The following is a 70,602-nucleotide window of genomic DNA, read 5'->3' on the forward strand; positions in this document are numbered from 1 at the left end:
CACCAGTCGTTTCCGACTCTGGGGTGACGTTGCTTTCACAACGTTTTCACGGCAGACATTTTATGGGGTGGTTTTGCCATTGCCTTCCCCAGTCCTCTATGCTTTCCCCCCAGCAAGCTGGGGGCTCATTTGACTGACCTTGGAAGGAGGGAAGGCTTAGTCAACCTCGAGCCAGCTACCTAAAAACCCAGCTTCCGTTGGGGATCGAACTCAGGTCGTGAGCAGAGGGCTCCGACTGCAGTGCTGCAGCTTTAACACTCTGTGCAGGAAAAAAGGAAGGAAGGAAGGCAGGAAGGGAAAGGAAAGGTCCCCTGTGCAAGCACCAGTCGTTTCCGACTCTGGGGTGACGTCGCTCTCACAACATTTTCACAGCAGACCTTTTTACGGGGTGTTTTGCCACTGCCTTCCCCAGTCGTCTCCACTTTCCTCCCAGCAAGGTGGGTCCTCATTTGACCGACCTCAGAAGGATGGAAGGCTGAGTCAACCTGGAGCCGGTTACCTGAACCAGCTTTTGCTGGGATCGAACTCAGGTCGTGAGCAGAGGGCTCCGACTGCAGTACTGCAGCTTTACCCCTCTGTGCTACGGGGCAGAGTGCTGCCGGCACCTCTCCTGTTCTCCAAGGTCTCCCATCCGAAGTCCAAACCAGGGCCAGCCCTCCTGAACTTCTGAGACTTGATGGGATCGGGCCATCCTAGTCAAGGCAAGAAGCATGCAGAGGTGGTTTGCCCTTGCCTGCCTCTGCACAGCAACCCTGGACTTCCTTGGTGGTCTCCCACCCAAGTTCCAACCAGAGCCGACCCTGCTTGGCTTAAGAACATAAGAGAAGCCCTGTTGGATCAGGCCAGTGGCCCCTCCAGTCCAACACTCTGTGTCACATAAGAACATAAGAGAAGCCCTGTTGGATCAGGCCAGTGGCCCCTCCAGTCCAACACTCTGTGTCACATAAGAACATAAGAGAAGCCCTGTTGGATCAGGCCAATGGCCCCTCCAGTCCAACACTCTGTGTCACATAAGAACATAAGAGAAGCCATGTTGGATCAGGCCAGTGGCCCCTCCAGTCCAACACTCTGTGTCACATAAGAACATAAGAGAAGCCCTGTTGGATCAGGCCAATGGCCCCTCCAGTCCAACACTCTGTGTCACATAAGAACATAAGAGAAGCCATGTTGGATCAGGCCAATGGCCCCTCCAGTCCAACACTCTGTGTCACATAAGAACGTAAGAGAAGCCCTGTTGGATCAGGCCAATGGCCCATCCAGTCCAACACTCTGTGTCACATAAGAACGTAAGAGAAGCCCTGTTGGATCAGGCCAGTGGCCCATCCAGTCCAACACTCTGTGTCACATAAGGACATAAGAGAAGCCATGTTGGATCAGGCGAACGGCCCATCCAGTCCAACACTCTGTGTCACAGAAGAACATAAGAGAAGCCATGTTGGATCAGGCAAATGGCCCCTCCAGTCCAACACTCTGTGTCACATAAGAACGTAAGAGAAGCCCTGTTGGATCAGGCCAATGGCCCATCCAGTCCAACACTCTGTGTCACATAAGAACGTAAGAGAAGCCCTGTTGGATCAGGCCAGTGGCCCATCCAGTCCAACACTCTGTGTCACAGAAGAACATAAGAGAAGCCCTGTTGGATCAGGCCAATGGCCCCTCCAGTCCAACACTCTGTGTCACATAAGAACATAAGAGAAGCCATGTTGGATCAGGCCAATGGCCCATCCAGTCCAACACTCTGAGTCACATAAGAACATAAGAGAAGCCATGTTGGATCAGGCCAATGGCCCCTCCAGTCCAACACTCTGTGTCACATAAGAACATAAGAGAAGCCATGTTGGATCAGGCCAATGGCCCATCCAGTCCAACACTCTGTGTCACAGAAGAACATAAGAGAAGCCATGTTGGATCAGGCAAATGGCCCCTCCAGTCCAACACTCTGTGTCACATAAGAACGTAAGAGAAGCCCTGTTGGATCAGGCCAATGGCCCATCCAGTCCAACACTCTGAGTCACATAAGAACATAAGAGAAGCCATGTTGGATCAGGCAAATGGCCCCTCCAGTCCAACACTCTGTGTCACATAAGAACGTAAGAGAAGCCCTGTTGGATCAGGCCAATGGCCCATCCAGTCCAACACTCTGTGTCACAGAAGAACATAAGAGAAGCCATGTTGGATCAGGCAAATGGCCCCTCCAGTCCAACACTCTGTGTCACATAAGAACGTAAGAGAAGCCCTGTTGGATCAGGCCAATGGCCCATCCAGTCCAACACTCTGTGTCACATAAGAACGTAAGAGAAGCCCTGTTGGATCAGGCCAGTGGCCCATCAAGTCCAACACTCTGTGTCACATAAGGACATAAGAGAAGCCATGTTGGATCAGGCGAACGGCCCATCCAGTCCAACACTCTGGGTCACAGAAGAACATAAGAGAAGCCATGTTCGATCAGGCCAATGGCCCATCCAGTCCAACACTCTGTGTCACAGAAGAACATAAGAGAAGCCATGTTGGATCAGGCCAATGGCCCATCCAGTCCAACACTCTGAGTCACATAAGAACATAAGAGAAGCCATGTTGGATCAGGCCAATGGCCCCTCCAGTCCAACACTCTGTGTCACATAAGAACATAAGAGAAGCCATGTTGGATCAGGCAAATGGCCCCTCCAGTCCAACACTCTGTGTCACATAAGAACGTAAGAGAAGCCCTGTTGGATCAGGCCAATGGCCCATCCAGTCCAACACTCTGTGTCACAGAAGAACATAAGAGAAGCCATGTTGGATCAGGCAAATGGCCCCTCCAGTCCAACACTCTGTGTCACATAAGAACGTAAGAGAAGCCCTGTTGGATCAGGCCAATGGCCCATCCAGTCCAACACTCTGTGTCACATAAGAACGTAAGAGAAGCCCTGTTGGATCAGGCCAGTGGCCCATCCAGTCCAACACTCTGTGTCACAGAAGAACATAAGAGAAGCCCTGTTGGATCAGGCCAATGGCCCCTCCAGTCCAACACTCTGTGTCACATAAGAACATAAGAGAAGCGATGTTGGATCAGGCCAATGGCCCATCCAGTCCAACACTCTGAGTCACATAAGAACATAAGAGAAGCCATGTTGGATCAGGCCAATGGCCCCTCCAGTCCAACACTCTGTGTCACATAAGAACATAAGAGAAGCCATGTTGGATCAGGCAAATGGCCCCTCCAGTCCAACACTCTGTGTCACATAAGAACGTAAGAGAAGCCCTGTTGGATCAGGCCAATGGCCCATCCAGTCCAACACTCTGTGTCACAGAAGAACATAAGAGAAGCCCTGTTGGATCAGGCAAATGGCCCCTCCAGTCCAACACTCTGTGTCACATAAGAACGTAAGAGAAGCCCTGTTGGATCAGGCCAATGGCCCATCCAGTCCAACACTCTGTGTCACATAAGAACGTAAGAGAAGCCCTGTTGGATCAGGCCAGTGGCCCATCAAGTCCAACACTCTGTGTCACATAAGGACATAAGAGAAGCCATGTTGGATCAGGCCAATGGCCCATCCAGTCCAACACTCTGGGTCACAGAAGAACATAAGAGAAGCCATGTTCGATCAGGCCAATGGCCCATCCAGTCCAACACTCTGTGTCACATAAGGACATAAGAGAAGCCCTGTTGGATCAGGCCAATGGCCCATCCAGTCCAACACTCTGTGTCACATAAGAACGTAAGAGAAGCCCTGTTGGATCAGGCCAGTGGCCCATCCAGTCCAACACTCTGTGTCACATAAGGACATAAGAGAAGCCATGTTGGATCAGGCCAATGGCCCATCCAGTCCAACACTCTGTGTCACATAAGGACATAAGAGAAGCCCTGTTGGATCAGGCAAATGGCCCCTCCAGTCCAACACTCTGAGTCACATAAGAACGTAAGAGAAGCCATGTTGGATCAGGCCAATGGCCCATCCAGTCCAACACTCTGTGTCACATAAGAACGTAAGAGAAGCCCTGTTGGATCAGGCCAATGGCCCATCCAGTCCAACACTCTGTGTCACATAAGGACATAAGAGAAGCCATGTTGGATCAGGCGAACGGCCCATCCAGTCCAACACTCTGAGTCACATAAGAACATAAGAGAAGCCATGTTGGATCAGGCAAATGGCCCCTCCAGTCCAACACTCTGTGTCACATAAGAACGTAAGAGAAGCCCTGTTGGATCAGGCCAATGGCCCATCCAGTCCAACACTCTGTGTCACAGAAGAACATAAGAGAAGCCATGTTGGATCAGGCAAATGGCCCCTCCAGTCCAACACTCTGTGTCACATAAGAACGTAAGAGAAGCCCTGTTGGATCAGGCCAATGGCCCATCCAGTCCAACACTCTGTGTCACATAAGAACGTAAGAGAAGCCCTGTTGGATCAGGCCAGTGGCCCATCAAGTCCAACACTCTGTGTCACATAAGGACATAAGAGAAGCCATGTTGGATCAGGCGAACGGCCCATCCAGTCCAACACTCTGGGTCACAGAAGAACATAAGAGAAGCCATGTTCGATCAGGCCAATGGCCCATCCAGTCCAACACTCTGTGTCACAGAAGAACATAAGAGAAGCCATGTTGGATCAGGCCAATGGCCCATCCAGTCCAACACTCTGAGTCACATAAGAACATAAGAGAAGCCATGTTGGATCAGGCCAATGGCCCCTCCAGTCCAACACTCTGTGTCACATAAGAACATAAGAGAAGCCATGTTGGATCAGGCAAATGGCCCCTCCAGTCCAACACTCTGTGTCACATAAGAACGTAAGAGAAGCCCTGTTGGATCAGGCCAATGGCCCATCCAGTCCAACACTCTGTGTCACAGAAGAACATAAGAGAAGCCATGTTGGATCAGGCAAATGGCCCCTCCAGTCCAACACTCTGTGTCACATAAGAACGTAAGAGAAGCCCTGTTGGATCAGGCCAATGGCCCATCCAGTCCAACACTCTGTGTCACATAAGAACGTAAGAGAAGCCCTGTTGGATCAGGCCAGTGGCCCATCCAGTCCAACACTCTGTGTCACAGAAGAACATAAGAGAAGCCCTGTTGGATCAGGCCAATGGCCCCTCCAGTCCAACACTCTGTGTCACATAAGAACATAAGAGAAGCGATGTTGGATCAGGCCAATGGCCCATCCAGTCCAACACTCTGAGTCACATAAGAACATAAGAGAAGCCATGTTGGATCAGGCCAATGGCCCCTCCAGTCCAACACTCTGTGTCACATAAGAACATAAGAGAAGCCATGTTGGATCAGGCAAATGGCCCCTCCAGTCCAACACTCTGTGTCACATAAGAACGTAAGAGAAGCCCTGTTGGATCAGGCCAATGGCCCATCCAGTCCAACACTCTGTGTCACAGAAGAACATAAGAGAAGCCATGTTGGATCAGGCAAATGGCCCCTCCAGTCCAACACTCTGTGTCACATAAGAACGTAAGAGAAGCCCTGTTGGATCAGGCCAATGGCCCATCCAGTCCAACACTCTGTGTCACATAAGAACGTAAGAGAAGCCCTGTTGGATCAGGCCAGTGGCCCATCAAGTCCAACACTCTGTGTCACATAAGGACATAAGAGAAGCCATGTTGGATCAGGCCAATGGCCCATCCAGTCCAACACTCTGGGTCACAGAAGAACATAAGAGAAGCCATGTTCGATCAGGCCAATGGCCCATCCAGTCCAACACTCTGTGTCACATAAGGACATAAGAGAAGCCCTGTTGGATCAGGCCAATGGCCCATCCAGTCCAACACTCTGTGTCACATAAGAACGTAAGAGAAGCCCTGTTGGATCAGGCCAGTGGCCCATCCAGTCCAACACTCTGTGTCACATAAGGACATAAGAGAAGCCATGTTGGATCAGGCCAATGGCCCATCCAGTCCAACACTCTGTGTCACATAAGGACATAAGAGAAGCCCTGTTGGATCAGGCAAATGGCCCCTCCAGTCCAACACTCTGAGTCACATAAGAACGTAAGAGAAGCCATGTTGGATCAGGCCAATGGCCCATCCAGTCCAACACTCTGTGTCACATAAGAACGTAAGAGAAGCCCTGTTGGATCAGGCCAATGGCCCATCCAGTCCAACACTCTGTGTCACATAAGGACATAAGAGAAGCCATGTTGGATCAGGCGAACGGCCCATCCAGTCCAACACTCTGGGTCACACAGGGGCCAATATATGTGTGTGTATACACACACACATACATATACGCACACACACACACACATATATATACTGTGGCTAATAGCCACTGATGGACTTCTGCTCCGTATTTTCATCCAATCCCCTCTTAAAGCTGGCTATGCTTGTAGCCGCCGCCACCTCCTGTGGCAGTGAATTCCATGTGTTAATCACCCTTTGGGTGAAGAAGGACTTCCTTTTATCCGTTCTAACCTGACTGCTCAGCAATTTCATCGAATGCCCACGAGTTCTCGTATTGTGAGAAAGGGAGAAAAGGATTTCTTTCTCTACTTTCTCCATCCCATGCATCATCTTGTCAACCTCTATCATGTCACCCCGCAGTCGACGTTTCTCCAAGCTAAAGAGCCCCAAGCGTTTCAACCTTTCTTCATAGGGAAAGTGCTCCAGCCCTTTAATCATTCTAGTTGCCCTTTTCTGGACTTTCTCCAATGCTATAATATCCTTTTTGAGGTGCGGCGACCAGAACTGCACACAGTACTCCAAATGAGACCACACCACTGATTTATACAGGGGCATTATGATACTGGCTGATTTGTTTTCAATTCCCTTCCTAATAATTCCCAGCATGGCGTTGGCCTTTTTTGTTGCAACCGCACACTGTCTTGACATTTTCAGTTGAGATATCTACCACGACCCCAAGATCTCTCTCTTGGTCAGTCTCTACCAGTTCACACCCCATCAACTTGTATTTGCAGCTGGGATTCTTGGCTTCCGAGATCTGATGAGAGTGGGCTAGCCTGAGCCATCCAGGTCAAGACAAGAGGCTTTTAGATGTGGTTTGCCACTGCCTGCCTCTGCGTAGCAACCCCGCGCTTCCTTAGTGGTTTCCCAACGACGTCCCAGCCAGGGCCAAACCCGCTGAGCTTCCAAGATCTGAGGAGACCGGGCTAGCCACGGTTTTAAGGGCTGATGGCAACAATTAAAGAGACGCTGCGTGTTCTCAGAGCCACTAAGACAGGCTGCTGGCAGGACAAAGAAAACACGTTCCCAGAAAACGAATCAGCTTTCAGAACCCATCTGAAAGGAAGCCACTAAACAGGGTGTCTTTAACTTGAAACAGCCTTACACTGAATCAGCCCATCCCGGTTAGTCTTATCTACTCAGACTGGCAGCAGCTCTTCAGGGTCTCAGGTCGAGGTCTTTCCCATTCCCTTCTCCCTGGTCCTTTTAACTGGAGATGCCGGGGCTTGAACCTGGGACCTCCTGCATGCCAAGCAGAGGCTCTGCCACTGAGCCAGGGTCTCAGGTCAAGGTCTTTCCCATCCTTTCCTGCCTGGTCCTTTTAACTGGAGATGCCGGGGCTTGAACCTGGGACCTCCTGCATGCCAAGCAGAGGCTCTGCCACTGAGCCAGGGTCTCAGGTCAAGGTCTTTCCCATCCTTTCCTGCCTGGTCCTTTTAACTGGAGATGCCGGGGCTTGAACCTGGGACCTCCTGCATGCCAAGCAGAGGCTCTGCCACTGAGCCAGGGTCTCAGGTCAAGGTCTTTCCCATCCCCTCCTGCCTGGTCCTTTTAACTGGAGATGCCAGGGATTGAACCTGGGACCTTCTGCATGCCAAGCAGAGACTCTGCCACTGAGCCAGGGTCTCAGGTCAAGGTCTTTCCCATCCCCTCCTGCCTGGTCCTTTTAACTGGAGATGCCAGGGATTGAACCTGGGACCTCCTGCATGCCAAGCAGAGACTCTGCCACTGAGCCAGGGTCTCAGGTCAAGGTCTTTCCCATCACCTCCTGCCTGGTCCTTTTAACTGGAGATGCCAGGGATTGAACCTGGGACCTCCTGCATGCCAAGCAGAGGCTCTGCCACTGAGCCAGGGTCTCAGGTCAAGGTCTTTCCCATCACCTCCTGCCTGGTCCTTTTAACTGGAGATGCCGGGGCTTGAACCTGGGACCTCCTGCATGCCAAGCAGAGGCTCTGCCACTTAGCCAGGTTCTCAGGTCAAGGTCTTTCCCATCACCTCCTGCCTGGTCCTTTCAACTGGAGATCCCGGGGATTGAACCTGGGACCTTCTGCGTGCCAAGCAGAGGCTCTACCACTGAGCCATGGTCTCAGGTCAAAGTCTTTCCCATCATCTCCTGCCTGGTTCTTTCAACTGGAGATGCCGGGGATTGAACCTGGGACCTTCTGCATACCAAGCAGAGGCTCTGCCACTGAGCCAGGGTCTAAGCTCAAGGTATTCTCCATCACCTCCTGTCTTGTTCTTTTAACTGGAGATGGTGGGAATTGAACCTGGGACCTTCTAAATGCCGAGCAGAGGCTCTACCACTGAGCCATGGCTGGGGATATACATAAGGCAAGAATGCAGTAACTGTATCCTGTATTCTAGCATTTCAGCTGGTAGCGAAAAGGGCAGTTCAGGATATTCCTTCTTCAGCATGAGATTGGAAAGTAAAGCATTCATGACCAGAACAGAGATAAATGTAAAGTTCTGCATTTAGGAAGGAAAAAGCCAATGTATCATTATTGCATGGGTCTTAGTGGACCATACACTGAACATGATTGAGTCAGCAGTGTGTTGCGGCAGCTAAAATGGCAAATGTAATTTTGAGCTGTATCAATGAAGCATAGTGTCCGCACCACATGAAGATCGCTTTACTCTGCTCTGGTTAGGCCTCACCTAGAGTATTGTGTTCAGTTTTGGGCACCGCATTTTAAGGATAATGCTGGAGAAGAATCTTGAGTCCCTTGGACTGCAAGATCCAATCAGTCAGTTCTAAGGGAAATCAACCCAGACTGTTCCCTGGAAGGGCAGATGCTGAAGCTGAAGCTCAAATCCTTTGGCCACCCAATGAGAAGGGAGCACTCCCTGGAGCAGACTCTGACACTGGGACAGACAGAAGGCAAAAGAAGAAGGGGACGGCAAAAGATGAGATGGCTGGACAGTGTTAGTGATGTAACAAACATGAATTTGAGCAGACTTTGGAAGATGGTGGAAGACAGGAGGGCCTGGTGTGACTTGGTCCATGGGGCCACAAAGAGTCAGACTCGACTGTGCGACTGAACAACAACAACAAGAGTCTTGTGTTCAGTTTTGGGCACCACATTTTAAGGATATAGGCAAGCTGGAACGGGTCCAGAGGAGGGCGACGAAGATGGTGAGGGGTCTGGAGACCAAGTCCTGTGAAGAAAGGTTGAAGGAGCTGGGGATGTTTAGCCTGGAGAGGAGGCGGCTGAGAGGTGATAGGATCACCATCTTCAAGTACTTGAAGGGCTGTCATCTAAAGGATGGTGTGGAATTGTTTTCTGTGGCCCCAGAAGGTAGAACCAGAACCAATGGGTTGAAATGAAATCAAAAGTGTTTCTGGCTCAACATTAGGAAGAACTTCCTGACCATTAGAGTGGGTTCCTCAGTGGAACAGGCTTCCTTGGGAGGTGGTGGGCTCTCCTGCCTTGGAGGTTTTAAAGCAGTGGCTAGATGACTCTCTGACAGCAATGCTGATTATGTAAATTTAGAGGGAGTAGGGTTGCCAAGTGGGTGGAGCCAGGAGGCTTTGGGGGTGGAGGCAGGAGACATTGGGGGCGGAGCCAGGAACAAGGGTGTGACAAACACAGTTGAACTCCAAAGGGAGTTCTGGCCATCACATTTAAAGGGACCACACACCTTTTCAATGCCTTAGAAATAATGAAAGATGGGGGCACCTTCTTTGGGGGCTCATACAATTGGACCCTGTAGTTCAATTCATTTGAAACTTGGAGAGTGTTTTGAGGAGAAGCATTGGATGCTACGCTGCAAATTTGGTGCCTCTACCTCAAAAGATAGCCCCCTCCCCAGATACCCGTGGTTCAGTTCTCTGTTATACCCTCTGGGAATCGGTCTCCATAGGGAATAATGGAGTGCCCAGCAGGCATTTCCCTCCCCCCCTCTACGCACTTTCTGATGACCTTTCGGAATGATACTGTGTGCTTGTATTAGCTTCAGTCTTTGCCCTTGAGTGCAACTTGTTGGATATCCCTCTTTGATCAAGACAGTGGAAACAGTGCGACAAGCCCGGCTCCAGGCTCTGTCAGAGGGACGTCGGGGAATCTTCAGATATATTCCTTTTGGAAGATAAATCTGCACAGGCACTTTGACCTTACAAGCACTTTCTTCCACTGAGCACTTTAAAATATTTGTTCTGATGCAATTGCGCCTCACAGGATGTATGTTGTGGGGAAAGAGCTGTCAGTTTCTGTCAGAGCTCTCTCAGCCCCACCCGCCTCACAGGGTGTCTGTTGTGGGGAAAGAGCTGTCCTTGAAGGGACAGTTTCTGTCAGAGCTCTCTCAGCCCCACCCGCCTCACAGGGTGTCTGTTGTGGGGAAAGAGCTGTCCTTGAAAGGACAGTTTCTGTCAGAGCTCTCTCAGCCCCACCCGCCTCACAGGGTGTCTGTTGTGGGGAAAGAGCTGTCCTTGAAGGGACTGTTTCTGTCAGAGCTCTCTCAGCCCCACCCGCCTCACAGGGTGTCTGTTGTGGGGAAAGAGCTGTCCTTGAAAGGACAGTTTCTGTCAGAGCTCTCTCAGCCCCACCCACCTCACAGGGTGTCTGTTGTGGGGAAAGAGCTGTCCTTGAAGGGACAGTTTCTGTCAGAGCTCTCTCAGCCCCACCCGCCTCACAGGGTGTCTGTTGTGGGGAAAGAGCTGTCCTTGAAAGGACAGTTTCTGTCAGAGCTCTCTCAGCCCCACCCGCCTCACAGGGTGTCTTTTGTAGGGGTGGGGAAGGTGGAGGAGATTGTGAGCCGCTCTGAGACTCTGAGATTCAGAGTATAGGGCAGGATATAAATCCAATATATTCTTCTTCCAATTCTGTGCCCAGAATGTGCCTGGGAAAAGGTTCTGGGGCTCAGCCCTGGTTCAGTCTTCCACGTCGGCTGCTCCTGGAAGCTCTTGGGGCTGCGGGCACACGAAGCCCTGTCTGCGGCTTCTTCACATTCTTCTGTCCTCGGTGTCACTCCCTCGCTCTTGGAAGTCGCCCAGGGCTCCCTTCCAGAGACTGTGGGAATGTTCCCGGCAGCGGCCTTCGAAGCCGCATAAATCTGCATCGTAATGAGATCAAACTTGAACCACCTGTTCTGGTTCACAGGCCCTCTCCTTCCATAAGGCCAGATACACCCCCCCTTCCCCCCTGAAATGGGGTGGAAAGGCTCTGTGTTACGGCAGCGAACTCCTGGGGAGGACACTGGGTGTGTCCTAAAGGGACCAAGACACCTGGTGACTTCTACTGTTGGTGAGAGGCGACAATGGAAAAGTGGTAGGGTTGCCAATCCCCAGGTAGGGGCAGGGGATCCCCTGGATTGAAGACCCTCCCCCCGCTTCAGGGTCATCAGAAAGTGGGGGGGGGGGATGTCTGCTGGGCACTCCAGTATTCCCAACAGGACAGAGAAGCCTTCTCCTGAGAAGAACATGCGAAGAACCCTGCTGGATCAGACCAGGGAGGGTCCCTCTAGTCCAGCCTCCTGTCTCACACAGTGGCCACCCAGTTCCTCTGGAGGGCCAACAACAGGGCAGAGAGTCCGAGGCCTTCCCCTGAGAAGAACCTCAGAAGAGCCCTGCTGGGTCAGACCAGGGGGGGGGTCCATCTAGTCCAGTACTCTGTCTCACACAGTCTCACACATAAGAGAAGGAGGAGGAAGAGAAGAAGAGGAGAAGGAGAAGGAGAGGAGGAGAAGAGGAGAGGAGACAAAGAGGAGGTGGAAGAGTTTCAAAGCATCTTACAATCTCTTTTCCCTTCCCCTTCCCACAACAGACCTTGGGACTCTTTAGCTTGGAGAAACGTCGACTGCGGGGTGACATGATAGAGGTTTACAAGATAATGCATGGGTTGGAGAAAGTAGAGAAAGAAGTAGTACTTTTCTCCCTTTCTCACAATACAAGAACTTGTGGACATTCGATGAAATTGCTGAGCAGACAGGTTAAAACGGATAAAAGGAAGTACTTCTTCACCCAATGTGTGATTACCATGTGAAATTCACTGCCACAGGAGGTGGTGGCGGCCACAAGTATAGCCACCTTCAAGAGGGGTTTAGATAAAAATATGGAGCACAGGTCCATCAGTGGCTATTAACCACAGTGTGTGTGTATATATAAAAAAAATTTGCCACTGTGTGACACAGAGTATTGGACTGGATGGGCCGTTGGCCTGATCCAACATGGCTTCTCTTATGTTCTTTTGACCTCCTGTGAGGTAGGTGGGGCTGAGAGAGCTCTGAGACAGCTGTGACTGCCAACCCAAGGCCACCCATATCCATTTCTCCACATTAGATTCTATCACTCTTAATGACGAACCAAACTTTCCCTGTTCAGGATGGAACTGGGGCCTTATGAGATAGGCCCAGAAGGGGAACCCCCCAGCCATTTAGGAGCGAACTCTTTCTCTCTTTCATCTGATCCCACGGCCACCTTTCCAGCCCTGATTCCCGCACCGTAGGGCCACTTGGCGGCTTCTGGACTCGAATTCAGCTCTTCTGCCTCAGACTCACATAGTTTAGGGCCACTTAGTCCAGACGCATAACTTCTGGGGCTGCGAAAGGAGAAGCCCCGTCAGAGACAGTGTGATTGACGGTTTTGTCCAGGGAAGGCCCAGCGGAGGAGGAGGGAACGCAGACAATGGGTTTTGGCTGCTGTCGCTGGGTTCCAGGCCAACTTTCCAGAGAGATCCCTGAAGCATCCCTATCGCAGGCCCAAGGGCCAAAGCCTTTTCCCAGAGGCAACACACAAGGACTCATTCCTAGGTGAACACAGATGTTTTCGTCCTCCCTTTGCAAAGAGGAAGAAGGCCGCGATCCCGAGGCCTTCTGAACATACGACAACCCTGCAAGGTGGGTTAGGCTGAGGCTAGGATCTGCCCAAAGTCGCCTGGTTTGCTCTGTAGGGTTGCCAACTCCAGGTATGGAAATACTTGGAGATTTGGGGAGGGGAGGGGCCTCAGCTGGGTGTAATACCACAGAATACACGACCCTCCTTCACAACAACCATTTTCTCCTGGGGAATGGAACTCTGGAAATCAGTTATAACACCAGGAGATCCTCAGGCCCCACCTGGAGGTTGGCAACCCTGTCGCTCAATATGGATTTGAACCCAGGTCTCCCTAGTTTAAATGCCCCCCCCCTCGTGGACCCAACCTCAGAGCGAAAATGCACTGAATCTGCTTAGCTCCTGACGTGCCTTCCCATGGGCAAAGACCCCGGGGCCCCGCTGGTGCTGGGAAAAGCACTCTGCATGTTCTCAGGAGCTACAGGAGTGTGTCTCTCTTGTGCTCTTGGAAATGCAGTCCCTGTAGCCCGGCTGGTGCTGGAAAAGCACTCTGCACGTGCTCAGGAGCTACAGGAGTGTGTCTCTCTTGTGCTCTTGGGAATGCAGTCCCTGTAGCCCGGCTGGTGCTGGGAAAAGCACTCTGCATGTTCTCAGGAGCTATGGGAGTGCATCTCCCTTTTGCTCTTGCGAATTCTGTCCCAGTAACCCGGTTGGTGCTGGAAAAGCACTCTGCACATGCTCAGGAGCTATAGAAGTGTGTCTCTCTTGTGCTCTTGGGAATGCAGTCCCTGTAGGGGGAGGGACGGTGGCTCAGTGGTAGAGCATCTGCTTGGGAAGCAGAAGGTCCCAGGTTCAATCCCCGGCATCTCCAAAAAAGGGTCCAGGCAAATAGGTGTGAAAAACCTCAGCTTGAGACCCTGGAGAGCCGCTGCCAGTCTGAGAAGACAATACTTACTTTGATGGACCAAGGGTCTGATTCAGTATAAGGCGGCTTCATATGTTTCATATGTAGCCCGGCTGGTGCTGGGAAAGCACTCTGCACGTGCTCAGGAGCTATAGGAGTGTGTCTCCCTTGTGCTCTTGGGAATGCAGTCCCTGTAGCCCGGCTGGTGCTGGGAAAGCCCTCTGCACGTGCCCAGGAGTTATAGGAGTGTCTCCCCCTTGTGCTCTTGGGAATGCAGTCCCTGTAGCCCGGCTGGTGCTGGGAATAGCCCTCTGCACGTGCCCAGGAGCTATAGAAGTGTCTCCCCCTTGTGCTCTTGGGAATGCAGTCCCTGTAGCCCGGCTGGTGCTGGGAATAGCCCTCTGCACGTGCCCAGGAGCTAGATGCGCCCTTTTGGGCAGGCAGTCCCAGCGGGGTGGGGGGTGTTGGGGCAGGCCTCTCCCGGGGTGGAGGCTGGGGGGCCGGGCGAGCGGACGCCGGAGCCGCCACAGGAGCTGGCCAAGGGCGGCGGATCCCCCCCTTCGCGGGCTGGCATGCATCCCCAGCCCGGCCAGCCTCCCTCGGCGGCGGAGGGGGAATTATGCAACCGCCCCCCACCCGGGCTGCTGCAAAACAAGGCGCGGGAGAGACGCCGCCGTCTGCAAGTCAGTCCCGGCCGGCCCGGGCACCGGGAGGCCGAGGCGAGCGAGCTGCTTCGTGCAGGACTCCTGCCGGCCCCGATCCGCCGCCTCCTCCCGTGCAGAGGCGGCGCCTCCCCAGCAGCGGGGCGATGGTGAGCCGGCAGGGGGCGGAGGAGGGGGGGGGTCGGGAGGAGGGCTTCTGGCAGGGGAGGGCGAAGGGTGGGGGGCTTCTGGATGCTTCGGGAGTCGCCTGCTGCAGGGGAGGACGTGCCTGGAGATTTTTGTGTGTGTGGGGGGGGGTGGAGTCAGGGGAGGGGCAGGGCAAAAGGCCAGAGAGGCCCCCCGCCACCCTCCAAAGTTGTCCGTTTTCTCCGGGGGCGGGGAACTGATCTCTGTCCTCTGTAACTGGGGCACTTTTCTCTAGGTTGGAGACCTGTCGATTCTAGTTCCCCAGGTGCTACCTGGAGGTTGGCAACCCTAACTGGGGATTGATCTTTGTCGTGTGGAGGTCCATCGTGATTCTAGGAGACCTCCAGGACCTACCTGAGGGTTGGCAACTTTAACTGGGGGACTTTTCTCTAGATTGGAGACCTGTCGATTCTGGGAAGTCTCCAGGCCGTACCTAGAGGTTGGCAACCCTAACTGTGGATTGATCTTTGTCGTGTGGAGGTCCATCGTGATTCTAGGAGGTCTCCAGGCTCTGCCTGGGGGTTGGCAACTGTAATTGGTGGACTTTTCTCTCGGTTGGAGACCTGTCAATTCTGGGAAGTCTCTAGACCCTACCTGGAAGTTGGCAACCCTAATTGGGGGATGATTTTGTGGCGTGGTGGTCCATCATGAATCTAGGAGATCTCCAAGACCTACCTGGGGTTTGGCAGCTGTAACTGGGGGACTTTTCTCTAGATTGGAGACCTCTTCGTTCTGGGAGGACTCCAGGCCCTAGTTGGCAACCCTTGGGAGACTGATGTCTAGTCCAGAGGTCCATTGTGATTCAGGGAGATCTCCAGGCATTACCTGGAGGTTGGCAACCCTAACTGGGGAACTAATCAATGGTGTCTGGAGGCTCATCGTTATTGTGGCGGTCTCCAGGTTCTTCTTGGCAACCTGAACTGGGAGGCTGATCTCTGTAGTCTGAAGATCTGTCATGATTCTGGGAGATCTCCAGGCTCTACCTGGAGGTTGGAAACCGTACCAGCAGGTTAGTCGCCCTGCAACCCTTTGGACTGATTGTGCTTGGCCAGACCGGCCTCCAGCAATCTTGAGCCACAGTAAAGTTGCCAACCTCCAGGGGGTCAAACAATTCCCGGTGGAGACCAAGTCCTAGGAAGAAAGGCTGAAGGAGCTGGGCATGTTTAGCCTGGAGAGGAGGCGGCTGAGAGGTGATAGGATCACCATCTCCAAGTACTTGAGGGGCTGTCATAGAGAGGAGGGTGTGGGATTGTTTTCTGTGGCCCCAGAAGGCCGGACCAGAACCAATGGGTTGAAATTAAATCAAAAGAGTTTCCGGCTCAACATTAGGAAGAACTTCCTGACCGTTAGAGCGGTTCCTCAGTGGAACAGGCTTCCTTGGGAGGTGGTGGGCTCTCCTTCCTTGGAGGTTTTTAAGCAGAGCCTAGATGACCCGTGGTGCAGAGTGTTAAAGCTGCAGTACAGCAGTCCTAAGCTTTGCTCACGACCTGAGTTCGATCCCAGCACAAGCTGGTTCAGGTAGCCGGCTCCAGGTTGACTCAGCCTTTCATCCTTCCAAAGTCAGTAAAATGAGTCCCCAACTTGCTGGGGGGAAAGCGTAGAGGACTGGGGAAGGCAATGGCAAACCACGCCATAAAAAGTCTGCTGTGAAAACGTTGTGAAAGCAACGTCACCCCAGAGTCGGAAACGATTGGTGCTTGCACAGGGGACCTTTTCTTTCCTAGATGACCATCTGACAGTAATGAGGAGCCTGTGAATTTAGGGGGAGGTCTTTGTGAGTTTCCTGCATTGTGCAGGGGGTTGGACTAGATGACCCTGGAGGTCCCTTCCAACTCTATGATTCTACGATTCTAAGAAAAGCCGTGAAAAATAGCTAACTCCAATATGAAAGTATATGCAAAATATACTTTTAATAATCACAAAACTACTATGGAAGTGCGATTACAAAGCCCTTATGACAGAAAGTCCCTTGGGAGGTCACAAACCCTTGCAATGTGCATCGCTCCTTCATACGAAAAGTGCCTTGTTGATTGTTCAAAGAAATAGAAGCACGGACCCATAAACCTCTGACAGTATTGCCAACTGAAACCACCATTTCTCAAATGGTCTTTATGGAAGAGGCAGCATCAAAAATCTGTCTCCTTCCCAGCAGGACAGCAAAGTCTCAGCGTTTACATGGAGAAAATGGACAAGGCACTTTTCATAGGGGATCTTGAAAGAGCCGTATTTAAGGAGGTGGACAGCACAAGCAAGTTATAGAAAGAAGGAGCGGAAAGGAAGACTTGTTTGGATTGAGATCGGAGGTGTGACGATGCACTTTGCAAGTGTTTATGAACTCTCAAGGGACCTTCTATCATGTAAAGGCGAAGGTAGTCCCCTGTGCAAGCACCAGTCGTTTCCGACTCTGGGGTGACGTTGCTTTCACAGTGTTTTCACGGCAGACTTTTTACAGGGTGGTTTGCCATTGCCTTCTCCAGTCATCTACGCTTTCCCCCCCAGCGAGATTTGCACTCATTTGACCGACCTCGAAAAGATGGAAGGCTGAGTCAACCTCGAGCCGGCTACCTGAACCTAGCTTCCGCCGGGATCGAACTCAGGTCGTAAGCAGAGCTTAGGACTGCAGTACTGCAGCTTTGCCACTCTATGCCACAGGGCTCTTCTATCATGGGAGGGAGCAAACGAAGGCTTGGGAGCCACATGTGGCTCTTTCACACATATTGTGTGGCTCTCTAAGCCCCCACTGCCCTGTTGGCCATCTTGGAGAAGGCATTTCTCTCTTTACATCACTTATCCAAGCCAAGCCAGCTAGCGGCTTGGAGAATGCACTTAAAGTTGCTTTCTTTCCACCTCCCTCCCACCATCTATTTGCCTGCCTTCCTTGTCTTGTGGGTTTCAAACATCTGATGTTTATTCTGTGGCTCTTATATTAAGCAAGTTTGGCCATCCCTGGTCTATCCTTTGTATTTGCACTTTGATATTGATTTTGTGATGATTTTGTGACTGCACTCCTTTTAAATACCTTCCCTCCATTTGGAATAGTGAAAGATAGGGGCACCTACTTTGGGAACTCATAGAATTGGACCCCCTGGTCCAATCTTTTTGAAACTTGGAGGGTATTTTGAGGAGGGGCATTGGATATTAGGATGAAAATTTGGTGCATTTCCCTCAAAAAACAGCTCCCCCCCAACCCCGAGATACCCATGGATCAATTCTCCATTACACCCTATTAGACCATCTCCCAACAGGTTTTCAGACCATCTGAACTTGTTCTAAATGTATGTTTCCATTGCTTCTTTTATTCCAGTTTTTGTTGTCCATTTTGAGTCCTTGCTAGAAGAAAGGGCTAGAAGGGCTTTTTTTTTTTAAGCAGGAATGCAGTTCCGTCTGGCTTTGTGTCAGGGGGTGTGGCCTGATATGCAAATGAGTTCCTGATGGGATTTTTCAACCCCCCCCCAAAAAAAGTCCGGGAAGAAAAGTAGGATTAAAAACTGTCTTGAAAAAGTTAACCAATCCAGAAGCATATTTTTAAAGCCAACTTCTGCCCCAGCTGGTTGCAATCCACAACTACGTGCCAAGAGTTTTTGGCATTTTGGTCCCCATTTGGAAGTGAAATTTGGCAGGGGTCAGTTCCCAGTTCTTCCCCTGCCTCTCAGCACTCCATCAGGATAGGCCTTGGAGTTATTCCTTTCTCTCCTCTCCCCCCCCACACCCACACCTGGGATTTGATAGGCTGGGTGGAGAGAGACAAGTCCTGGCTGACTTAGAGATGCCAGATCTCTTTCCCCAAATCTCCAGGTGGCACCTGGGGATCCCCTAGAATTACAGCTAATCACCATAAGAACATAAGAGCCCTGCTGGGTCAGACCAGTGAAGGTCCATCTTAGTCCAGCCTCCTGTCTCACACAGTGGCCAACCAGTTCCTCTGGAGGGCCAGCAACAGGGCAGAGAGGCCGAGGCCTTCCCCTGAGAAGAACATCAGAAGAGCCCTGCTGGATCAGACCAGGGAGGGTCCATCTAGTCCAGCCTCCTGTCTCACACAGTGGCCAGCCAGTTCCTCTGGAGGGCCAACAACAGGGCAGAGAGGCTGAGGCCTTCCCCTGAGAATAACATCAGAAGAGCCCTGCTGGATCAGACCAGGGAGGGTCCATCTAGTCCAGCCTCCTGTCTCACAAAGTGGCCAACCAGTTCCTCTGGAGGGCCAACAACAGGGCAGAGAGGCCGAGGCCTTCCCCTGAGAAGAACATCAGAAGAGCCCTGCTGGATCAGACCAGGGAGGGTCCATCTAGTCCAGCCTCCTGTCTCACACAGTGGCCAACCAGTTCCTCTGGAGGGCCAACAACAGGGCAGAGAGGCCCTCTGCACGTGCTCAGGAGCTATAGGAGTGTGTCTCCCTTGTGCTCTTGGGAATGCCGTCTATCTCCCCTCCCCCCCAGTGTTGTTTCCCTAACCTCCCCACTTTTGGCTTAGGGGCAAGTGCCCCTCTTGTGCCTTTCGCAGTCCAATGAATGACGCATTTCAGGACTGCTGTCAGGGGCTGTGTGTTCCCGGGAGAGCCAGGCGGGGGCTGAGAAGGGGAGGGGGCTTCCGGCCCGGGCCGGCAAAGCAGACAGGGGACGCATTGAGTGGAAATCTTGGAAAGGTGGCGCATAGAGCCCCCATTGACTAACCCGTCGGCCTGTGCCCTCAGCAGCTGCGTGGCGGCTCCCTCTTCCTCCTGCTGTTACTGAGCATCCCGGATGGCTTCCGGCAGGAGAGCCAGGAGAACGATGACCCGCTGGTGGTGATGCCCAGGCCCACGCCAAGCGCCCCTGCCCGGAACGTGCCCGGCTGCCCGGCCAACTGCAGCTGCCCAGCGGAGGAGACGGTGGACTGCGGCGGCCTCGACCTTCACATCTTCCCCGGAAATCTCTCCAAGAGTATCCAGCATCTGTCGCTGCAGGTGATTGAAAGCTCAGCAGATGGGGAGAGGCTGGGCCTGGCTTGGGGGGGGGGCAGTGGAGGGTCAAAGGTCACGTGACGGGACCCTCGAACCCCCCTCGTTTGAAGACGATGACGACTGCAGATTTATACCCCGCCCTCCTCTCTGAATCAGAGACTCAGAGCGGCTTACAATCTCCTTTTATCTTCTTCCCCCACAACAGACACCCCGTGAGGTGGGTGGGGCTGAGAGAGCTCTGACAGAAACTGCCCTTTCAAGGACCACTCCGCCAGAGCTATGGCTGACCCAAGGCCATTCCAGCAGATGCAAGCAGAGGAGTGGGAAATCAAACTCGGTTCTCCCAGATAAGAGTCTGCGCACTTTGCCGCTACACCAAACTGGTCTCCAGCTCCTTTGGGTAGTGAAAAATGGGGTATAAAAACCTCCTCTTCTTCTGTTTGTGGCCCACACTGCTAATTCTCCAGTTGAGAGAGAGTTTGGTGTAGTGGTTAGGAGGAGTGTGGACTCTTATCTGGGAGAGCCGGGTTTGATCCTTCACTCCTCCTCCACCTGCAGCTGCTGGGTGACTTTGAGCCAGTCCCAAGTTCTCTCAGAGTGGTTCTGCTCAAGAGTAGTTTCTGTCAGAGCTCTCTCAGCCCCACCAACCTCACTGGGCAGGAAGGGAAAGGGGATTGTAAGACGCCCTGAGACGCCTTTGGGTAGTGAAAAGTGGGGTATAAAAACCTCCTCTTCTTCTATTCGTGACCCACCTTCTAAGTCTGCTGGGCCACTCCCACCACATTTTTGCAGTGGTTGCAAGTAGCAGGTAGAGAGGGAAGGCTTCCCCAAGCCAAACTGGAACTGGACAGCGGTGCTTTGGTATCACCATCTCTATGACTGTTCCCACCCAACCATGGGTGGCCCAGGCTAGCCCGGTCTCATCAGAGCTCAGAAGCGAAGCACGGTCGGCCCTGGTTAGCACTTGGATGGGAGAGCACCGAGGAAGCCCAGGGTAGCTCTGCAGAGGCAGGCAATGGCCAACCACCTCTGGTTGTCTCTTGCCTTGACTTGGATGGCCCAGGCTAGCCCAGTCTCTTCAGATCTCAGAAGCTAAGCATGGTGGGCCCTGGGACATGGTGAGATCTCAGAAGCTAAGCATGGTGGGACTTGGAGGGGCAACCACCGAGGAAGTCCAGGGTTGCTCTGCAGAGGCAGGCAATGGAAAACCACCTCTGTTGGTCTTTTGTCCTGATCTAGATGGCCCAGGCTAGCCCAGTCTCATCAGATCTCAGAAGCTAAGCAGGGTCAGCCATGTTTGGTACTTGGATGGGAGACCACCAAGGAAGTCCAGGGTAGCTCTGCAAGGCAGGCAATGGCCAACCACCTCTGGTTGTCTCTTGCCTTGACTTGGATGGCCCAGGCTAGCCCAGGCTAGTCAGATCTCAGAAGCTAAGCAGGGTCAGCCATGTTTGGTACCTGGATGGGAGACCACCAAGGAAATCTAGGTTGCTCTGCAGAGGCAGGCAATGGAAAACCACCTCTGTGTTTTTTGCCTGGAGCTGGATGGCCCATGCTGGCCTAATCTTGGAAGCTAAGCAGGGTTAATCCTGGATTATACCTGGATAGGAGACCACCAAGGAAGTCCAGGGTTGCTACGCAGAGGCAGGCAATGGCAAGCCAACAAAGAATGTTTATCTGGATGACCTAGGCTAGCTTGATCTCATCAGGCCTCAGAAGCTAATCAGAGTCTGCCCTGGCTAGTACTTGGATGGGAGACCACCAAGGAAGCCCAGGGTAGCTCTGCAGAGGCAGGCAATGGCCAACCACCTCTGGTTGTCTCTTGCCTTGACTTGGATGGCCCAGGCTAGCCCAGTCTAGTCAGCTCTCAGAAGCTAAGCAGGGTCAGCCATGTTTGGTACTTGGATGGGAGACCACCAAGGAAGTCCAGGGTAGCTCTGCAAGGCAGGCAATGGCCAACCACCTCTGGTTGTCTCTTGCCTTGACTTGGATGGCCCAGGCTAGCCCAGTCTAGTCAGCTCTCAGAAGCTAAGCAGGGTCAGCCATGTTTGGTACTTGGATGGGAGACCACCAAGGAAGTCCAGGGTAGCTCTGCAAGGCAGGCAATGGCCAACCACCTCTGGTTGTCTCTTGCCTTGACTTGGATGGCCCAGGCTAGTCAGATCTCAGAAGCTAAGCAGGGTCAGCCATGTTTGGTACCTGGATGGGAGACCACCAAGGAAATCTAGGTTGCTCTGCAGAGGCAGGCAATGGAAAACCACCTCTGTGTTTTTTGCCTGGAGCTGGATGGCCCCTGCTGGCCTAATCTTGGAAGCTAAGCAGGGTTAATCCTTGATTATACCTGGATGGGAGACCACCAAGGAAGTCCAGGGTTGCTACGCAGAGGCAGGCAATGGCAAGCCAACAAAGAATGTTTATCTGGATGACCTAGGCTAGCTTGATCTCATCAGGTCTCAGAAGCTAATCAGAGTCTGCCCTGGCTAGTACTTGGATGGGAGACCACCAAGGAAGCCCAGGGTAGCTCTGCAGAGGCAGGCAATGGCCAACCACCTCTGGTTGTCTCTTGCCTTGACTTGGATGGCCCAGGCTAGCCCAGTCTAGTCAGCTCTCAGAAGCTAAGCATGGTGGGCCCTGGGACATGGTGAGATCTCAGAAGCTAAGCATGGTGGGATTTGGGGGGGGCAACCAACAAGGAAGTCCAGGGTTGCTCTGCAGAGGCAGGCAATGGAAAACCACCTCTGTTGGTCTTTTGTCCTGATCTAGATGGCCCAGGCTAGCCCAGTCTCATCAGATCTCAGAAGCTAAGCAGGGTCAGCCATGTTTGGTACTTGGATGGGAGACCACCAAGGAAGTCTGGGGTAGCTCTGCAGAGGCAGGCAATGGCCAACCAGCTCTGTTCTCTGCCTCTTGCCCTGATGTGGATGGCCCAGGCGAGCCTATTCTAGCCAGATCTCAGAAGCTAAGCATGGTGGACCCTGGTCAGGACTTGGAGGGGCAACCCCCAAGGAAGTCCAGGGTTGCTACGCAGAGGCAGGCAATGGCCAACCACCTCTGATTGTCTCTTGCATTGACTTGGATGGCCCAGGCTAGCCCAGTCTCTTCAGATCTCAGAAGCTAAGCATGGTGGGCCCTGGGACATGGTGAGATCTCAGAAGCTAAGCATGGTGGGACTTGGAGGGGCAACCACCGAGGAAGTCCAGGGTTGCTCTGCAGAGGCAGGCAATGGAAAACCACCTCTGTTGGTCTTTTGTCCTGATCTAGATGGCCCAGGCTAGCCCAGTCTCATCAGATCTCAGAAGCTAAGCAGGGTCAGCCCTGTTTGGTACTTGGATGGGAGACCACCAAGGAAGTCCAGGGTAGCTCTGCAAGGCAGGCAATGGCCAACCACCTCTGGTTGTCTCTTGCCTTGACTTGGATGGCCCAGGCTAGTCAGATCTCAGAAGCTAAGCAGGGTCAGCCATGTTTGGTACTGGATGGGAGACCACCAAGGAAGTCTCGGTTGCTCTGCAGAGGCAGGCAATGGAAAACCACCTCTGTGTTTTTTGCCTGGAGCTGGATGGCCCATGCTGGCCTAATCTTGGAAGCTAAGCAGGGTTGATCCTGGATTATACTTGGATGGGAGACCACCAAGGAAGTCCAGGGTTGCTACGCAGAGGCAGGCAATGGCAAGCCAACAAAGAATGTTTATCTGGATGACCTAGGCTAGCTTGATCTCATCAGGCCTCAGAAGCTAATCAGAGTCTGCCCTGGCTAGTACTTGGATGGGAGACCACCAAGGAAGCCCAGGGTAGCTCTGCAGAGGCAGGCAATGGCCAACCACTTCTGGTTGTCTCTTGCCTTGACTTGGATGGCCCAGGCTAGCCCAGTCTAGTCAGATCTCAGAAGCTAAGCATGGTGGACCCTGGGACATGGTGAGATCTCAGAAGCTAAGCATGGTGGGACTTGGAGGGGCAACCACCAAGGAAGTCCAGGGTAGCTCTGCAGAGGCAGGCAAATGGAAAAGTTGGGCTTAAAGGTGAAACTTGACTCCTACTTTGTTCTAATTTTAATGCTAGTAACTCACAAAGTAGAATTTTTGCTCACAAGACTTAGAAGGAACATTGGTGGTGACATAAACACCAGTTTGCGTTCTGAGCCACTTTGAAAGGAAAGGTCCCCTGTGCAAGCACCAGTCGTTTCCGACTCTTGGGTGACGTTGCTTTCACAACGTTTTCACGGCAGACTTTTGACGGGGTGGTTTGCCATTGCCTTCCCCAGTCCTCTGCACTTTCCCCCCAGCAAGCTGGGGACTCCTTTGACCGACCTCGGAACAATGGAAGGCTGAGTCAACCTCGGGCCGGCTACCTGAACCAGCTTCCGCCGGGATCGAATGCAGGGAGTTCAAATCACAGTACTGCAGCAGTGCTGCTCTACCACTCTGCGCCACGCGGCCGCTTAACATCCTGTAAAGCTTTTATCAAAAATACTTTCATCACAAATCTTACAAAGCTATTGATCACATTCGAAGCAAGTGGAATGTTACAAAAGAGTCCATCCAATGAGGTTCATTTCCTCAAATCCTTTCTCAAGGATATTCCTGTCCACGTCTAAGTTATCAGCCTCTTGCTATATTTCAGTGTCTGCGTTAGGAGAAAGTCACCTTAACTTCTTTAAACCAGTGCAAAAGCCTTCAGGATTGGACCGGGAAATACTCTCTGCAACTTTCTTTCTTTCTTTCTTTCTTTCTTTCTTTCTTTCTTTCTTTCTTTCTTTCTTTCTTTCTTTCTTTCTTTCTTTCTTTCTTTTTCTTTCTTTCCTCCCTCCCTCCCCTTACTTTCTTTCTTTCCTCCCTCCCTCCCCTTCCTTTCTTTCTTTCCTCCCTCCTCTCTCTCTCTTTTCTTTCTTTCTTTCTTTCTTTCTTTCTTTCTTTCTTTCTTTCTTTCTTTCTTTCTTTCTTTCTTTCTTTCTTTCTTTCTTTCTTTCTTTCTTTCTTTCTTTCTTTTTCTTTCTTTCTTTCCTCCCTCCCTCCCCTTCCTTTCTTTCCTCCCTCCTCTCTCTCTCTTTTCTTTCTTTCTTTCTTTCTTTCTTTCTTTCTTTCTTTCTTTCTTTCTTTCTTTCTTTCTTTCTTTCTTTCTTTCTTTCTTTCTTTCTTTCTTTCTTTCTTTCTTTCTTTCTTTCTTTCTTTCTTTCTTCTTTCTTCCTTCCTTCTTCCTTCCTTCCTTCCTTCCTTCCTTCCTTCCTTCCTTCCTCCTTCCTTCCTTCCTTCCTTCCTTCCTTCCTTCCTTCCTTCCTTCCTTCCTTCCTTCCTTCCTTCCAAAATTAACATCCTGGAATAAATCCATGTTAGCCAGCATAGCACAGTGTTTGGTTGTCTGGTTTTAAGGAGATACCCAGCGTGGGTTTCATGGCCACGTTCCAAAGTCCCAGTGCAACCTGGTTGATAAAGCCCCTCGTTGATGGGATCTCTGAATCCAGCCCCGGGAGCTCCTCCAGTGAACTGTTGATTTTTCTCCCACAGAATAACCGGCTTCAGGAGCTGCCCTACAACGAGCTGGCCAGACTGGCTGACCTGAGGACCCTCAACCTTCACAACAACCACATCACCTCGGAGGGTGAGCAGCGAGCCGGGGGAGAAGGCCTTCCCAGACACACGTGGAGGGCCGGCTGGCCAGCCTCTCAGGGGACCCCCACAAAGGGTTACCATGTCCGAACAGGCCCAAAATTCTGGTACCCTTTTAGAATGGGCGGGGGATCTCAAAAACCTCAATGCTGCTCTCAGCAGCAAGAGGCAATTTTAGGAGTTTGCCAGTGCCAATTGGCCAGAGCAGTCATGCCAAATGTGAAAGGGACTGTTCAGCTAGAGAGCCAGTTTGGTGAAGTGTGCGGACTCTTATCGGGGAGAACCAGGTTGGATTCCCCACTTCTCCACTTCCAGCTGCTGGAATGGCCTTGGGTCACCATAGCTCTGGCAGAGCTGTCCTTGAAAGGGCAGCTTCTGGGAGAACTCTCTCAGCCCCGCCTACCTCACAGGGCGTCTGTTGTGGGGGAGGAAGGGGAAAGGAGATTGTGAGCCGCTCTGAGACTCTTCGGAGTGGAGGGCGGGATATAAATCCAATATCTTCATCTACCTCACAGGGTGTCTGTTGTGGGGGAGGGAGGGAAAGGAGATTGTGAGGCGCTTCAGACTCTTTGGAGTGGAGGGCAGGATATAAATCGAATATCTTTTTCTTCTCCTAGCAACCCGACTCAGAACCAAGTACGAGGGCCTTAGCAGCAGTCTACTACATAATCCTGGCTGCTGCTTGCGTGTCCTAGTCAGTGCTCGTGCCAACTTTTGGGGGGTGGGGTTTCCTGGACAGACAGTGCCCAGGGGTTGCCAGCTGCCCACCACTAGGGCCCCTTCATGCCCTCCCTTCTATACTCCCCTGCCTGCCTATGCCTCCTTCACAGCTCCATCACCTGCACCGCCCAGCCAGGGTGCACCACCCACCATGCCCCATCCAGATGCCCTAAGTACTCTAAGAAGTTGGGAGCAGGCCCGGCTCGCCCACTAGGCAAACTAGCTGGTTGCCTAGGATGCCGGGAGGGTGGGAGTGCTGAGCTGAGCTCACCCCCTCCAGTGCCCCAGGCAAACACCTAGTTTGCCTGCCTCCTGGAGAGGAGGCGGCTGAGAGGTGATAGGATCACCATCTTCAAGTACTTGAAGGGCTGTCATCTAGAGGATGGGGTGGAATTGTTTTCTGTGGCCCCGGAAGGCAGGACCAGAACCAATGGGTTGAAATTAAATCAAAAGAGTTTCCGGCTCAACTTAGGAAGAACTTCCTGACCATCAGAGCGGTTCCTCAGTGGAACAGGCTTCCTCCTTGGGAGGTGGTGGGCTCTCCTTCCTTGGAGGTTTTTCAACAGAGGCTTGATGGCCATCTGACAGCAATGAGGATCCTGTGAATTTAGGGGGAGGTGTTTGTGAGTTTAGAGCGGTTCCTCAGTGGAACAGGCTTCCTCCTTGGGAGGTGGTGGGCTCTCCTTCCTTGGAGGTTTTTAAACAGAGGCTGGATGGCCATCTGACAGCAATGAAGATCCTGTGAATTTAGGAGGAGGTATTTGTGAGTTTAGAGCGGTTCCTCAGTGGAACAGGCTCCCTCGGAAGGTGGTGGGCTCTCCTTCCTTGGAGGTTTTTCAACAGAGGCTAGATGGCCATCTGACAGCAATGAGGGTCCTGTGAATTTAGGGGGAGGTGTTTGTGAGTTTAGAGCGGTTCCTCAGTGGAACAGGCTTCCTCCTTCGGAGGTGGTGGGCTCTCCTTCCTTGGAGGTTTTTAAACAGAGGCTGGATGGCCATCTGACAGCAATGAAGATCCTGTGAATTTAGGAGGAGGTATTTGTGAGTTTAGAGCGGTTCCTCAGTGGAACAGGCTCCCTCGGAAGGTGGTGGGCTCTCCTTCCTTGGAGGTTTCTCAACAGAGGCTTGATGGCCATCTGACAGCAATGAGGGTCCTGTGAATTTAGGGGGAGGTGTTTGTGAGTTTAGAGCGGTTCCTCAGTGGAACAGGCTTCCTCCTTGGGAGGTGGTGGGCTCTCCTTCCTTGGAGGTTTTTCCACAGAGGCTGGATGGCCATCGGACAGCAATGAAGATCCTGTGAATTTAGGGGGAGGGGTTTGTGAGTTTCCTGCATTGTGCAGGCGGTTGGACTAGATGACCCTTGAGGTACCTTCTAACTCTATGATTCTATGATTTCTCCATCCGCCACGGCCGCCTGCCCTTTGTTTCCTTTCCTTTTCTGTCCCTTCGCTTCCTTCCGCCCCCCCCCCCCCCGGGCGCAATCAGAATGCGATGCACCTGGGTCCTCCCGGCCGCAACGCGCGCGCTTCCGAAGGACGTGCTGAAGAAGCTTGGCTCCCCTTCCCTTCGAAAGCCAAGCTTCTCCAGCGCATCGTTTGGAAGCGCATGCATTGCATCCGGCAGGACCCAGGAGCGGTGTGCTGTGATCACACCAGGGGGAGGTGACGGGAAGGGAAGGAGAGGGTGGGAGGAGGGTGCTGTGGAGCGTGGAGGGCAGTGCATTGGGGCGGGGGTGCAACAACTTGGGGGGGGGGTGATGGAGCATGGCACTGCGTTGCAGAGCAGCGAGGGGACGGTGGCGGGGGGGTGCCTGCCTGGGTGCCACGCACCCTTGAGCTGGCACTGGTTGGGAGCACTGGGACAGGAGATGTGTGGGTCAGGACACTGGCAGCTGCCTCTCCTTGGGGCATGCTAAGGCCAGCCCTGGTCAGAGGGGCAGAAGCGAAAGGGTGCCTTGTCCGGAGCAGGTGCAGGAGGCCGACTGAGCAGCTTGGCACGAATCCTTTCTCTAGTGTGTCCCGTTTTAAAGGTCTCCCGGATGAAGCCTTCGAGTCCCTGCAGGCGCTGCAGTACATCTACCTGGCCAATAATCAGGTGAGTGGGCTCAGGGGAGGCAGCCTCCTTGCTTCGACCCTTCGGTCTTCTCGTGAGGAGAGGCTGCGATCACAATTGTTATCCTCTCCAGCTTCCCTGGCTGGGATCACCCAGCAGCTGGGCTAAAGGAGATTGAAAGGTGGTCCAAAGAACACCAGAAGAGCCCTGCTGGGTCAGACCAGGGAGGTTCCATCTAGTGCAGCCTCCTGTCTCACACAGTGGCCAGTCAGTTCCTCTGGAGGGCCAACAACAGGGCAGAGAGGCCGAGGCCTTCCCCTGAGAAGAACATCAGAAGAGCCCTGCTGGGTCAGACCAGAGAGGGTCCATCTAGTCCAGCCTCCTGACTCACACAGAGGCAAATCAGTTCGTCTGGAGGGCCAACAACAGGGCAGGGAGGCCGAGGCCTTCCCCTGAGAAGAACCTCAGAAGAGCCCTGCTGGGTCAGACCAGTGAGGGTCCATCTAGTCCAGCCTCCTGTCTCACACTATGGCCAGCCAGTTCCACTGGAGGGCCAACAACAGGGTAGAGAGGCCGAGGCCTTCTCCTGAGGAGAACATCAGAAGAGCCTTGCTGGGTCTGACCAGTGAGGGTCCATCTAGTCGAGCCTCCCATCTCACACAGGGGCCAACTATTTCCTCTAGGAGGCCAACAACAGGGCAGAACACTGCAAAAACAATACAAATTTAAATTACAAGATGAGGCAAGCAATGATATGTAACAATTGCAAGTGCTGTCAGTTCTCGTGCAAATCACTGCACCTTGTGGCTTTTGGAGGAGTCTTTTAAAACGCATGAAAACTTCTGCAATACAAGTTTGAAACGCCTGTAGAGAAATGACCGGATCAAAACTAGTTTCGAGAAAAACGTTGCAGCAGCAGCGCCAGAACCCATCTCACCGAAACAAATGTAGATGCTTCGGGCAGCAACGATGCAAAACAGTTGCGAGAACGTTAGGCAATGCAAAAGGTGAGTTTCCAATGTGGCGATAGAGAGTCACAAACTGTCAGTGTAAAAACACCCCAAGTCTTTATATATCACCTTATACAATATAAGTATTACAAGCTGGTTGGCTTGGCTTGGATAAGTGATTTAAAGAGAGAAATGCTTTCTCCAAGCCAGCCGGTAGGGTAGTGGGGGCTTCAAGAGCCACACGATATGTGTGAAAGAGCCACAGTTTGGCTACCCCAGCACTAAGGTCTCTTGCTCCTTGCCCCCAGAACCTCCAGGATCTTTCCTGGACAGGTCAAGGGCTCACTTACCCCTGGTTGAGGCAGAACTCCTCTGTCTTAAAGGACGGTCTTGTTTTAAGACTTTCAGCAGAGCCGTTTCAACTGTCTTCTATGTGACTCTCCTCCGCAGCTCTCTGATGCCCCACAGTTCCTGCCCGGCACGTTGCGCATCGTGGACATGGCCGCCAACCGCTTAACACAGCTGTACCAACTCACCTTTGGACATAAGCCTGGCCTCAGGTAAGTCCGGGACGGGGTGGGGGTTCAGCCTGCAGGTATTAGGAAACATCCCGCGATACCAAATGGCTCCAGGACCTCTGAAGGTCCTTCGGGAACGGGCCCATCTGCGGAGATCATCTCCCAGTTGACTTTGGAGAGATCAAGATGTTTCATCTCCTGGAGAACTTGGAAATCTCACAGGCATGTTCTGAACCTAGTTAGTCTTCTGTGAATGTATTGCAAAGACTGGGTTCCAGTGATAAACAAGCCTCTAAACTGAAGAAAGACGGATGAAACGTCTTGATAACTAGAACAGATGCCTTTGGAAGGGCTTCCTATAGTTCTATGAACTAAATACTGGAATATTGTTACTCCTTTATGATTGGAAAGACGGTTTTTGCACTGTGGATAGCTTTTTGCTACATGCTCTTGTCTATTCAGTACTGCAGTCCTAAGCTCTGCTCACAACCTGAGTTTGATCTCCAGTGGAAGCTGGGTTCAGGTAGCCAACTCGAGGTTAACTCAGCCTTCCATCCTTCCGAGGTTGGTAAAACGAGGACCCAGCTTGCTGGGGGGAAAGCGTAGAGGACTGGGGAAGGCAAGGGCAAACCGCCCCGTCAAAAGTCTGCCGTGAAAACGTGAAACCGACGTCACCCCCAAGTTGGAAACGACTGGTGCTTGCACGAGGGACCTTTCCTTTCCTTGTCTATTTGAAGTTCTACGTGCAAGCTTGGCCAGAACACCACTGACCTCTACATTACACTCTGGTTGTTTAAAATTGATGGTTTCCCTTAGCGGTTTTTCCGAATTTCCACTTCCTGCAGAGTCAGCAGTAGCCAAGGCAAAGCCGAACGGTCCCTCGTGCAAGCACCAGTCGTTTAAAATTGGGATGGTGTCCGGTTCACGTTTTCCGATTCCGACTTTCCTGCAGAGGGCAGGTTAGCCCTAGCCCTTCCCAGGCGTCTCGTATACCCCCAGACAAGCTGAGGCTCCTCGTCTTATCTGACTTTTTGCTGTCCCTTTCCAGGGTCCGTCTACCTGCACAACAACCAGCTGAGCAACGCCGGCCCTGCCCTTCGACGCCTTCAATGGCTCCGACGCCGTCAGCACCCTCATCGTCTCCAGCAACCTGCTCACCTATGTGCCCCAGAACTTGCCCCCGGCGGTCGTCCGCCTCCACTTACAGGTGGGCAGCGGATTCCCCTCCCAAGCAGGAAGGAAGCCAGTTTGGTATCACCTTCCCACTCCTCCACGTGCACCTGCTGATGTGATCTTGGGTCAGCCACAAGTTCTCTCAAGGCTGTTCTGCTCAAGAGCAGTTTCTGCTAGAGCTCTCTCAGCCCCACCTACCTCACAGGGTGTCTGTTGTGGGGAGGGGAAGGGAAAGGAGATTTGTAAGCTGCTCTGAGACTCCTTTGGCTAGCAAAGGGCGGGGTATAAATCTCTTCCCTTCCCTTCTTCTCTGGATCCTAAAAGCAAATATCCAAATTCTGCAAAGCCTAAATACTGTGCCAGTTCAGTACATCTGCAGCCAGATGTGTAGATTTGGCATTGAAAGAGGGTTAGACAGGTTCATGGAGGAGAGGCGCTACATTGGCTACTAGCCCCAGCAAAGAGAGTTTTTAGAGCAGGGGCGTCAGACCCATTTGTTAAGAGGACCAGATCTTCACCCTGTCGGGCCGGACCGTGTGTGTCATAAAATGCAATGCCAGGAAGGGGAGATATAAACTTTATAAAGGACACAGACAAACACACACACTCAGCCTAATCCGCCTCACTGGCTTGTTGAGCCTCAGCCAACAGAAGGAAGAGAGGCTTGGCTTAGTAGCTCTGCTGTGCGATTGAGAGAGCCTGGCAAAGCTTACTCTCCTTCCCCCACTTCCTCCCCAAGGGAGGAGCTTTGCTCTATAGCTCCTGTGCGATTGAGCAAGCCTGGCAAAGCAAGCGGTGATGCAGAAGGAAGCAAGGGGAGAAAGGGAGAAGGAAGCAGATGACAGTGTGTTGCTTGCGGGCCTGATAGGAGCCCTCCGGGGGCCTGATTTGGCCCCCAGGCCGCATGTTTACTGAGTTATTGCACTGTGTCACACTGCTTGTTGTATTACTTTGCCGTTTGTAGAATTTTCCTTGTTATAGTGGGCTTTGTTACTTTACATATTACTCTTAATTACAGATGTCAAATACTTTGAGAGTGTTGCTAAGTATCCAAGTCTTTTGTTACCCTGGGGCTTTTCTTTCATTCTATAGCCATATAATCACCCAGGTCTCCTTTGCTTGTTGATTGCCGGTCACAGGGTCACAGGGTGAGCCTCTCTCCCCTGGGTGGGGGGTGGGGGGTAAATCCAGAGACAAAGTCCTCATGGCCACCACAAGGCCTCGGCACTTGGGCATGGTGCGGGAATTCCACCTCAGGATTTCCAGGCACATAATAATAATAATAATAATAATAATAATAATAATAATAATAATAATAATAATAATAATAATAATAATAATAATATTTAATTTATATCCCGCCCTCCACGCCGAACCAGGCTCAGAGCGGCTCACAGCATAAAAACATTTCAACAATAAAACAATACATATAATAGGTCCTACATACATGTTATAAATCATACATTAAAATCATATATTACAAATCAACATTAAAAGCATCTAAATTGGTTTGGAGCATATGGCAAAGAGGGAATATAGCAGCCCTCCTCTTCCCACAGGGCCACAAACTGCCCCCTTCTCAAGGGAATGTCTATGAGTCAGAGGGAAGTCAACTTCTGGATTAGGGCTACCAAGCCGGCAGGAGGAACCTTCCCCTACGTCACTGGATCGCTGACGTCACCCGGAAGTGCCGTCATCGCGCTGGCAACGGCGTGCAGCAGCCACTCTAGGCGTTTCTGGGAAAACTCTATGGTTTTCCTGGATGCTCTAGCCACTTGGGAGGGAAAACTCTATGGTACAACAGGTACCATAGAGTGTTCCCCTCTCAAATGGCTAGAGGATCCAGGAAAACCATGAGTTTCCCTGGAAACGCCTAGAGCGGCTGTGTGCAGCGTTGCCGGCGCGATGATGTCACATCTGGGTAATGGCATTACGTCGTGTGCGCACATCGCACGCACAAAAGTCCACTGCGCTGAGAGGAGTTGGCAACCCTATTCTGGATTCCCACACACAGGGCTTTTTTTTTTTTGTAGCAGGAACTCCTTTGCCTATTAGGCCACACCTCCCTGATGTAGCCAGTCCTCCTGGAGCTGACAGTAGGCCCTGGAAGAAGAGCCCTGGAAGCTCTTGGAGACTGGCTGCATCAGAGGGGTGTGGCCTAATAGGCAAAGGAGTTCCTGCTACAACAGTAGACGTGCCCATGGCAGGAGGCAACATCTGGGGAAGGCTTTTGCATCCAGATCACAAGATTGAATCTTCCTCCCTCAGCTGGTTTTCTTTGGTGCTTTTTGGGGGGTGGGGAGACGGTGGGGGCTCTTCTCTGACAACAAGCCTCCACTTTCCAGAACAACCGTATCTCCCGCATCCCGAAAGGGGCTTTGAGCCGACACTGGCGCCTCCGGGAGCTCTACCTGCAGAACAACAACCTGACCAACGACGGCCTTGACCCCTCCACCTTCAGGTAAGAAGTGGCAGCTTTAGGGGTAGAGGGGCAGATCTGAGAACCAGGGCTCCCAGTAGGGGCTGTGGGGCCAGCGGTGAGAGGGGGGAACAGGCCCCCAACCGCCTATGGGTTGAAGATGACATTGGATTTATATCCCGCCCTCCACTCCGAAGAGTCTCAGAGCGGCTCACAATCTCCTTTCCCTTCCTCCCCCACAACAGACACCCTGTGAGGTAGATGAAGATATTGGATTTATATCCCGCCCTCCACTCCGAAGAGTCTCAGAGTGGCTCACAATCTCCTTTCCCTTCCTCCCCCACAACAGACACCCTGTGAGGTAGATGAAGCTATTGGATTTATATCCCGCCCTCCACTCCGAAGAGTCTCAGAGCGGCTCACAATCTCCTTTCCCTTCCCCACCCCCCACAACAGACACCCTGTGAGGTAGAAGAAGATATTGGATTTATATCACGCCCTCCACTCCAAAGAGTCTCAGAGCGGCTCACAATCTCCTTTCCCTTCCTCCCCCACAACAGACACCCTGTGAGGTAGAAGAAGATATTGGATTTATATCACGCCCTCCACTCTGAAGAGTCTCAGAGCGGCTCACAATCTCCTTTCCCTTCCCCACCCCCCACAACAGACACCCTGTGAGGTAGAAGAAGATATTGGATTTATATCACGCCCTCCACTCCAAAGAGTCTCAGAGCGGCTCACAATCTCCTTTCCCTTCCTCCCCCACAACAGACACCCTGTGAGGTAGATGAAGATATTGGATTTATATCCCGCCCTCCACTCCGAAGAGTCTCAGAGCGGCTCACAATCTCCTGTCCCTTCCTCCCCCACAACAGACACCCTGTGAGGTAGATGAAGATATTGGATTTATATCCCGCCCTCCACTCCGAAGAGTCTCAGAGCGGCTCACAATCTCCTTTCCCTTCCCCCCCCCCCACAACAGACACCCTGTGAGGTAGATGAAGATATTGGATTTATATCCCGCCCTCCACTCCGAAGAGTCTCAGAGTGGCTCACAATCTCCTTTACCTTCCTCCCCCACAACAAACACCCTTTGAGGTGGGTGGGGCTGAGAGAGCTCTGACAGAAGATGCCCTTTCAAGGACAACCTCTGCCAGAGTTATGGCTGACCCAAGGCCATTCCAGCAGCTGCAAGTGGAGGAGTGGGGAATCCAACCCGGTTCTCCCAGATAAAGAGTCCGCGCACTTAACCACTACACCAAACTGGCTCTCCACACTGAACTGCGTTCCCCCAGGCGCCTGGTGGGAGCTGCCACTGAGAGCCAGTGTGGTGTTGTGATTCAAAGCAGCGGATTCTAATCTGGGAGAACCAGGTTTGATTCCCTGCTCCTCCACATGCAGCCTGCTGGGTGACTCTGGGCCTGTCACTGTTCTCTCTCTCTCAGCCCCACCTCCCTCACAAGGGGCCTGTTTTGGGGAGAGGAAGGGAAGGTGATTGTAAGCTGTTTTGAGACGCCTTCGGGCAGAGGAAAGTGGGGTATAAAAACCCAACGCTTCTTTTTCCGCATGGTCTCAAGTTGAGGTTGAGAACAAGGTTGGTATCAGCACAGGGTGAGGTAGGGAAGCCTTCGGGAGCCAGGGTTTCTGGCAGGGGTGGAGGAGCTAGAAGACCCACTCCCCATGGGCAAGAGATGGGGTTGCCAATCCCCAGGTGGGGGCAGGGGATCCCCTGGTTTGGAGGCCCTCCCCCTGCTTCAGAGTCATCACAAAGTTGGAGGGGTAGGGAAATGTCTGCTGGGCACTCCATTATTCCCTATGGAGATCAATGGAGACGATAGAGAATTGATCTGTGGGTATCTGGGGCTCTGGGGGAGGGCCTGCTTTTTGAGGTAGAGGCACCAAATTTTCAGCATGGTATCCGATGCTTCTCCTCGAAACACTCTCCAAGTTTCAGACAGATTGGACCAGGGGGTCCAATTCTATGAGCCCCAAAAGAAGGTGCCCCTATCCTTCATTATTTCCAATGGAAGGAAGGCGTTGAAAAGGCACACAGCCCCTTTAAACGGGATGCCCAGAACTCCCTTCGGAGTTCAATTCTGCTTGTCACACCCTTGCTCCTGGCTCCACCCCCAATGTCTCCTGGCCTCACCCCAAACATCTCCTGGCCCCACCCCCAAAGTCTGGCTCCGCCCGCAAAGCCCCCGGATATTTCTTGAATTGGACTTGGCAGCCCCAGCGAGTGAGCCGAGGCAGGGCGGGTGTTTTGCTGGCCGCCCCTGTGCAGTTCCCTCCTCTCCGCAGCAAGCTGAAGAGCCTGGAGTACTTGGATCTGTCCAACAACAACCTGACCGAGGTGCCCCCGGGGCTGCCGCCCAACGTCGTGATCCTGCACTTGGGCCGGAACCGCCTGAGCGCACTCCCCCCTGAGCGCCTGAGCCGGGTGCGAGGCCTACAGTACCTCCTGCTGCAGAGCAACGCGCTGACCGCCTCGGGGGTGCACCCGGAGGCCTTCGCCCGCCTGCGCTCCCTGCACACCCTCCACCTCTACAACAACCGCCTGGAAAGCGTGCCGCCCGGCCTGCCCAAGCGCGTCCGCTCCTTGATGCTGCTGCACAACCGCATCGCCCACATCGGCCCGCAGGACTTCGCCGCCACCTACGCCTTGGCCGAGCTCAACCTGAGCTACAACCGCCTGTACAGCGCCCGCATCCACCGCCTGGCCTTCCGGAAGCTGCGGCGCCTGGAGAGCCTTGACCTCTCCGGCAACCAGCTGACCCTCCTGCCTGCCTGCCTGCCCGCCGGCCTGCAGGTCCTCAACCTCCAGAAGAACCAAGTCAACTCCCTGTCCCCGGAGCTGCTGGCCAACCTCACCGTGCTGAAGGAGCTGCACCTGGCCCACAACCGCCTGCGGATCGGCGGCATTTCCCCCGGCACCTGGCAGGAGCTGCAGGGGCTCAAGGTGAGGCTGGTGTCGGCATTGGGTTGGGTGGGGCCAGGGGGGGGGATTCTAGCAGGAGCTCCTTTGCATATTAGGCCACGCACCCCTACTGTAGCCAATCCTCCAAGAGCTTGCAAAAAAGAGCCTTGTAAGCTCTTGGAGGATTGGCTACATCGGAGGGTGTGGCCTGATATGTAAAGGAGCTCCTGCTAGAATCCCACCCCTGCTTGGGGCCTTCCGTTAAGAGTGTTCAGAAACTGCAGCTGTTGCAGAACGCAGTGGCAAGAGCTCCGTTCCGCAAGGCCTGTAAAACAGTACTGTTTCAATTTGCCCTTCAGCTGAATTATAGCATAATAGAAGAGTTGGAAGGGACCTCCAGGGTCAATCTAGTTCAACCCCCTGCACAATGCAGGAAACCCACAAAAACCTACTATACTCTTGTATAGTGCAGGAGGACGCCCAGCATCGCTGGATGTATTGACGTTCATATGAGCGCCAAAATTTTAATAAGAACATAAGAGAAGCCCTGTTGGATCAGGCCAATGGCCCATCCAGTCCAACACTGTGTCACACAATGGCCAAAAAACCAGGTGCCATCAGGATATAAGAATATAAGAGAAGCCATGCTGCATCAGGCCAATGGCCCATCCAGTCCAACACTCTGTGTCACATAAGAGAAGCCATATTGGATCAGGCCAGTAGCCCATCCAGCCCAACAGTCTGTGTCACATAAGAACATAAAAGAAACCATGTTAGATCAGGCCAATGGCCTATCCAGTCCAACACTCTGTCACACAGTGGCCAAAAAACCCAGGTGCCATCAGAACATAAGAACACTGGAGAAGCCATGTTGGATTAGGCCAATGGCCCATCCAGTCCAACACTCTGTGTCACACAGTGGCCAAAAAACCCAGGTGCCATCAGAACATAAGAGAAGCCATCTTGCATCAGGCCAACAGCCCATCCAGTCAACACTGTGTCACACAGTGGGCAAAAGATATATACACTGTGGCTCATAGCCACTGATGGACATCTGCTCCATATTTTTATCCAATCCCCTCTTGAAGCTGGCTATGCTTGTAGCCGCCACCACCTCCTGTGGCAGTGAGTTCCACATGTTAATCACCCTTTGGGTGAAGAAGGACTTCCTTTGATCCGTTTTAACCTGACTGCTCAGCAATTTCATCGAATGCCCAGGATTTCTTGTATTGTGAGAAAGGGAGAAAAGGACTTCTTTCTCTACTTTCTCCATCCCATGCATCATCTTGTAAACCTCTATCATGACATTTCTCCAAGCTAATGGTTTTCAGCTATTTCATGGTCATGGTCCACTTAATTGTCAAAACTCTCATGTTTATTCGTTGTTTTAGTCTTGATTGTTGTGCGCCTGATATCCCTGATGTAGCCAGTCCTCCAAGAGCTTCCAGGGCTCTTCTTACAGGGCCTACTGTCAGCTCCAGGGGGATTGGCTACCACAGGGGTGTGTGGCCTAATAGACAAAGGAGTTCCTGCTACAAAAAAAGCCCTGCACTTGTCTATATTCACTTAATGGATATCTATGGGCAGCACAGTGAGAAAAGTACAGTCGGCCCTGTACGAAGAACCTTGTGAGCTCTTGGGGACTGGTTACATCTGGGGTGTGTGGCTTAATATGCAAAGGAGCTCCTGCTAGAATTCCACCCCTGGGTGGGGCACCTGTTGGGGCTCACTGCCGCCAGTACCCCCTGCGCTTCCTGCTGCGTGCAGTGCCCAGCGCTGCTAGGAAAAAGGTGGGTTAGGGGAGATGTGTCCCCTACTCTGAGAGAGCCAGTTTGGTGTAGTGGTTAAGTGTGCGGACTCTTATCTGGGGGAACCTGGTTTGATTCCCCCCTCCTCCACTTGCACCTGCTGGAATGGCCTTGGGTCAGCCACAGCTCTCTTATCTGGGAGAACCGGGTTTGATTCCCCACTCCTCCACTTGCACCTGCTGGAATGGCCTTGGGTCAGCCACAGCTCTCTTATCTGGGAGAACCGGGTTTGATTCCCCACTCCTCCACTTGCAGCTGCTGGAATGGCCTTGGGTCAGCCAGAGCTCTGGCAGAGGTTGTCCTTGAAAGAACAGCTGCTGTGAGAGCCCTCTCAGCCCCACCCACCTCACAGGGTGTCTGTTATGGGGGAGGAAGGGAAAGTGATTGCAAGAGAGCCAGTTTGGTGTAGTGGTGAAGTGTGTGGACTCTTATCTGGGAGAACTGGGTTTGATTCCCTACTCCTCCTCTTGCACCTGCTAGCATGGCCTTGGGTCAGCCATAGCTCTTGCAGAGGTTGTCCTTGAAAGGGCAGTTGCTGTGAGAGCCCTCTCAGCCCTACCCGCCTCACAGGGTGTCTGTTGTGGGGGAGGAAGGGAAAGGAGATTGTGAGCCGCTCTGAGACTCTTCGGAGTGGAGGGCGGGATATAAATCCAATATCTTCATCTACCTCACAGGGTGTCTGTTGTGGGGGAGGAAGGGAAAGGAGATTGTGAGCCGCTCTGAGACTCTTCGGAGTGGAGGGCAGGATATAAATCCAATATCTTCATCTACCTCACAGGGTGTCTGTTGTGGGGGAGGAAGGGAAAGGAGATTGTGAGCCGCTCTGAGACTCTTCGGAGTGGAGGGCAGGATATAAATCCAATATCTTCATCTATCTCACAGGGTGTCTGTTGTGGGGGAGGAAGGTAAAGGAGATTGTGAGCCCCTCTGAGACTCTTCGGAGTGGAGGGCGGGATATAAATCCAATATCTTCATCTACCTCACAGGGTGTCTGTTGTGGAGGGGAGGAAGGGAAAGGAGATTGTGAGCCCCTCTGAGACTCTTTGGAGTGGATGGCGGGATATAAATCCAATATCTTCATCTACCTCACAGGGTGTCTGTTGTGGGGGAGGAAGGGAAAGGAGATTGTGAGCCACTCTGAGACTCTTCGGAGTGGAGGGCGGGATATAAATCCAATATCTTCATCTACCTCACAGGGTGTCTGTTGTGGAGGGGGGAAGGGAAAGGAGATTGTGAGCCGCTCTGAGACTCTTCGGAGTGGAGGGCGGGATATAAATCCAATATCTTCATCTACCTCACAGGGTGTCTGTTGTGGAGGGGAGGAAGGGAAAGGAGATTGTGAGCCGCTCTGAGACTCTTCGGAGTGGAGGGCGGGATATAAATCCAATATCTTCATCTACCTCACAGGGTGTCTCTTGTGGGGGAGGAAGGTAAAGGAGATTGTGAGCCGCTCTGAGACTCTTCGGAGTGCAGGGCGGGATATAAATCCAATGTCGTCTTCTTCTTCTTCTCTGCTGGCCTGAAGTGGCCAGCTGAGTCCTCAATGTTTGCCCGGTTTCCCTTTCCCAGCTGCTGGACCTGAGCTACAACGAACTGTCCTACGTCCCCCCGGACCTGCCGGAATCGCTTGAGTACCTCTACTTGCAGCACAACAGGATCACCGTCCTCACGGCCGAGGCCTTCCTCACAACGCCCAACATCCGTGTCGTTGCTCTGAGGTGAGGGATCTTCTGCAGACCGCTCGCTTCTGTGGCAGGGACAATGCATGCGTGGGGGGCGGGGGGACAGAGTTGTCAAGATGCAACCAATACTCCCTTCTAAACTGCGAAGTCTCGTGAGCAAAAATTGTACCCCGTGAGCTACTGGCATTAAAGCTGTGAGCGACCGATTTGGCTGCGGCACGAATTAAGTTGCTCAAAGTTGGAGAGCAAGTTTGGTGTAGTGGTTAAGTGTGCGGACTCTTATCTGGGAGAACCGGGTTTGATTCCCCACTCCTCCACTTGCACCTGCTAGCATGGCCTTGGGTCAGCCAGAGCTCTCCTATCTGGGAGAACCGGGTTTGATTCCCTACTCCTCCACTTGCACCTGCTGGAATGGCCTTGGGTCAGCCAGAGCTCTGGCAGAGGTTGTCCTTGAAATGGCAGCTGCTGGGAGAGCCCTCTCCAGCCCCACCCACCTCACAGGGTGTCTGTTGTGGGGGAGGAAGGTAAAGGAGATTGTGAGCCACTCTGAGACTCTGTCCTTGAAAGGGCAGCTGCTGTGAGAGTCCTCTCCAGCCCCACCCACCTCACAAGGTGTCTGTTGTGGGGGAGGAAGGGAAAGGAGATTGTGAGCTGCTCTGAGACTCTTCAGAGTGGAGGGCGGGATATAAATCCAATATCTTCATCTACCTCACAGGGTTTCTGTTGTTGGGGGGGGAGAAGGGAAAGGAGATTGTGAGCTGCTCTGAGACTCTTCAGAGTGGAGGGCGGGATATAAATCCAATATCTTCATCTACCTCACAGGGTGTCTGTTGTGGGGGAGGGGAAGGTAAAGGAGATTGTGAGCCGCTCTGAGACTCTTCGGAGTGGAGGGCGGGATATAAATCCAATATCTTCATCTACCTCACAGGGTGTGTGTTGTGGGGGAGGGGAAGGTAAAGGAGATTGTGAGCCGCTCTGAGACTCTTCAGAGTGGAGGGCGGGATATAAATCCAATATCATCTTCTTCTTCTTCAAAGCGTGTGAGCCTGAGGCTAAAAAACTGTGAGCTCACACTAACTCAGCTCAGAGGGAGCACTAGACTCTCAACTGAATTACTGCAACTCCACAGGGCAGGGGTGCGGAACTCATCTGTTGTGAGGGCCAGATCGGACATAAATGAGACCTTGTTGGGCCGGACCATGTGTGTAATGCCAGATAATGGAGGTACACTTTATAAAGGACGCAGAGAAACACAATTAAAGCATGCTGAAAGTATTAGCCCCCGTGGCGCAGAGTGGTAAAGCAGCAGTACCGCAGTACTGTGGTCTGAACTCTCTGCTCACAACCTGAGTTCGATTCTGGCGGAAGCTGGATTCAGGTAGCCGGCCCAAGGTTGACTCAGCCTTCCATTCTTCCGACCAACACACCTGCGGGACTGTCTCCTTCCATATATGCCCAGGAGGTTGTTACGTTCGGCCTCCCAACATCTGTTGGGTGTCCTCGGCCCAAGAGGCGCCCGCCTCGCCTCGGGCCAGGGCCTTATTTAGCGCTGGGCAAAAATATTTGGGTAAAGTCCCATGGCGCAGAGTGGTAAGGCTGCAGTACTGCAGTCCTAAGCTCTGCTCACGACCTGAGTTCGATCCCGGCGGAAGCTGGATTCAGGTAGCCGGCTCAAGGTTGACTCAGCCTTCCATCCTTCTGAGGTCAGTCAAATGAGTCCCCAGCTTGCTGGGGGGGAAGTGTAGAGGACTGGGGAAGGCAATGGCAAACCACCCCGTAAAAAGTCTGCCATGAAAATGTTGCGAAAGCAACCTCACCCCAGAGTCGGAAAAAACAGGTTGCTTACCTGTAACTTATGATCTTCGAGTGGTCATCTGTGCAGTCACACACATGGGTTTTCCCGCTGGAACGAACCCGACCTCGGAGAATTCAAAGCTAGCCTTAGGCGTTATTTTTGGCGCGCACTTCCTCCCGCCCTGGGGAGCAGGCATCCACTGCGCATGCCTGGAGCGGGGGGAAGGCGCTCCACCCACCAGTTTCTTTCCAGCCGCTGTTAAGTGCAAGATAGTCTGAGAAATGTAGAATCGCATAAACAGCAGCGGGGACGGATGGGTGGGCGTGTGTGACTGCACAGATGACCACTCGAAGATCATAAGTTACAGGTAAGCAACCTGTTTATCTTCTTCGTGGTCTCTGTGCAGTCCCACACATGGGTGACTGATAAGCTAACCTGCACGGAGGTGGGTGCTGTTTCTGAAAGAGAAATTTCAGAAGTTAGGTTATACATAACAGATGAGTAAAAGGTACTCCCACTCACCATTGGAGAGCATGGCATCTCAGTTGAAAATGGAGCGGAGTACGGCTTGCCCGAAGGAAGAATCTCGCCGTGCATGAATGTCCATAGCATAATGCGTGGCGAAGGTGGACGATGAAGACCACACTGCTGCTGCACAGATGTCTTCAACGGGTATGCCCCTCGCAAAGGCGGAGGATGTGGCTAGTGCCCTAGTAGAGTGACCCCTTAGAGGTTCTGGAGCTGGTTGTTTAGCTAACTTGTAACAAAGTGATATAGCTTCAACCAGCCACTTAGACAGTCTCTGTATAGAGAGTTTCTGTCCCTTCTTGTGGGTTCCGTAGGAAACGAACAATGCAGTATCTTTACGGAATGCAGCAGTCCTGTCCAAATAGAAGGCAAGGGCTCGACGCACGTCGAGGTTATGGAGAGATTTCTGTCCCGAGTCCGAGGGGTGTTGAAAAAAGGATGGTAAAGTGGTTACACTTTGGAGGTGGAAGGGTGACACCACTTTAGGTAAGAAGTTTGGGTCCGGCCTCAGAACCACTCTGTCGTGATGAAAGACAGTGTAGGGCGGATCAGATCGAAAAGCGCAAATGTCACTGGCCCTTTTAGCTGAGGTGAGTGCAACTAGCAGGGCTGTTTTCCACGATAAGAGGTGCATGGGGATAGACCCCATTGGTTCGAAGGGGGGCTTCATCAATTGACTGAGCACGACAGATAAACTCCATGTAGGGCAGAATTGCCTCGTCGGCGGTTTAAGGTGGAGAATTCCCTTCAAGAAGGATTTCGTAACAGGATGTGCGAATACTGTGCGGCCCTCTATGCTCTGGTGGAAGGCGGAAATGGCGGCCAGATGCACCTTAAGTGAGGAGTAAGTGAGGCCAGATTCCGAAAGAGAGACGGTGTAAGTAAGGATCTGCGAGATGGAGGAGGACGCAGGGTGGAAATTATTGCGCATGGCATATTGAGTAAAGCGTTTCCATTTGGCAGTGTAGGGATTTCCTAGTAGAAGGCTTCCTGGCGTTCAGAAGGATGTGTCTGACATCGTCAGGAAAACCTAAAAACTGATCCTCCAAGCTGTCAATTTGAGGACTGAAGGATTGTGGTGTAGGACCCTGCCCTTCTGTTGTGACAGAAGATCCTGTACCGGCGGGAAGCAGTGATAAGTCCTGTTGGATAGGAGGAGTAGAGTGGTAAACCACGCCTGGCGCGGCCACCAAGGAGTGATTAAGACACAGTTCGTGTGGTCCAGCTGCAATTTCTGAATTGTCCTTGTTATGAGCGGGATCGGTGGAAAAAGGAAATTAAGTGGGCCATTCCACATTTGTAGGAACGCATCCCCTGGTGACAGGGAGGATGGGGGTCCTCTCATGTAGAAAATTTCGCATTGAGCGTTGTCCGGGGACGCAAAGACATCTATGGTTGGGACACCAAACTAGTGAAGACAGGGAGGAGATACTTCCTGTTGATAGACCATTCGTGATCGTTCACTGTCATCCTGCTCAAAGTATCTGCTTGCGTATTCTGCACTCCTGGTAGGTGCACTGCAGTCAGATGGATTTTGTGAGCGATGCTCCAATGCCACAAGCGTAGTGCCATCTTGCAGAGACGGGAGGACGCGGTCCCTCCTTGCCGATTGATATAAAACACAGTCGCCACATTGTCCGATGCTATTTGTATGTGGCGACCGTGCAGAGATGGCAGGAAGGATTTCAGTGACCTGTGAACAGCAAGGAGCTCGAGACAATTGATATGCAGGAGCTTTTCGTTCGCCGTCCACTGACCTTGGGCCATCAGAGAATCGAGGTGAGCTCCCACCCCCACCTCGACGCATCTGTGGTGACAACAGTTGAAGGTGATTGTTTCAGGAATGGCATTCCTTGTAGAAGATTGTGCTGGCCTGTCCACCACTGTAGGGATGGCAGAATGTGGTTGGAACTGAAAGTAGCGTCGTTGTGATTGGCGCTGTGGGTGAAAGGTTTTTGACGAACCACAGTTGAAGAGGTCGCATGTGGAGCCGAGCATACGAGAGAACAGCGGTTGTTGCTGCCATCAGACCCAACATGCGCTGAAACACGAGAGCTGTTTGCGTCGGATGGGAGATTATACTGTTGGCCAGGGTTTGGATAGTCGTGACCCTGTCCATGGGTAAGTATGCCATATGGTCTGTGGTGGATAGATATGCCCCGATGAATTGTATTGTCTGCGAGGGGGAGAGTTGAGACTTTTGGTGGTTGACCTGCAACCCTAGGGTAGTGAGGAGATGCAGTGTTATTTGAAACGTGTCCTTGAGCTGCTCTTCCGAGCTCCCACCATCAACCAATCGTCTATATAGGGGTAAAGGGCTATGCCCCGCTGACGGAGGAACGCTGCTACCACTGCCATACATTTTGTGAAGACCCTTGGTGCGGTTGATAGGCCGAAGGGGAGTGCCCTGAATTGGTAGTGGGCATCCCCTATGGCGAACCTCAGGAATCTTCTGTGGCAGCTGCTGATGGTGATATGGAAGTACGCGTCCTGCAGGTCTATCAGGGCCATCCACGCGTCCTTGGGAATGAGTGGCAGTGTGGACTGTAGGGTAATCATACGGAATTTTGTGGGGCGTATGTATTTGTTTAGTCTGCGTAAGTCCAGGATTGGGCGCTGGGCCCCGTCTCTCCTTCGGTACCAGAAAGTACCGGAGTAAAACCCCGTGCGATGGTATTGGGGGGGGATTGGCTCTATGGCCTGTTTGGCCAGAAGGATGTTGATTTCGTCTTTTATGAGCCTGTGAGGGGGGCGTTACGAGGAATGCGAGTTCTTTGGTTGTGAGGTGAACTCTATGAAGTAACCGTTCTTTACAATTTGCAGAACCCAAGAGTCCGTTGTTATGGACTGCCAGGTCGATAGGAAGGGGAGGAGTCTGGGAGTGGAGGAGGTGAAGTCAAAGAGGACTGCTTGTTTGGAGGAGTGGTCTTTTTGGGAGCTTGCGGTCTTTGGCGTTGTTGAAAGGGTTGCTTCGCAGGGGGTGCCCTTCTTCTCCAGTAATCAGATTGCTTAGGAGATCTGGTGCGCTTGTAAAAGGGGGTCCTCCAAGGTCTCTGCCTGTTACCCTGAGGTTGCTGTTGGTTACCCCCAGTCGTTTCGCTCTTTTCCTACTGTCATCCACGGTGGTAAGGATGTCGTCCGTGGTGGCATTAAACAGGCCCTGCCCATCAAATGGGAGATCTTCTATTTTATACTTAATGTCCTGTTGTAAGGAGGACGAGCGAAGCCAGGCGTGTCTCCTGAGAGCTATTGCAGTTGCCATTGATCTGGATGTGCATCCGACTGAGTGGCGAACAGTGTTAATCTGTTGCTTGCTAAGACGATTGAGCTCTCTTAGCAGTTTGGTGGCTTGTCGTTGTGATGTTTCAGGTAACGATGGTACCAGAGCGGTGAGCTGTGTAGCAATGTTGTGTGCATATGCCGCAAAATGAGCCATATAATTATTGATTTTACTGATGCTGTGGAGATCGAATAAAGTTTTCTCCCCAGTGTATCTAGTTTACGCCCCTCTTTCTCCGGTGGTACAGGGTGGCGTGTTTGCTTAGTTTTTGACGACGAATGCACAATCATAGAGTTAGGCGCTGGATGGTTAAACAAAAATTTTGACTCCGGGGCGTGAATTTTGTACAGTGACTCGACACGTTTGGATGTTGGTGTATAGAGGCTGGCTTATCCCAGGCCTCTTTGAGGGCCTCTAAGTGGACTGGAAGCATGGGCAATGATGAAGTAGCAGGTAGGTCTGCATTGATCAAATCGTGGACGACATCGGTAACCTTGGGAAGGTCGGTGGTTAACTTAATGTTCAAAGTTGTGGCCATGTCGGTTATGAGGTCCAAATAGGACTTGGCCCCTTCTGAGGGAGAGAGATCTGCAGGCTTGACTATGTCAGAGGCTGGGGAGGCCGGCTGAGATAAGGACTGTGAAGAGTCTGAAGCCTCAAGGTCTGACTCGTCTTCGTCCCGTGGATCTCGGGATCCGGTGGTAAGGGCGGTTTAGTTAGCTTAGATGTTGATGTAGGAGAGACTGGAACTCGATGGCGAGGCGATACCGCATGTTCGGAGCGAGATGACAGGTGTCGTTGGTACCGTGCTGGACTTTGTTGTTGTTGGTACCGTGCTGGACTCTGCTGTTGTTGGTACCGTGCTGGACTTTGCTGCTGTTGGTACCGTGCTTGACTTTGCTGTTGTTGGTACTGTGTTGGGCTGTGCTGTTGTTGGTACCGTGCTGAATCCTGTGGTTGGTACCGGCCCAATTCCTTCTGCTGCTGGTACCGTGCCGGGTCTTGTTGTTGGTACCTAGACGAGTCGTGTCGTTGATACCGGCCGTGGTACCCTTCTCGATGTCCCACATCCTGGTGCCGTGAGTCACGGTGTCTACGGGTGCGGTAGGATTCTATAGAAGGGGATCTTGACGGTGTATAGCGCGGATAGGAGCAGCGGGATGGAGAGCGTGATCTGCTATAGTACCGACTCCCCTCGTCTCTACTGAGGGATCGCTCACGGTATCGTGTGGTCTTCTCCCGGTATGGGATGTCTGGTACCGGTGCTTCATTCTAGGGGACGCCAGATGTCTGTCCCTAGAGAGTGATCTTCCGTGACGTCTATCGGGTGCGTGGTCTCGATGGCGTGGAGAGTCGAAGCGAAGTGGAGACACCATAGCGTCCTTGTAGGTACGAGGGACAGTAACGTCCCGGAGGAGTCAAGGTCGAGCTGTTTTTGCAGTTGCTGTTGCTGTAGAGCTTTTTGCTGCTGCAGTTGCTGTTGCTGAAGAAGCTGTGAAGATGGCTGTGTAGGTTCCTTCGCCAAGAGGTCCTCCGGCAGGAATTCCTGTATTGAAGGCGAACGAGAGCCAATTCGGATGACCTCGGATTCGATAGCATCTACCGGAGTCAGGACTGGAGGCGGTGTTGGAGCCGTGAGCACTCGGAGTGAAGAGACCGCTAAGGCGGCTTTCGCATCCGAAGCTGACTGGTGAGGAAGATTTCTCTTTTCCCGTCGAGTCACCATGTTGTTTCTTGGATTCATGGTGCTTCTTCGGGTGTTTTGAGGGCTTAAGCTTCCTGGGAGTCATAGCCACAGAAGCTGCCTGGACCGTACCGACCCCCTGTGGAGATTTCTGCGGATCAGAAGACTGAGACATAGCTGGGCGCAGAGATTGGGTCAGTAGGTGACTATTCAGTCTAGCGGCGCGGTTCTTTTTAGCTTGTTTGCCGAACTGGGCACAGTGAGCACAAGCGTCAATCCTGTGGGTGTCGCCCAGGCAAATTAGGCACAAAGCGTGGCCGTCTGAGGAGGGGATCTTAGTCCCACAGCGAATACACTTTTTAAAAGTGATTTTAAGTACTTTTCCTTCCATACGCCCGGGGGGAGGGGGGGGAGGGAGGAAAAGGGGAGAGATAAAGGAAACAGGAGGATATAACAAGAATTTTTTTTTTTTTTTTTTTTTTTTTATACTATACCAGACAGAAGTAAACGTGGGGAAAAATGAAGGAAGACGTTAGCGGTAACGGAGAAAAGACAGTTGAGGAGGCTAGTTGAGAGGAGACGCAACGAGGAAGGACTATCCCGGGCGGCGGTCGGAAAGAAACTGGTGGGTGGAGCGCCTTCCCCCCGCTCCAGGCATGCGCAGTGGATGCCTGCTCCCCAGGGCGGGAGGAAGTGCGCGCCAAAAATAACGCCTAAGGCTAGCTTTGAATTCTCCGAGGTCGGGTTCGTTCCAGCGGGAAAACCCATGTGTGGGACTGCACAGAGACCACGAAGAAGATCGACTGGTGCTTGCACAGGGGGACCTTGCCTTTCACAGTATTAGCACTTTTGCAATATTGTGGTCAGTTTCAAAAGCATGTTCTCTCCCTCCCCCACTCCCTCCCCAGGGAAGGAGCCTCAGCCAATGGGGGAAACAGAGGCTTTGCTCTGTAGCTCTGCCGTGCGATTGAGCAAGCCTGTCAAAGCAAACTGTGACACATTTTTTGTCTTCGTAGGCTCCAGAGCAAGCCGATTGATGCAGCAGCTCACAACTTGCCAGCAGCTCACAAAATAGTATTTTGCTCACAAGACTCCACAGCTTAGGGGGGAGCGTCGGTACCTGCATGTAAATTTTGGAATATTCCCCTTTTAAAGGCACATAAGCAGGGCATCGCACCATTATTACAGTAGCGAAACTGAGCTGAATGTTAAGATCGGCTGCTGGGAGATGCAATTTTAAAAGACGCCAAGGCGGGCACAACAACAACAAAAAGCGCCTTCTGCCCTGAACGAGCAAGCTGAGAAGCAACCGCAAGGCTCTGGCGGGTTGCGATCTTCCTTGAGAAAAGCCTGCTCTAGTTAGATATGCATGGAATGGCACCGAAAGGAATTCAGCCCAATGCATTCGGATGAAATCCACAGCTGGCCTCCAGTCAAAATTCCAGGAGCCGTAAAGAGAAAGAAACTTCCTTCCCCCTTTTGTCTTTGCAAACAAAAGCTGGCCCCGTTTTGCAGACAAGCCCTCCTTCTCTTTCCTAGATCCAATCGTTTGCTGGCAGCCAACGTGTCTGCGGAGGCCTTTGCGGACCTGAAGCACTTGGAGGTGGTGGACACAACAGGGAACCCGGAGCCTATAATAATCCCTTTCTTGCAAGCCGGTCGCTGGGTCCGTCCCCAGGCGGGCACCTAGGAAGGGGGTCGCAGAGCAGGTGAGGCTATGAGCCTGCAGGGCGGGGGGGGGGGGGGCGCTAAAGAGGGAGGAAGATGGCAGCTCACACAAGGATCATCCAGGTCTCCAGCTTTTGTTGGGATTGGGGCCCTAAGGCTGAAAACAACAATGAGTAGCTGGAGGCCCAGTCACACCCAATAGTTGCATCACTGTCCGCTTGACTGAGGTGGTCAAGGAATTCCATGTTTGGACATCAGAAGAACGTCAGAAGAGCCCTGCTGGGTCAGACCAGGGAGGGTCTATCTAGTCCAGCCTCCTGTCACACAGTGGCCAACCAGTTCCTCTGGAGGGCCAACAACAGGGCAGAGAGGCCAAGGCCTTCCCCTGAGAAGAACGTCAGAAGAGCCCTGCTGGGTCAGACCAGGGAGGGTCTATCTAGTCCAGCCTCCTGTCACACAGTGGCCAACCAGTTCCTCTGGAGGGCCAACAACAGGGCAGAGAGGCCGAGGTCTTCCCCTGAGAAGAGCATTAGAAGAGCCCTGCTGAATCAGACCAGCGAGGGTCCATCTAGTCCAACCTCCTGTCTCACACAGTGGCCAACCATTTCCTTTGGAGGGCTAACAACAGGGCAGAGAGGCCAAGGCCTTCCCCTGAGAAGAACATCAGAAGAGCCCTGCTGGATCAGACCAGGGAGGGTCCATCTAGTCCACTATCCTGTCTCAGTGGCCACCCAGTCCCTCTGGAGGGTCAACACCAGTGCAGAGGCCGAGGCCTTCCCCTGACATTGCCTCCTGGCACAGGTATCCAGAGGCTAACTTCCCTTTGAGCCAGACATTCCCTTGAGTCAATCCTGACCTCTGGAGGCCCAGTTTGCGGCGTTGTGGATAGAGGTGGCCTCTGTCCCCCCGCTAGCACCTTTCCCCAATCCGACACAGCCCCAGGAGGGCTGCTATTTGCCCCCCTTTGCTATGTGCCTGGAAATCAAATCCCAAGGTGGAATTCCCAGATGGCCCACGTTTGAAGACTTGAAGGAGAGCAAATCTCTGCGTTGAGCTGAACATACTTTTGGGAAGTAGTGTGTGCGAAAGAGATCTTGGGATACTAGTGGACTGTAAACTAAGTATGAGCAGTCACTGTGATGCTGCGGCAAAAAAGGCCAATTCAATCCTGGGTTGTATCGAAAGGGCTATAGCATCAAAACCACAGGTCATAGCTCCGCTGTATACTGCCTTGGTCAGGCCACACCTGGAAGACTGTGCATTACTGGACAAAATTGAGTGGGTGCAGAGGAGGACAAGGACGATGTTCAAGCGCCTGGAGGAAGAACCCTCTGAGGAAAGGCTGAGGACCTTGGGAACATTCAGTCTGGAGAAGAGGAGACTCGGGGGGAGACAGGATTACTCTCTTTCAATATCTGAAAGGCTGTCATGTAGAGGAATGCAAGGAGCTGTTTCACTTGGCAGCTGAGGATAGGGACCCGAAGCAATGGTCTCAAACTACAAGCAGAAAAGTAGTCTGGATATTGGGGGGGGGGGGGGGGTGTTCTGGCCAGAGTAGTGCTTAGGGAATGTGGTGAGCTCCCCTTCATCAGTAATCTTCAAAACTGTGGCCAAGTGCAAAGTAATGCACATTGGGGCCAAGAATCCCAGCTACAAATACAAAGTTGATGGGGTGTGAACTGGCAGAGACTGACCATGAGAGAGATCTTGGGGTCGTGGTAGATAATTCACTGAAAATGTCAAGACAGTGTGCGTTTGCAATAAAAAAGGCCAATGCCATGCTGGGAATTATTAGGAAGGGAATTGAAAACAAATCAGCCAGTATCATAATGCCCCTGTATAAATGGATGGTGCGGTCTCATTTGGAGTACTATGTGCAGTTCTGGTCGCCTCACCTCAAAAAGGATATTATAGCATTGGAGAAAGTTCAGAAAAGGGCAACTAGAATGATTAAAGGGCTGGAACACCTTCCCTATGAAGAAAGGTTGAAATGCTTAGGGCTCTTTAGCTTGGAGAAACGTCGACTGCGGGGTGACATAGAGGTTTACAAGATAATGCATGGGATGGAGAAAGTAGAGAAAGAAGTCCTTTTCTCCCTTTCTCACAATACAAGAACTCGTGGGCATTCGATGAAATTGCTGAGCAGACAGGTTAAAACGGATAAAAGGAAGTACTTCTTCACCCAAAGGGTGATTAACATGTGGAATTCACTGCCACAGGAGGTGGTGGCGTCCACAAGCATAGCCACCTTCAAGAAGGGGTTAGATAAAAATATGGAGCAGAGGTCCATCAGTGGCTATTAGCCACAGTGTGTGTGTGTGTATTTTGGCTGCTGTGTGACACAGAATGTTGGACTGGATGGGCCATTGGCCTGATCTAACATGGCTTCTCTTATGTTCTTAAAACCCGGCTGGATGATAAATTTGTTGGAGATGCTTTAGGCCAGGAGTGGCCAAACTTGCGTAATGTAAGAGCCACCTAGAACAGGGGTGGCCAACGGTAGCTCTCCAGATGTTTTTTGCCTACAACTCCCATCAGCCCCAGCCAGCATGGCCAATGGCTGGGGCTGATGGGAGTTGTAGGCAAAAAAAACGTCTGGAGAGCTACCGTTGGCCACCCCGACCTAGAATACATGTCAGATGTTTGAGAGCCACAAGACATGAGCATCAGATGTTTGAGAGCTGAAAAACAAGACTGAGGGATGCTGGCTCAGTTGGTAAGCAGAAGGTCCCAGGTTCAATCCCCAGCATCTCCAACGAAAAAGGGTCCAGGCAAGGAGGCATGAAAAACCTCTGCTTGAGACCCTGGAGAGCCGCTGCCAGTCTGAGTAGACAATACTGACTTTGATGGACCCGAGGGTCTGATTCAGTAGAAGGCAGCTTCATATGTTCATATAGGAAGGAAGGAAGGAATGGTGGCTGAGTGGTAGAGCATCTGCTTGGTAAGCAAGGTCCCAGGTTCAATCCCCAGCATCTCCAACTAAAAAGGGTCCAGGCAAGTAGGTGTGAAAAGCATCAGCTTGAGACCCTGGAGAGCCACTGCCAGTCTGAGTAGACAGTACTGATTTGGGGAGGGACAGTGGCTCAGTGGCAGAGCATCTGCTTGGTAAGCAGCAGGTCCCAGGTTCAATCCCCGGCATCTCTAACTAAAAAGAGTCCAGAGAAATAGGGATGAAAAACCTCAGCTGGAGACCCTGGGGAGCTGCTGCCAGTCTGAGTAGACAAGACTGATTTGGGAAGGGACAGTGGCTCAGTGGTAGAGCATCTGCTGGGTTTGCAGAAGGTCCCAGGTTCAATCCCCGGCATCTCCAACTAAAAAGGGTCCAGAGAAATAGGGATGAAAAACCTCAGCTTGAGACCCTGGAGAGCAGGGGAGGGACAGTGGCTCAGTGGCAGAGCATCTGCTGGGTAAGCAGAAGGTCCCAGGTTCAGTCTCTGGCATCTCCAATGAAAAAAGGGTCCAGGCAAGTAGGCGTGAAAAACCTCAGCTTGAGACCCTGGAGAGCCGCTGCCAGTCTGAGTAGACAATACTGACTTTGATGGACCAAAGAGGGTCCAATTCAGTAGAAGGCAGTTTCATATGGGAAGGAGGGAGGGAAGGAAGGAAAAGGAAGGGAGGAAAGGAAGGAATGAAGGAAGAAGGGAGGGAGGGAAGCAAATAGATAGGGTAGAAGGGAGCAGTGAAAAGAAAGCAACTTTAATTTTAATTGCCATTTTCCAAGTGATTTGAAGAGACCGATGCCTTCTCCAAGGCAGCCGATGGGGTGGGGGTGGGGGCTTTGAGAGCCCCATAAGATGTGTGAAAGAGTCACATGTGGCTGATCCTGCGTGAAGCAGTGGGTTGGACTAGGTGGTCTGTATGGCCTCTTCCAACTCTCTGATTCTCTGGCAACAGTGCCGCTCCCAGCCGTCTCTCTTCCTCCCGCAGGTTGCCGTCTTGGGCTCCCTCGGTGCCCCGCTGCTTCCTCTGGCCTCTCCCACCATGATGGCGTCAGGAGCCTGCTGCCTGTCGGAAGGATCTGCCCTGAACACTCCAGCTGCCCAGAACGGGGCTCAGCTGCTGCCCTTTTGTTTGAGAAACCAAGAGATGGAGGGCGAAGGCGGCGGCAGGAGAGAAGAGGGCCCCAAGCCCAGCTGCTCCTGGATTTTAACTGTTGGTGGGTCTCTGCCTGCTTGCTTTGGGGTAGGCAGCCTGAAACCGGCATCACCATGAACTGGGGCTTCAGGAGTATTTGGAGGTCAGCAGTGGGTCCCTATATCCTGGCCTGCCCCTTCATCAGACGCTTCGTTCTCTGCCACTCGCACCCCGTGGAGTAGATTTCTAGTTCCGCCCGGAGTGGGAGCACGTCGGCGAAGCTGTCCATCCCTATCCGGTAACGAATCGCTACCTAAACTAGAAGACAAGTCAACGCCCCGCCTGTTCAAACCGGCGCAAAGCTCCCTCCCTCCCTCCCACGGCTCCAGGGAGAGAAGACACCCCAAATGTGAACAGAGCGGCATCATCGCACAGCTTTTGAATCTCGCGGGTCCGGTTATGGAAAGGATGGAGAGCTTTTTCCAGTCTGCATGTGGCAGTGCATGACTGTTCTAAGTTGGTGAAGCTCTCTGGAGAGCCAGTTTGGTGTAGTGGTGAAGTGTGCGGACTCTTATCTGGGAGAACCGGGTTTGAGTCCCCCCTCCTCCACTTGCAGCTGCTGGAATGGCCTTGGGTCAGCCATAGCTCTCTTATCTGGGAGAACCGGGTTTGATTCCCCCACCTCCACTTGCAGCTGCTGGAATGGCCTTCGGTCAGCCATAGCTCTGGCAGAGGTTGTCCTTGAAAGGGCAGCTGCTGTGAGAGCCATCTCCAGCCCCACCCACCTCACAGGGTGTCTTGTGGGGAAGGAAGGGAAAGGAGATTGTGCACGGCTCTGAGACTCCTTGGAGTGGAGGGTGGGATATAAATCCAACATCATCATCATATTCTTCTTCAAACTGAGAGAGCCAGTTTGGTATAGTGGTGAAGTGTGCGGACTCTTATCTGGGAGAACCAGGTTTGATTCCCCAATCCTCCACTTGCAGCTGCTGGAATGGCCTTGGGTCAGCCATAGCTCTGGCAGAGGTTGTCCTTGAAAGGGCAGCTGCTGGGAGAGCCCTCTCTAGCCCCCCCACCTCAAAGGGTGTCTGTCGTGGGGGAGGAAGGGAAAGGAGATTGAAGGCCACTCTGAGACTCTTCGGAGAGGAGGGCGGGATATAAATCCAATACCTTCATCAACCTCACAGGGTGTCTGTTGTGGGGGAGGAAGGGAAAGGAGATTGTGAGCCGCTCTGAGACTCTTCGGAGTGGAGGGCAGGATATAAATCCAATATCTTCATCTACCTCACAGGGTGTCTGTTGTGGGGGAGGAAGGGAAAGGAGGTTGTGAGCCGCTCTGAGACTCTTCGGAGTGGAGGGCGGGATATAAATCCAATATCTTCATCTACCTCACAGGGTGTCTGTTGTGGGGGAGGAAGGGAAAGGAGATTGTGAGCCGCTCTGAGACTCTTTAGAGTGGAGGATGGGATATAGATCTAATATCATCTTCTTCTTCTCTTTGTCTGCCCCCTTCCCCCCGTGGCTTCCCGTGTGGGGAACGGGATTGATTTGAAAGCTGATGCTTTTGAATGTCCCACACGGGCATCTGTGCTCCCTACTCAAACCATAGTGAGAAGAAGAGGGGGCTCCAGCACACAGTGACTTGCTTCCCCACAAAACTTTGTGTGGTTCCCCCCACCCCCCACCGTTGGAACAAGAGAGGGTGTCGGCCTACCTAGTCACTTGCAGTCACAGCTATGAAGAGGGTAACACCCCCCCCCCTTGAATAAGTCAAGAGTGAAGGATCTCTGGGTAACAGGGAGATGCTTCCTAGCCAGCAGCCCCCAACTGCTCTGCCGTCCACACCCCCCCCCCCGTTCACTTCACTCCCGTTCGCCTAACGCAGGAGTCCCCACCTCTTTTTGAGCTTGAGAACGCCATTAAAATTCTGACATACAGCGGTGGGCATGAGACACAAAGTGGCTGCCGCAGGGGGTGGAGCTGCCCACAAAATGGCCGCCACACAAGGCGGAGTCGCCTTCAAAACGGCGACCACAGCTTGCCTGCAGTAAAAAGATTTAAAAACCTGCAAAGCCAATCAGATCTTTACTGGCCGATGAGAAGATCTGCAGGGGGGGGGGGAACCCATCTAGCACCGCCTATTTTCTAAAAGCACTCAGGCGCTGGGAGAGTAGCTGACGGGAGCTGTGGTGCCCACGGGTCCTGTGTTGGGAAAGGAGACCCGAGGATAGCCTGAAGAGATTCGGCGCGCGGTCTTTATCCTGCCGCGCCGCCCCGCGAACACAACACAAACCCAAAGGGCGGAGGTTTCCACAAGGCGTTTAATTACTGGTGCAAGATTCTAGAGAGACAGGGTCTCGTACGTATTCTTTTCCATGTGCACTCCCCCCCACCCCCAAACAGAAAAATGTTATAATTTATGTCGCTCTGAAGCACAAAATAAAAACACAGTTGACTTGGAGGCCTCTGTTGGCTTTTTTGACGCCTCGGGGTGAGCGGGGACCTCCAAGGCAGGCACTTGCATCAAAAGCAGCCCCCTTCTCCCCCCCCCCCTCCAAAAAAGAGGGTTCTGCGTGCAGGAGGTCGGGGGAGTGAGGAAAGAGAAAAGGCTGCCAGGAACGTTTGTCTTTTCCTGGGCATGGGAGGGGTTCTGTTTTGGTTTCCAAAGGAACGCAGACCAGACGGGGGGGGGGGGGGGGAGGAGCATGGGAAGAAACGGCTGGTTCACCTAACACGCCCCAAACAGCAGCAATAGCAGCAACAGTCCTGAGATAATTTCTTAGGTGCGCGGACCCCCTTCATCCCACAGGGATGTGCTGGTGCTGAGGCCTGGCCCTGGGCCATCTGGTGCCCCAGGCAAAACTGGCGCCCCCCCCCCCCCTCCGCACAGCCTTGCGCCCCACTGCCCACACAATGGGCAAGCCACAGGAAGGAGGTGGGGCAGGCAAGCTACGGGCGAGGGGAAGGCGTGGGTGGGCGGAGGAAGAGGAAAAGCGATGGGGAGGAGGCCGGGAGGACAAGCTACGGGCGAGGGGCAGGGCGGGCGGAGGAAGAGTTAAACTAGGGGGTTGTCTAGGGCAGGGGTGGGTGGGCAACCGTAGCTCTCCAGATGTTTTTTCCCCTACAACTCCCATCAGCCCCAGCCAGCATGGCTAATGGCTGGGGCTGATGGGAGTTGTAGGGGGAAAACATCTGGAGAGCTACTGTTGGCAACCCCTGGTCTGGGGAGGGCAGACCGATTTTGGCACCCCCACCCTGCCAGCGCCCTAGACAACTGCCTAGTGGGAGAGCTGGCCCTGCTGGTGCTCCACTTCATCAGACAGATCAAGAAACAGGCCGCGGTGGGCCACCTCCCCTTATGTCACCCGGGGTCAGCCCCGCAGCTGGTTGGTTGTTTTCTGGGTGGACGTTGCCCAGTTAGCAGACAGGGAGAGGCCTTGCCTGCCAGTTGGGAGGGCAGAGATGGGGTTAAAAGAGGGCGGGATGGGGTGCGGCCTGCCAGCCAATTGGCTCTCTGACAAAGCCCCCCTTTCCTACGAGAGACGGGGTGAGGTGCAGGTGAAGCCCGGCTGAGCAGGAGAGAGGCCCAGGAGAACAGGGAGATCTTTGTTACCAGCGGCGAAGGGGCCGGCTGGGTTAATAGGAGCAGGGGGGTGGCTTGTCTAGCAGGGAGCAAGACCTGCAGGAGGGAGAACGTGTCCCGCACCATCCTGCCTCAGCCCGTCAGGGTGAAACTACGAACGCTATTCTAGCAAAGCATTTCTTACAAGAAACTAATAATGGGGTGATGAGAAGAACCCTGTAGCCTCTACTTCTAAGTAGCTTCTAAACCGTCTGTAATAAGAAATACAAGAGTGCACGCAGGCCTTTAACATTCCAAGGCCTCTGCTTTTAAACAGACTGCAATAGAGCGCACAAAAGTGCACGCAGGCACTTTAACATTCCAAAGCCTCTACTTTTAAACAGACTGCAATAGAGCACACAAGAGCGCACGCAGGCACTTAGACATAACCTCTTTTTCCAAATAGTCTGCACTTAAATGAATCCAAACAGTCTGCAGTAGAATAAATTCGAGTGCACGCAGGCACTTTGTAAAACTTAAGAGTCTGCATGCGACTCACAAACCAAAGCATAAGAAAACCAGACTGTTTTCATTTAAGTGCAGACTGTTTGGAAAAGGAGGTCATGTCGAAGGGCCTGCGGGCGCTCTTGTGTGCTCTACTACAGTCTGTTTAAAAACAGAGGCTTTTAAAGGGCCTGTGTGCGCTTTTGTGTGCTCTATTGCAGTCTGTTTAAAAGCAGAGGCTTTTAAAGGGCCTGCGTGCGCTCTTGTATTTCTTATTACAGATTGTTTAGAAGCAGAGGCTACTTAGAAGTAGATGCTACGGAGTTTTTCTCATCACCCCATTATTATTTTCTTGCAATAAATGCTTTGATAGAATAGTGTTTACAGTTTCACCGTGATGCTTCTTCTGTTATATCTTTGCTTTAACGCATGGAGTCCCCCCCCCCACCCCTTTGCTATATGGTATAGAACAGGGGTGGGGAACAGTGGCTCTCCAGATTTTTTTTTTTGCCTACAACTCCCATCAGCCCCAGCCAGCATGGCCAATGGCTCGGGCTGATGGGAGTTGTAGGCAAAAAAAAAACATCTGGAGAGCCACTGTTCCCCACCCCTGGTACAAAATACGTCAGCCCAAGCGTGGCTCTGAACCACGCTGTGGCTGACTGATTGTATTTCACAAGCTCTTGGGTGTTCCCACGCCCAGCAGCTGCTCCGCCAACCTGGATGCTAATGCGCTGCTAGAGGGAGCACCCGCTGGGGACTCCTGAGGAAGCCAGAGAGAAAGGGGAACGCCCCTCAGCGTGTGCTTCTCACTCTGAGAGGAGGGGATGCCAGAGTTCCAGGCCTCTTCCTTTGGCAGCTCCAAAAAAGTGAAGGCAGTCCTCTGTGCAAGCACCCGGTCGTTGCTGCCTCAAGGGGTGATGTCATATCATGACGTTTCCTCGGTAGGCTTTTTACGGGGTGGCCCAGAAAAAGAGTGTCGAAACCGACACGGATTCTGCAGGGTCTGAGCTGCATGTACGGCAGGAGGAGAGAAGGGGGGTGGTTCGGGTCCCCCTTTCTGGGGCCTGAAGAAGGTGCAGGAAGTGGGGAACTGCAAGGAGGGCAGCCAGCTGGCAAGCAAGGCCTGGCACATACAACATCCCAGTGGGGCTCTGGGAGGGGTCAAGGCCGTTAAAGCAGGGAGCCCTTGGCCTGTCTGGACAAAGATGAGACCTTCTCAAGCGGGGCCGGCCCTGCAACCAGGCAAACTAGGCGACTGCCTAGGGCGTCTGCTTTCCAGGGGCGCCAAATTGGGCACACACACCCCGGTTACTCAGTGGCGTTATCAGTGCGGGGGGGGGGGGGCTGTGTGTGCCCGAAGTTAGCCTTGAGTAGGGTGCCAGACAGTTTGGGCTGGCCCTGTTCTCAAGCAAAGCTCGAAGAGGGGCATGCAAAGTGTCAGGTGCACAAAGGGAGGGGGGGGAAGGCTCGGGAGGGAGCTGCAAACTGGGCGTAGCCAACGGAGCTGTGCGAGGGCGTGCGAGTCTTCAGAAAGTGCCACATTCCAAAATGCTCAAGGCTCAGGACGTCTTGGGTGCCACAGGGTCCCTTCCACGTCTGGGGGGCTCGGAAAGGCAACGTGCTACGATTATGTTCACATTACAAAGAGGGTGCTACTAAAATAGTTTTGGGCGGATTTTGCAGCCCCCCCCCCCCCACGAGACTGTAATTTCTAGACTGCTTCGGAGGGGGAAACCATTTGAGTTCCAAAAAGTATAAGTGATCAGCGGTGACGTACGCTAGAGCGGCTTTGAGAACTAATGTGAGAGTGCGGAGAAGACTCTGCTGCTTCCTCCGCTGCAAAATGGCTCCGTGGACTCGTTAAGACTTCTGTTGCCCAGAGGGCAGGGTGGCAGTGCCGTTGCCACCGGGATTGTCTCTCTTTACCTGGCAGGGCCCCACGCCTTGCCGTACCCGTAGACTTTTACCCCCCTTCGTCCGTTGTGCGAGGACACGAAAGCCAGGAAGATCCCCCAACCACCACCACCGGAACGCTGTGAGCGAGGCTCCCCCCCCACTTCCAGCGCCTCCTCTCCCCCCCCCCTTTACCGCTCCCCCCACACCCTTGCAGGAAGAAGGCCGATGGTGCGATTACTTGACCGGGCAAATCCGCAGGCTTTTGCATCTTCGACGTTTCTTTCATTGGTGGAACTTCTGCAGCTGGAAGACAGATGTGCAGGCCGGTCAGGGGTGGGCTGGGAGGAAACGGGGCCCTGTCCCACCAATTCCACCACACCCCCCCCCCCGAGAGGGAGGGAGAAGACGACGACATTGGATTTGTATCCTGCCCTCCACTCTGAATCTCAGTCTCAGAGTGGCTCATCATCTCCTTTAGCTTCCTCCTTTACCTTCCTGGAAAGGAAAGGAAAGGTCCCCTGTGCAAGCACCAGTCGTTTCCGACTCTGGGGTGACGTTGCTTTCACAATGTTTTCACAGCAGACTTTTTATGGGGTGGTTTGCCATTGCCTTCCCCAGTCATCTACACTTCCCCCCCAGCAAGCTGGGGACTCCTTTGACCGACCTCGGAAGGATGGAAGGCTGAGTCAACCTGGAGCCAGCTACCTGAAAACCCAGCTTCCGCCTGGGATCGAACTCAGGTCATGAGCAGAGCTTATGACTGCAGTAGTGCAGCTTTAACACTTTGCACCACTGGGCTCTTTCTTACCTTCCTGCAGGGAGAAGATATAGGAGATTGTAAGCCACTCTAAGTCTCTGATTCAGAGAGAAGGGTGGGGTATAAATCTGCAATCTTCTTTTTCTTCTCTCCCACAACAGTCACCCTGTGAGGTGGGTGGCGCTGAGAGAGCTCTGACAGAAACTGCCCTTTCAAGGACAACTCCTATGAGAGCTATGGCTGACCCAAGGCCATTCCAGCAGCTGCAAGTGGAGGAGCGGGGAATCAAACCTGGTTCTCCCAGATAAGAGTCCGCACACTAAACCACTACACCAAACTGGCTCTCCTGCCCCTCCTGAGCCACACACAACACAGGGAAGGCCTCCTTGCCCATCTGGGATGGGGCCAGAACCGTTGGCTTGCAACGACAGTGGCTGCTGAAAGCCAGTTTGGTGTAGTGGTTAAATGTGCGGACTCTTATTTGGGAGAACTGGTTTTGAGTCCCTACTCCTCCACTTGCTGCTGCTGGAATGGCCTTGGGTCAGCCAGAGCTCTCGCAGAGCTGTCCTTGAAAGGGCAGCTGCTGTAAGAGCTCTCTCAGCCCCACCCACCTCACAGGGTGTCTGTTGTGGGGGGAGAAGATATAGGAGATTGTATGAGTCTCTGATTTAGAGAGAAGGGCGGGGTATAAATCAGCGATCTTCCTCTTCTTATCTGGGAGAACCGGGTTTGATTCCCCACTCCTCCACTTGCAGCTGCTGGAATGACCTTGGGTCAGCCATAGCTCTCGCAGAGCTGTCCTAGAAAGGGGAGCTGCTGTCAGAGCTCTCTCAGCCCCACCCACCTGGATTTATATTCTGCCCTTTCCCAAGTGGGCTCAGGTCAGATGACAGCATAAAACCAGTTAAAATACAACAATAAACTGATAAAATACAATTAAACAACATAACTCAGTAAATATAGCAAAGGTGAGGCGGGCTCATATTACATAGTACAATGTAGTTATTGTCCCGAATACAGTAGTTCAGATGGTACATCATTGTGGGGGAGGATAAATATCTTCTTCTTGCTGCCCACCCCATGCCAACGGAGGGGCCCAGGCTGGCAGCCCACCAGGTTGTTTGCTCAAGGGAACTTTTCACAGCGGCTGTCTCATGTCTGAACCGCCCCATCGCTGCCTCTGTTATTCATTTCTCCAAGAAGGCAGAGACAAAACAAGGGAAACAGGAAGGGCCGTACAATAACGTTGTATGCTTAGCATCTATAGCTGGAGATCATCCGAGATAACAGAGGCATCTTCAAGTACTTGAAGGGCTGTCATCTAGAGGACGGTGCAGAGTTATTTTCTGCGGCTCCAGAAGGTCGGAACAAAACCAATGGGTTGAGATTAAATCGGAAGAGTTTCCGGCTCAACATTAGGAAGAACTTCCTGACCGTTAGAGCGGTTCCTCAGTGGAACAGGCTTCTTCCTTGGGAGGTGGTGGGCTCTCCTTCCTTGGAGGGTTTTCAACAGAGGCTGGATGGCCCTCTGACAGCAATGCCCCTTTCGTACATGCCCAGGGTGAATGCTGATGGCCACTTTGAGGTCCGGAAGGACCTCCAGGCCAGAGGAATTTCCTTCTGGGCATAGAACAGCAGTCACAGAGAGAGTGGTGCAGGGAGAGGGGGCAACGTTCCCTCTAAGCTGCAAAGTCTTGTGAGCAAAAATTCTACTTTGTGAGCTACTGGCATTAAAGTTCTGAGCTCCTGCATCAACGAGTGTGCTCTGGGGCCCTCCTTCCCTGAGCGAAGACAAAAATGTGTGAGCCGGAGGCTAAAAATCTGTGGGCTACACAGATGTGTATATATATTTGGCCACTGTGTGACACAGAGTGTTGGACTGGATGGGCCATTGGCCTGATCCAACATGGCTTCTCTTCTGTTCTGATGTGACACAGAGTGTTGGACTCGATGGGCCACTGGCCTGATCCAACATGCCTTCTCTTATGTTCTTCTGTGACACAGAGTGTTGGACTGGATGGGCCACTGGCCTGATCCAACAGGGCTTCTCTTATGTTCTTATGTGACGCAGAGTGTTGGACTGGATGGGCCACTGGCCTGATCCAACATGGCTTCTCTTCTGTTCTTATGTGACACCGAGTGTTGGACTGGATGGGCCACTGGCCTGATCCAACAGGGCTTCTCTTATGTTCTTATGTGACACAGAGTGTTGGACCGGATGGGCCATTGGCCTGATCCAACATGGCTTCTCTTATGTTCTTATGTGACACAGAGTGTTGGACTGGATGAGGCACTGGCCTGATCCAACAGGGCTTCTCTTATGTTCTTATGTGACACAGAGTGTTGGACTGGATGGGCCATTGGCTGATCCAACATGGCTTCTCTTATGTTCTTATGTGACACAGAGTGTTGGACTGGATGGGCCACTGGCCTGATCCAACATGGCTTCTCTTCTGTTCTTATGCTAGCTCACGCTAACTCAGCTTAGAGGGAACGCTGGTAGGGAGTAAATGTGAACTCTCTTCATTGTGCAGGGGGCTAAACTAGATAACCCTTGGGGTCCCTTCCAGACCCATGTTTCTCTGTATTTCTACATCCTCAAGGCTGTTGTTGTGGGAAGAAAGTTTTGGAAAAGGCAGGGGTAAAATTCTAACAGGAGCTCCTTTGCATATTAGGCCACACACCCCCTGATGTAGCCAATCCTCTTGGAGCATATGAGGCTCTCTTTTGCACGCTCTTGGAGGATTGGCTACATCAGGGGGTGCGTGGCCTAATATGCAAATGAACTCCTGCTAGAATTCCATCCCTGGGAAAAGGCAACCCTGTGAGGCTGAGCAGTAGCATGTGGGAACCTGAGAGACCACATTGTGGACATTTATTTTTAGTGCTGCTGCTTTAATTCTCACCAGAAAATCAATACATTAGCCCAGAAACCCAGGCAAGGCTGCCCTGGGCTTAGTCACTGGGGCTGGGGGGGACGGACGACAGCACAGAACAGCGGCAGCCCCCTGCTCTAGAGAAAACACTCACCTCCCGCTCCACCAGATTCCGTTTGTAAAGAGCATCCTTGGCTGCCTCCTGCCAAAGAAGAACATAAAAATGTCAGAAGAGCCCTGCTGGGTCAGACCAGGGAGGGTCCATCTAGTCCAGCCTCCTGTCTCACACAGGGCCCAACCAGTTCCTCTGGAGGGCAAACAACAGGGCAGAGAGGCCGAGGCCTTCCCCTGAGAAGAACGTCAGAAGAGCCCTGCTGGGTCAGACCAGGGAGGGTCCATCTAGTCCAGCCTCCTGTCTCACGCAGTGGCCAGCCAGTTCCTCTGGAGGGCCAAGAACAGGGCAGAGAGGCCGATGCCTTCCCCTGAGAAGAACATCAGAAGAGCCCTGCTGGATCAGACCAGTGGTCTATCTTGTGCAGCCTCCTGTCTCACACAGAGGCCAGCCAGTTCCTCTGGAGGGCCAACAACAGGGCAGAGAGGCCGAGGCCTTCCCCTGAAAATAACATCAGAAGAGCCCTGCTGGATCAGACCAGAGAGGGTCCATCTAGTCCAGCCTCCTGTCTCACACAGAGGCCAGCCAGTTCCTCTGGAGGGCCAACAACAGGGCAGAGAGGCCGAGGCCTTCCCCTGAAAATAACATCAGAAGAGCCCTGCTGGGTCAGACCAGGGAGGGTCCATCTAGTCCAGCCTCCTGTCTCACACAGAGGCCAGCCAGTTCCTCTGGAGGGCCAACAACAGGGCAGAGAGGCCGAGGCCTTCCCCTGAAAATAACATCAGAAGAGCCCTGCTGGATCAGACCAGAGAGGGTCCATCTAGTCCAGCCTCCTGTCTCACACAGGGGCCAGCCAGTTCCTCTGGAGGGCCAACAACAGGGCAGAGAGGCCGAGGCCTTCCCCTGAGAAGAACATCAGAGAGCCCTGCTGGGTCAGACCAGGGAGGGTCCATCTAGTCCAGCCTCCTGCCTCACAACAGGACAGAGAGGCCGAGGCATTCCCCTGAAAAGAACCTCAGAAGAGCCCTGCTGGGTCAGACCAGGGAGGGTCCATCTAGTCCAGCCTCCTTTCTCACACAGTGGCCAGCCAGTTCCTCTGGAGGGCCAACAACAGGGCAGAGAGCAGGGGTGACTGAACCTCTTGCCCACTGCCGTCCTTGGTTGCCCTCGAGATCTCGCATTTGGGAGAGGGAGAAAAATCAGGCTCTAAAGGGGCTCATAATGCCTGCAAGGTCATGGGAGAGAAAAGGGGCACCGTACCCGTTTGCCTTCATTCCCTAGGCGCCGCACTGCCTCCGTGTAGAGTTGCTGGTACCGTTCCAGTTGTGCCAAGTATTCTGTGGAGAAGAAACACAGTCACACTTCACAGCTGATCCCCTTCCAGCCCTTAGAGCAGCAGAAGAATAATTGCAGATTTATACCCCGCCCTTCTCTCTGAATCAGAGACCCAGAGCGGCTTACAGTCTCCTATATCTTCTCCCCCCACAACAGCAGGGGTCCCCAACATGTTACCTGTGGACACTATGGCACAGGAGAGCCAGTTTGGTGTAGTGGTGAAGTGCACGGACTCTTATCTGGGAGAACTGGGTTTGATTCCCCACTCCTCCACTTATAATAATAATAATAATAACTTTTTATTTGTATCCCGCCCTCCCCGCAAGCAGGCTCAGGGCGGTTCACAACATGTGAATACAGTATACAATAAAACCATGTGCAATCTATTATAAATTCATATACAATTTCAATATAAAATCATCCTTAAAATCGTTAAAATTACATTAAACTTAAGATTATGGTGCTGTAATTAAGATCTTTCATAAAATCCAGTGATTAAAACAATCCAGTGATTAAAACTTGCACCTGCTGGGATGGCCTTGGGTCAGCCATTGCTCTGGCAGAGTTGTCCTTGAAAGGGCAACTTCTGTCAGAGCTCTCTCAGTCCCACCCACCTCACAGGGTGTCTGCTGTGGGGGAGGAAGGGAAAGGAGATTGTGAGCCACTCTGAGACTCTGATTCAGAGAGAAGGGCGGGGTATAAATCTACTTCTTCTCCTCCTCCTCACCTTTCCTGAGGCCCGTCAAGTGCTTTTAGGAAGTGGCCAGAACCAGGCAGGCCTTTTGCCCGGCAAGGAGTCAGAATGGCTGTGCAAGTTTTTAGAAGAAGAATACTCGCCCTTCTTTCAGAGTCTCAGGGCGGCTTCCCATCTCCTTCCCTTCCTCTCCCCCACAACAGACACCCTACCCTGCGAGGTAGGTGCGGCTGATAAGAGTTCGGAGAGAACTGCGACTGACCCAAGACCACCCAGCCAGCCACATGTGGAAGAGGCGTGGGAAATTGAACCCGGTTCTTGTTTTGACATCAGCTGCCCCACAGTACAAGGAACATCCTTGTGTGACTTAAAAGGTAAGAAGTGGCAGCTGTCTGGTGACTGGCTTTGCCTCTGGCAGCTGCCGTTTTGTGGCTGTGCCCACACATTCAAAAAGGCTGGCTCAAAAAGGCTGGGGAGCCCTGCTCCTTCTAAGCCCTGGAGTCTGGTGAGCAAAAATTCTGCTTGGTTAGCAACTGGGCATTAAAGTTGTGAGCAAGCAATTTGGCTGATGCATTAATTAGTTTGCTTTGCTTCCTGAACTAAGAAGAAGAAGACTGCAGATTTATACCCTGCCCTTCTCTTTGAATCACAGAATCATAGAGTTGGAAGGGTCATCTAGTCCAACCCCCTGCACAATGCAGGAAACTCACAAACACCTCCCCCTAAATTCACAGGATCTTCATTGCTGTCAGATGGCCATCTAGCCTCTGTTGAAAAACCTCCAAGGAAGGAGAGCCCACCACCTCCCGAGGAGGAAGCCTGTTCCACTGAGGAACTGCTCTAAACTCACAAACACCTCCCCCTAAATTCACAGGATCTTCATTGCTGTCAGATGACCATCTAGCCTCTGTTTAAAAAACTCTAAGGAAGGAGAGCCCACCACCTCCCGAGGAGGAAGCCTGTTCCACTGAGGAACCGCTCTAGTGGTCAGGAAGTTCTTCCTAATGTTAAGCTGGAAACTCTTTTGATTTAATTTCAACTCATTGGTTCTGGTTCTACCTTCCGGGGCCATAGAAAACAATTCCACCCCATCTTCTATATGACAGCCCTTCAAGTCCTTGAAGATGGTGATCCTATCACCTCTCAGCCACCTCCTCTCCAGGCTAAACATGCCCAGCTCCTTCAACCTTTCCTCATAGGACTTGGTCTCCAGACCCCTCACCATCATCGTCGCCCTCCTCTGAACCTGTTCCAGCTTGTCTATATCCTTCTTAAAATGTGGTCCCCAAAATTGAACACAATACTCCAAGTGAGGTCTTACCAGAGCAGAGTAAAGTGATACCATCATAGACACAGAAAAGCTTACAGTCTCCTATATCTTCCTCCCCAACAACAGACACCCTGTGAACAGTGTTCCCTCTAAGCTGAGTGAGCGTGAGCCAGGTCACAGATTTTTAGCCTCCAGCTCACACATTTTTGTCTTAGCGGAGGAAAAATGGCCTCAAAGCAGAATAAGTTATGCAGCAGCTCACAACTCTAATGCCAGCAGCTCACAAAATAGAATTTTTGCTCACAAGCCTCTGCAGCTTAGAGGGAACATTGCCGGTGAGGTGAGTGGAGCTGAAGACAACTCCTGCAAAAGCTTTCAAGGACAACCTCTGGCAGAGCTATGGCTAACCCAAGGCCATTCCAGTAGCTGCAAGTGGAGGAGTGGGGAATCAAACCCGGTTCTCCCAGATAAGAGAGCTCTGGCTGACCCAAGGCCATTCCAGTAGCTGCAAGTGGAGGAGTGGGGATAAAAGTCTGCGCACTTCACCGCCACACCAAGCTGGCTCTCAAAACAAGACAAAACTGTGTGAACCAGAGCCTAAAAAACTGCGGAGCTAGCTTGCACTAACTCTGCTTAGAGGGAACACTGTTGGGAAGGCCTGCCTTCAAGGGCACCAGTTCCTCCCCGGACAATCTCATGCGAACGAACGGAAGGGGAAAGCGTTTGTTTGCCCCATCACAGGGAATGGGGCCCTCCTGGGGGGGGGGTGCTTTAGGGCCTTCCTCTCTGCCCGTACCTTTCCTCACCGCAGGGCCCCCCTGCTGCAGCTGCGACTTCTGCCACTGGATCATCCGGGTAATCTCCTGGTGCTGGTCCACCAGCTCGTTGGGAAGTCGCTGGCCGGACTGCCTGTAGGCCATCATCTGCCGACAAACAAGGGAGACCGTCAGGATCCCCCAAAAAGCGGAGAAATGCATGCAGCTCCCACGGCGAAAAGCAGACACTCTGGGGGCGAAGCTCCATGTAGCTTGTGAGTTGCTTTCTTTCCACCTCTCCCTCCCTCCCTCCCCCCCACCATTTATTTGCCTCCCTCCCTTCCTGTCTTGTGGCTCTCAGACATCTGACATTTGTTTCTTGCAGCTCTGAAACATCTGACTTTTTTTTAACTTTTCAAAAATTTATTAAGAAAACTCAGAGATACCTAGAAAGAAAAGAAAAATATCAGTAAACAAGTAAGTAGATATTCCAAATGCAAGTAACATGTCAAGCGGCAGTATGAAATGAGTTGAAAGAGATCGTATATACCAGGGATGGCCAAGGGTAGCTCTCCAGATGTTTTTTGCCTACAACTCCCATCAGCCCCAGCCAGCATGGCCAATGGCTGGGGCTGATGGGAGTTGTAGGCAAAAACATCAGGAGAGCTACCCTTGGCCATCCCTGAATATACCAAACTATAGGAGCTTTGCATGCTGTAAAACTATTAGGGAAATGAATATACCGAACTATAGGAGCTTTGCATGCTGTAAAACTATTAGGGAAATGTTCAATAACTTAATAGGAGACCCCGAAGTATGTAAAAATAAAAGTGAATTCACTCAATATAGAGCTGCACAAAGTATGAGGTTCAATGAGGAGAAAGGGAGGGAAGGAGAGAACGAAAGAATGAAGAAGGGGAGAAAAGGGAGAAAAACCCATTTATTCTATGCCAGAGGCACCAAACTAATTTGTTATGAGGGCCAGATCTTGACCTTGTCAGGCCGGGCCATGTGGGGAGCTATAAACTTTATAAAGGACACAGACAAACACACACACACACTCAGCCTAATCCACCTCACTGGCTTGTTGAGCCTCAGCCAACAGAAGGAAGACAGGCTTGGCTCAGTAGCTCTGCTGTGCGATTGAGAGAGCCTGGCAAAGCAAGCTCTCCCTCCCCTCCCCAAGGGAGGAGCTTTGCTCTGTTGCTCCCGTGCGATTGAGCAAGCCTGGCAAAGCAAGCGGTGATGCAGAAGGAAGCAAGAGAGGGAGAAGGAAGCAGATGACAGTGAGTTGCTCATGGGCCTGATAGGAGCCCTCCAGGGGTCCCGGACGGCATGTTTGTTCTATGTGGCTCTTATGTGAAACAAGTTTGGCTGCTCCTGGTTCGGAGCCTTTCCAGAAGTTTCTCTTCTCAGCTTTGTTTCCACCATTCCCTTGTTGCTTCTAACACTTGCCAAAACAGGCCTGGGTTGCGCTGTGCAGTGCCGCATCCAAGGACAGTGTTTGGAAGGATTATCTCCCCCCCACCCCCACCTCCATTTACATCACCCACCTTTCTCTCCAGCTTCTCCTTGTCAAAGGCGAGAACGTTGAAGCTGTGCAGAGCGTACACTGGCTTGCTGCAGGGAAAGAAAAAAGGCCATGTGATTTTTGGAGAGGCCAGCCGCAAGGCACTCGATGCAAAGGGTGGCGGAGGGAAGCCACTCGGCAACTCTTGGGGAGACACGCAGCGACTCTAGAGGAGGCAAGCAGCCCAGGGGGTCACCCCAGGGCAGGGGAACTTCACGAGGCCAAAGAAAGCCTATTTCTAAGTGCGATAATCCTAGAATACCACAGTAGAGAGCAAGACCATACACACACACACACAAAAAAAACACGTGGAAAAATAATGAAACACTATTCCAAAAAAAATAATCTGGATACTAAACACACAATTTATAAATAAGGAAATTATTAAAGTCAATATGTTATACATCAATTCACAGTAAAGAATATCAAGGGGAGGGACGGTGGCTCAGTGGTAGAGCATCTGCTTGGTAAGCAGAAAGTCCCAGGTTCAGTTCCCAGCATCTCCAACTAAAAAGGGTCCAGGCAAGTAGGCATGAAAAACCTCAGCTTGAGACCCTGGAGAGCCATGAATGGGGCTGTGGCTCAGTGGCAGAGCATCTGCTTGGGAAGCAGAAGGTCCTAGGTTCGATCCCCAGCATCTCCAACTAAAAAGGGTCCAGGCAAGTAGGCATGAAAAACCTCAGCTTGAGACCCTGGAGAGCCATGAATGGGGCTGTGGCTCAGTGGCAGAGCATCTGCTTGGGAAGCAGAAGGTCCCAGGTTCGATCCCCGGCATCTCCAACTAAAAAGCGTCCAGGCAAATAGGTGTGAAAAACCTCAGCTTGAGACCCTGGAGAGCCGCTGCCAGTTTGAGAAGACAGTACTGACTTTGATGGACCCAGGGTCTGATTCAGTATAAGGCAGCTTCATATGTTCATCAAAGTTCCAAGTTCCGTATGTGTGTGTCAGTTTCAGACTTCAAGCACTTTAACCGTTCGCCTGCTCCAGCGGGTAAATTAAAGTGCCAGCGCTCACAATTATTCCATGAATCATAATCTCTTACAGTCTCTGTTGGGTCTTTCGTCACATTCCAAGCAACATAGTGGAAAGCTTCCGTTATTCGAAGAGACGTTTTTTTTCAGCAGCAGGTGTAGCAGTAGCCACTTCAATTTACCCGCTGGAGCGGGCGAATTGTCTTTGAGGCGCTTGAAGGCGGAAACTGACACGCACATACGGAACTTTGATAATATTCTTTACTATGAATTGATGTATCACATACTGACTTTCGTAATTTCCTTATATATAAATTGTGTATTTGGTATTCAGATTAGGATTTGATTGATTGGATTTATATCCCGCCCTCCTCGCCGACAGGCTCAAAGCGGCTATTCCATTATTGTTTTTAGAATAGTGCTTCGTTATTTTTTCACGGGGTTTTTTTGCGTGTGTATGGTCTACTTCTAAGTGCAGCATTAACACCCAAGCAAACCGAAGGCCGGGCTCCTACCTAGGCTAGAAGTCAGATCCTGGGAGTGAAGCAAAAACTAGCCAGAGGGATGTAAACTATTAAAACATTTCCACAATCGCACAAAAAAGGATCGGTTGACCGTTTAGGAATTCCTGGAAGCGTTTATACAATAAAGCCGATCAGGAGCGAGGCAGTCTAAATACTGAGTGCCAAGAAAGCAGCTCCAGGTTTCTAATTAAGGTTCAAACTGTTAAAAAAAACCCCTATCGTTTAAAGCAGGGGTGTCGAACTCATTTGTTATGAGGGCCGGATCTGACATAAATGAGACCTTCTTGGGCGGGGCCACATCAGGTTGGGCCGAGCCATGTGTGTACCTATTTAAGATTAGGTAGCAGGGATATATATTCAGAACACAGACCAATACAAATATATATATATCTTTTAAAAACATAAAACATGCTTAAAATGTTCGCACTCATTGGTCTTAAAGATGCTTTCTTTGTATTTCTCCCATGGGATCCAGGGAACTGGGCAAAGGAAGCTCTGGCTCTTTCCTTCCTTCCCCAGGGGACTGGGGGGGGGAGCCTCAGCCAATAGAAAAAGAGAGGCTTGGCTCAGTAGCTCTGCTGTGCAATTGAGAGAGCCTGGCAAAGCAAGTTATTCCTCCCCCCTTCCTCCCCAAGAGAGGAGCCTCAGCCAATGAAGAAAACAGAGGATTTGCTCTGTAGCTCCTGTGCGATTGAGCAAGTCTTGCAAAGCAAGCCGTGATGCAGAAGGAAGCAAGATATAGGGGGAAGGAAAGAGATGACAGTTAGTTGCTTGGGGGGCTGATGGGGGCCTGATGACAGCCCTCCAGAGGCCTGATTCAGCCCTTGAACTGCATGTTTGTCACCCCTGGTTTAAAGGGTTTCCCTTTAAAACAAAATTTACATCCCCTAGTTAGGTACAGTGAAGGAAAAAAAGGGTAAATCTGTTTTGAGGCCCAAGAAGGTAAGCAGCAGGAAAATCTCTTTGCTCTGGGGGACTCAAAGGCAGGGGCCTTTTTTTGTAGCAGGAACTCCTTTGCATATTAGGCCACACACCCCGATGCAGCCAATCCTCCTGGAGAGTACAGTAAGCCTTGTACTAACAGCCCGGTAAGCTCCAGGCAGATTGGCTACATGAAGGATACGAAAAAAGACCTGCTCAAAGGTTAAAGAATCACTGCCCAGTATCCCTCAAGGTGTAGAATCAGAGCAAACTAACTGATGCAGTGGCTCACAACTTGAATGCCAGTAGCTCACAAAGTAGAATTTTTGCTCACGTGTTCAGTTTTGGGCACCACATTTTAAGA

The 70,602-nt window shown here is 52.2% G+C and overlaps 1 protein-coding gene across 1 annotated transcript; it reads left to right on the forward strand.

The window, feature by feature from the left end:
* The first annotated feature begins 19,422 nt into the window (after positions 1-19,422).
* PODNL1 (podocan like 1) lies at positions 19,423-52,391 on the forward strand. The gene is given in 11 exon segments (XM_060253131.1): positions 19,423-19,625; positions 25,120-25,213; positions 27,970-28,034; positions 29,393-29,501; positions 30,509-30,549; positions 30,551-30,667; positions 32,979-33,094; positions 35,354-36,011; positions 39,347-39,495; positions 48,286-48,455; positions 52,342-52,391. Coding segments are annotated over 10 exon segments (1,656 nt in total). The 5' UTR covers positions 19,423-19,469; the 3' UTR covers positions 48,437-48,455; positions 52,342-52,391.
* Positions 52,392-70,602: the final 18,211 nt, after the last annotated feature.

Source organism: Heteronotia binoei, chromosome 13 (genome assembly GCF_032191835.1).
Source record: "Heteronotia binoei isolate CCM8104 ecotype False Entrance Well chromosome 13, APGP_CSIRO_Hbin_v1, whole genome shotgun sequence".
NCBI classification, from domain to species: domain Eukaryota; kingdom Metazoa; phylum Chordata; class Lepidosauria; order Squamata; family Gekkonidae; genus Heteronotia; species Heteronotia binoei.